The sequence below is a fragment of the Rhododendron vialii genome, chromosome 3a (genome assembly GCF_030253575.1).
Source record: "Rhododendron vialii isolate Sample 1 chromosome 3a, ASM3025357v1".
NCBI classification, from domain to species: domain Eukaryota; kingdom Viridiplantae; phylum Streptophyta; class Magnoliopsida; order Ericales; family Ericaceae; genus Rhododendron; species Rhododendron vialii.
The window spans coordinates 7,434,815-7,504,301 of record NC_080559.1 but is presented as its reverse complement, the minus strand read 5'-3'; the positions used below and the strand labels follow the sequence as shown (position 1 = coordinate 7,504,301).

The 69,487-nt window shown below is 38.4% G+C and overlaps 7 protein-coding genes, 1 long non-coding RNA gene and 2 other non-coding genes across 19 annotated transcripts; 7 read left to right on the top strand and 3 right to left on the bottom strand.

Annotated features, from left to right (window-relative positions):
* Nucleotides 1-3,110: 3,110 nt before the first annotated feature.
* LOC131321548 (U6 spliceosomal RNA) lies at nucleotides 3,111-3,213 on the top strand. The gene has a single exon (XR_009198579.1). It is a non-coding gene; the product is annotated as a U6 spliceosomal RNA (small nuclear RNA).
* Nucleotides 3,214-14,671: 11,458 nt separating this feature from the next.
* LOC131318546 (uncharacterized) lies at nucleotides 14,672-21,923 on the top strand. Its single transcript, XM_058348397.1, has 4 exons — nucleotides 14,672-15,240; nucleotides 17,178-17,324; nucleotides 17,574-18,257; nucleotides 20,502-21,923. The coding sequence occupies exons 1-4, from the start codon at nucleotides 14,902-14,904 to the stop codon at nucleotides 21,624-21,626; spliced, it is 2,295 nt and encodes a 764-aa protein (XP_058204380.1). The 5' UTR covers nucleotides 14,672-14,901; the 3' UTR covers nucleotides 21,627-21,923.
* Nucleotides 21,924-23,172: 1,249 nt separating this feature from the next.
* Nucleotides 23,173-26,878, top strand: LOC131318545 (uncharacterized). Of its 2 annotated transcripts, none has more exons than XM_058348396.1 (3): nucleotides 23,173-23,351; nucleotides 24,490-24,860; nucleotides 26,736-26,872. In XM_058348396.1, the coding sequence occupies exons 2-3, from the start codon at nucleotides 24,557-24,559 to the stop codon at nucleotides 26,789-26,791; spliced, it is 360 nt and encodes a 119-aa protein (XP_058204379.1). In that variant the 5' UTR covers nucleotides 23,173-23,351; nucleotides 24,490-24,556; the 3' UTR covers nucleotides 26,792-26,872. The 2 variants fall into 2 exon arrangements, with proteins under 2 accessions (XP_058204379.1, XP_058204378.1); XM_058348395.1 differs by having other exon boundaries at nucleotides 23,186-23,351; nucleotides 24,530-24,860; nucleotides 26,736-26,878.
* A 1,453-nt stretch (nucleotides 26,879-28,331) lies between these two features.
* LOC131318542 (uncharacterized) lies at nucleotides 28,332-31,056 on the top strand. Its single transcript, XM_058348387.1, has 6 exons — nucleotides 28,332-28,449; nucleotides 28,572-28,811; nucleotides 29,009-29,280; nucleotides 29,411-30,151; nucleotides 30,307-30,489; nucleotides 30,587-31,056. The coding sequence occupies exons 3-6, from the start codon at nucleotides 29,269-29,271 to the stop codon at nucleotides 30,806-30,808; spliced, it is 1,158 nt and encodes a 385-aa protein (XP_058204370.1). The 5' UTR covers nucleotides 28,332-28,449; nucleotides 28,572-28,811; nucleotides 29,009-29,268; the 3' UTR covers nucleotides 30,809-31,056.
* A 1,422-nt stretch (nucleotides 31,057-32,478) lies between these two features.
* Nucleotides 32,479-32,586, bottom strand: LOC131321475 (small nucleolar RNA snoR100). Its single transcript, XR_009198520.1, has one exon. It is a non-coding gene; the product is annotated as a small nucleolar RNA snoR100 (small nucleolar RNA).
* A 2,001-nt stretch (nucleotides 32,587-34,587) lies between these two features.
* Nucleotides 34,588-40,326, bottom strand: LOC131318541 (putative F-box/LRR-repeat protein At3g28410). Of its 3 annotated transcripts, XM_058348386.1 has the most exons (6): nucleotides 39,687-40,247; nucleotides 38,923-38,997; nucleotides 36,464-36,683; nucleotides 35,422-35,866; nucleotides 35,111-35,296; nucleotides 34,588-35,021 (listed from the first exon to the last, which is right to left on the bottom strand). In XM_058348386.1, the coding sequence occupies exons 2-6, from the start codon at nucleotides 38,954-38,956 to the stop codon at nucleotides 34,779-34,781; spliced, it is 1,128 nt and encodes a 375-aa protein (XP_058204369.1). In that variant the 5' UTR covers nucleotides 38,957-38,997; nucleotides 39,687-40,247; the 3' UTR covers nucleotides 34,588-34,778. The 3 variants fall into 3 exon arrangements, with proteins under 3 accessions (XP_058204369.1, XP_058204366.1, XP_058204368.1); XM_058348383.1 differs by having other exon boundaries at nucleotides 35,422-36,683; nucleotides 39,687-40,326; XM_058348385.1 differs by having other exon boundaries at nucleotides 35,422-36,683; nucleotides 40,074-40,188.
* Nucleotides 40,327-43,775: 3,449 nt separating this feature from the next.
* LOC131321083 (uncharacterized) lies at nucleotides 43,776-45,629 on the bottom strand. Its single transcript, XM_058352098.1, has one exon. The coding sequence runs from the start codon at nucleotides 45,627-45,629 to the stop codon at nucleotides 43,776-43,778; it is 1,854 nt and encodes a 617-aa protein (XP_058208081.1).
* Nucleotides 45,630-50,446: 4,817 nt separating this feature from the next.
* LOC131318540 (uncharacterized) lies at nucleotides 50,447-56,200 on the top strand. The gene is made up of 4 exons (XM_058348382.1): nucleotides 50,447-50,691; nucleotides 51,444-51,590; nucleotides 51,841-52,524; nucleotides 54,747-56,200. Exons 1-4 carry the CDS (start codon nucleotides 50,611-50,613, stop codon nucleotides 55,869-55,871), a joined length of 2,037 nt encoding a protein of 678 aa, XP_058204365.1. The 5' UTR covers nucleotides 50,447-50,610; the 3' UTR covers nucleotides 55,872-56,200.
* Nucleotides 56,201-57,340: 1,140 nt separating this feature from the next.
* On the top strand, nucleotides 57,341-61,983 carry LOC131318543 (uncharacterized). Of its 7 annotated transcripts, none has more exons than XM_058348390.1 (4): nucleotides 57,397-57,590; nucleotides 58,099-58,168; nucleotides 58,516-58,846; nucleotides 61,611-61,983. In XM_058348390.1, exons 3-4 carry the CDS (start codon nucleotides 58,543-58,545, stop codon nucleotides 61,664-61,666), a joined length of 360 nt encoding a protein of 119 aa, XP_058204373.1. In that variant the 5' UTR covers nucleotides 57,397-57,590; nucleotides 58,099-58,168; nucleotides 58,516-58,542; the 3' UTR covers nucleotides 61,667-61,983. The 7 variants fall into 7 exon arrangements, with proteins under 7 accessions (XP_058204375.1, XP_058204373.1, XP_058204376.1 ...); XM_058348393.1 differs by having other exon boundaries at nucleotides 58,463-58,846; XM_058348389.1 differs by having other exon boundaries at nucleotides 58,459-58,846.
* Nucleotides 61,984-65,793: 3,810 nt separating this feature from the next.
* Nucleotides 65,794-67,409, top strand: LOC131318539 (uncharacterized). The gene is made up of 4 exons (XR_009197722.1): nucleotides 65,794-65,944; nucleotides 65,998-66,152; nucleotides 66,348-66,390; nucleotides 67,072-67,409. It is a non-coding gene; the product is annotated as an uncharacterized LOC131318539 (long non-coding RNA).
* The last annotated feature ends 2,078 nt before the right edge of the window (nucleotides 67,410-69,487 follow it).

Sequence of the window (69,487 nt, the reverse complement as noted above, 5' to 3'; positions counted from 1 at the left end):
CAGGACAAGCAAGAGGAAGGGTGGACCCATGAGACGATTGTAGTTAGTGGATGTGGGAGGAAAGGATCTCGCGGAGAGAATCCTTAGATTACATGTAAGATGATGGATAGTAAAGAAAAAGACGATGTGTTATTATTTTGTACCTTCGGTGTATTATGAATTATTATATTGTTGATCTGCATATTGTGGTATTGGGTTTTAGGATTTCTACTTTGTGAATTATCACTCAGGATACGTTTGTATCCTGGCAAATCGTTTGCTTCGGCGTTCAATTTGCCAGAGTGTGCAGGATTCCACAGTGGAGCAGTTGATACATGTGGGACCCCTGGAACGGAGTCTGGGCCAACGTTGCTTGGAATTCGTGTCAAAATTAGAGTCGCTCTGGAGTTGCTTTTATTAAGTAAATGTACATAGATTTTTGTATTATTTTGAAATTGTAATTTTTGTATAAGGATAAATAAGGGCCTAATAGTTTGTAAAATTCAGTGTATTTTAGGGTTAATGTTTCCGAAATCCCTTGAGAAATCGGGGCGTTACAGATGCTTCTATTCTCAGGTGTGGCATTGAATTTGAAAAAAATAGAAAGTCATGTGATAGATATGTTTGTTAAATCAGGTCTGATATAATCTGCACAAGGGTTGTTTGAAATATGCTGCACATATGGTAGTGATCATTCTACATCGAATGCTATAATTGCTGGGAATGACAAATAAATATGAGCAGGCTTTCACCACTTTTAGGCAGATGTTCGAGCAAAATGTCGTACCTAATGCGGTAACCATGGCATCATTTCTTCTTGCTCGCTTGAATCAAAGGCCAAGAGGCCTTGGCCTTTGGCCCAATGGCACACTTAAGTGCACGGAGAAAGAAGGTCAGAAGTTCGACTCCTCCTACAAAGTGTTAATCTAAACCATTCTAACAATTCTTACATTTGTTGATCAAAAAGAAATTCTTCCTGCCTTCCTGCCTGCATGCCTGTCAGTCGGTATCATGTCTCTGGGCAAGCAACTCCATGGCTTTGCCATTTGCAACTGCTTGGACCATAATGTTTTTGTGGGCTCAGCCTTCATGGACATGTACTCAAAATCTGGTGCAATCAATCATGCTGAAAATGTGTTTTCTGCGTCCCCTTGAAAGAATTTGGTTACATACACAAGTATGATATTGGGTTACGGTCAACATGGGTTTGGTGAGAAAGCTATTTCACTATTCTACTCGATGAGGGACATGAAACCTGATGCCGTTATACCTTAGTTGTTATTGTCGGCTTGCAGTTATTCTGGGCGCTTGTGTAGATCAAGGCCTGATGCCGTTCCCTTGCGTGTGTGTAGATCAAGGCCTGATGCCGTTACCTTAAGGCATGCTAAGATCTCGTACCAAGAGTCCATTATGGCTTTAGAGTTGGTTCATGAACTCTTATTTGTACAAAGTCCAATTGTGTATTTGTCTGTCTGTAATTCCTTTAGTTGAGGAGATCCAATAGGCTCATTAATCCTCAAAAACCTTCCACACAATTGTCTTGAAAAATGCTCCAAATCCTAGCTTGATAATCTTGTCAAAAACGAGGAGACATGAAAGCTTCCTTCAGTTTATCTTTTCGTTCCCCTGGCGGGTTGGGTATAGTACTACGTACGAAAAGGAAGTTGATCATGGATTACCAATAAGCCTAAACCGGATTCTTCCTGGGTCGATGCCCGACTGTAAATTCCTTGGCGATATGTCTACAGTACTGGTTCAAATCCAGGTTGGCCCAACAGTTTGCCAACCTACCACATGATCCGTGATTGAAGCATATCCTGATAGACATACTATAATGGATATTTGACTAGGAAAAATTGGTGTCTCTTGATTTCAACCTGTTGACACAGCAAAAAAGAGATTTGTAATCCTCTGTGAAGGCACTTGTCCTGGGATTCCTACAAGATAAAACCCACTAATAAGTCAAGAATTGTGGCCCTTATTGTCTTACAGTACCCCTAAATATCCCCCACTCAAGGGCCTATAATCATGGCTTCCATTTTCTGAAGTAAAAAATGCACCCCATCCATCATACATTTTGTCCGTCCAATTTTTTTAGCTTTACAAAAGGATTTACGTCCACACACTTGTCGAACCGGAACCGGGAAATGAAAACATAATGAGAGCCAGGAAATTAGCAGCACGGCCGGACACGCAACAAGACACAAACATTGCTGATACCTTGGTGTGATGGCAAAAACAAAAATGCGATTATTACTTCGATGAATTCTCTTATCCTCTGATTCCTGCGATACATGGAAGCCAATCAGGTTGCTTAACAGTCAACTGGGTTTGGTTGGGTTTGATTGATTAGACTAAACGCACATTATGAAATACTATAATCTTAGTGTACGTACGAGTGCATGACATGGTTCATAATTATTTCTAATGTCCGTTTAGGAATGGCAATCTCACCCAAACCGTTGGTTACCTGAATCGAACCGAACAGGATAGCTTTCTGTTTTGCCGATAAACTAATACTAATTCATATATATGCTATATACCAACGCCAACTCTACCTCGACCATGAGTCCGGCCAACTTCGTATCACAAATGCTACATTGCCAGGGACCTATTTTCCTATGTTGGACCGCTTTTCCACTATCTCTCCTAAAACCAATTGGTGTTAGGGAGGACTTCAATTAAGTCTTTTATGTCATTCGAGATCGCATCCGCAAACCTGTTTTTAGAGCGGTTTTAGAAAATGACATTATGTAACCAAATTCATGGGAGCGGTCTTAGAAAATGACATTATTAAACTCTGCTTACTTTAGTTTACTCCTTAAAGATAATTTTACCTCGCAAGCACTTCATTAAAAAGAAATGGAAAACAGAAAACATATCACAAACTAAATTAAAAGACATGTATTTCATGACCTATAAGCAGAGTTTACTATTCGAGTTGTTTATCTTACAACTGTTGATAAATACGTTCAGAGCTTGGCTTAAGACCATGTCTCCAGAGTCGGAGTAAAGAAGAAAACTAAGAACAAGACAGCTGAATCAGCCGATGCCTAGGTTGAGGCTGAGACCAGGTGAGAAACCATAGGAGAATTTGCGCGCAAGTTGTCCCGAATAGATTGTATCGAAGAAGTTTTTTGGGGGTCCCCGTTAAGATTGGAACGATATAGAGAAAGATTAGCATGGCGCCTACCAAGAATGACACGCACCAATCGAGAAATGGTTTAAATTCTTTAATAAAGCAAAAGTAAAAAAGTTTTGGTCAAATTCTGATATTGCTAGAAGAGGTTCAAGCTCTTAGGAAGACTGATACATGATTGACTGAAAGAAAGACCCCTTATCTTACGTGAGTTGCATTCCTAAGTATGGAGAACGTCTTTACAAGGTAGATTCGTTATCTAGAACGGGTTTGAAGGGTTGAAGGAGTACCATCCAAGTTCACACTGGTGTAGGAGTGTTTGTAGAGTGACCGTGTCTGAATACAAGTATCCCTGTGTGACATGATTTTTTGGTATAGATGATGTGTTCTTGAGGATATCTACATAACCAGTGGTTATGATGGTTGAAGTAGACTCGAAAAACACCCGCAAGGGTCCAACAAAACAGTTCAATTCCTTAAAAAAGACATAGAGTTGACATAGTGGTCAAAACATGAGACTTAAGGGTTTATTCTTTTCTAAAGACTCAAGTTCGAAATTACTCAGGTACTATCAACTTATTTAGGACTAGTTCATATGGAGCATTAGCTCTAGGTTTAAGTGGGGGCCCCAAAAGTGAACGGTGGATTGTATGGTCCCCAAGATTAATCGAAGTGCACGTAAACTCATCCAAACATCTAATTATAAAAAAAACAAGTGGTGGTGGTGGGGGGGTTTCCAATGTGCATAGCTAAACATAGCCAAACAAGGACTCATGGAATCCCAACACTTCCAACTGCCAAAACATGAACATGACAACTCAAAGAAATGAGATGAGATGACATATACCACTATTCCCTTGTATAGAAACATCCAACAATGGCTCCAGAACACCCACGAATGGAACTTGATTCCCGGCCTAAGAAACTATTAAGGAGACGTGTCTTCTTGGATACTTGTATTCAGACACCGCCACTCTTCGGACGTTATCAGATGCTGATTGATATACTTTCGGAACGCAGTTATGTTGAAAATATAAAAAGTAAAAAAATTTATGAGTGTTGAAAACATGTGAAACGATATCTCATAAACACGCTTTTCGACATGATTCGATGTTCTCGATGAACTCTAAAAACCGAACAGCTCCGATGATGACCCAAAATAGGCCCACCATGGGCCGAGCAGGGAGTAAATGGACAGGATCCTGTTCCATTTTCATATTCTGTCTCTCTATCTCTCCGTGGTAAATTTTCCAATCATTCTTAGGCCCACTTGCGTTGCTTTTGTTATGTGGCTGTTGTTCAACATTGTCATTTTCTAAGGTCCGTCGCTTTTGGATTCTAACTTCTGTTATTTATTTATTTGTTATGGGTTTGAAAAGGATATTCGGACTAACTCATGCGAATTTCAAGCTAATCACATCTCCGGTTTGCTCAAAGACAGATTATCCATGCCGAAATTAAGAAATTCACAAAAAAATATTTTTTTGCAGCCTAACTCTAAGAATCGAATCATCATCAATTGTGTGGAGAGCAATTATATCAACCAACTGAACTACTCTTTTGGTCTAACTTCGGTTTTTTTTATCTTTGTTGGTGTCACTTTCACATGCGGAAACAGCTTCTGTACATCAACCATTTCCCATGTTAGATTTTTTAGAGGGTTTCAACCTAAAATCAATTGGCAATAGGTAGAGTAGCCTCTAGAATTTATTAACCAAGCTTGGGTGCCTTAGATGAGCGATGTGAGACAAGTCTAACACTCCCCCTCACGTGCAGCCCGGATGCAAGTGGAGGTGACTGACCAGGAGCTGACTAACTGACTCAGGCGATAGAGATAACAGAGACTCTTCATCACCAGTGCGGCTCTTCACAACCAGCGCTCGTGGCTTTTTCGATTCATGGCTTCTTCGTTTCTTTTCTTTCAAACTCGAGTTGGTAGACCTGCATGAGTTTGACTTGGCTTGGCTTGGCTTGGTTTGGCGTGGCGTGGCGGCTCCTGATTTTTTTTTTGCTTGGATGTTTCTAGTTTCTCTTGGCTTTTTCAAACTCAAGTTGGTAGACTTACTTGAGTTTGAGAAGGGGATGTTAGAATAAATGCATATACAAAAATAATACCGCGATCAAATTGTAATCTTGAGATTGTGATTTGATTGTAATTAGGATAATTTTATTCCATAGTTAATCAGTATGATTTTCTTTCCATAGTTAGACTTTATCATCTTGTATAAATAGAAATCTCATTGTATGGTTTCAATAATCGAATTCAATATTTCTTCTCTCATATTTAACATCCCAGATCCCGCAATGGCAACAGCCTGGTGTACTGGGTTTGCCATTTTTTTGGTGTCACTTTCACAGTCTTTGATTCTAGGGAAGACATTGTTTTGCGCAGCGATTTTATTTAGAAGTATATTTTTCTGTCTATTTTTTTTACTACTTTTTTAGTTTTTTATTTTGTGTGACATCCTCTCTAGCCATCTCTTGAACATGTCAAGGGGCTCTGCTTTTCTTGAGTGGCTCTAAACTATTTCAACTTGCCCCACATTGGGGCGCTCAAGACTTTTTGCAATCTTTTATGGATTTAATACATACACACTCCGTATTTGTAAACATATACAGTGGCAGAGTTATAATTTGAATAGGGGTGGCGTTGTTCTTTCGGAGTTCACCAATATTGTTACATGTTGTTCATAAAAATACGAGAAAAAAAAAGGTTAGGAGTGAACTTATGCTTTGTACTGGTCTTCGTGTTTTGCTTAAAAAATAATAGTTAAAGATTTGATTCAACTATCTTTTGGTTTTTAAATGAAAGTTATTGAGATATATATTATTTTCGTGATTCGAGCTGGTTATTTTTGAATTGTCATTTTTTTTAATCAATTGGGTGAAAAACCAAGCTATTTTGATACCCCAAAAGTACCTAATCGACTTACATTAATTAATTAATTAATTATTTTTGGGAACTCGGAGTGGCATGTTCCACCCCAGGACTCCACACACCTCCACCATTGTACATATGTATTAATTTAGGTACAGGTAATTACCTCAAGGGTTGGGTCAAATGAGTATGAGAAAGCAAATAAATAATTATATTTCATGAAATTGCATAATCAAATTCTACGTAGGCCAAATGTTCAATACCTTGGGGCCACTAGAAGGTTTGTCTGGTCATCAACTTCAGGACCCCCACAATAACTCGAGGTGCGCACAAATTGATTTGGACATCTGGTCACAGGGTTTTTGAACTGCATACCGTATTGGCCGGTATGTACCGGTAGCAACCAAATCCAGTACCATAGACCCCTAATTTCATTTCGGCTCAAATACTAGACGGTACTGGTCGTACCGGCCAAAACAGGACAGTGCCGATGAATACTGAACATCATCTTTTCTTCTAGTATCAGCCGGTCTATACCGGTCGGTACTGAACTACATTTAAATTTATTTATTTATTTAATAAATGAATATATTATGTTAAACAATTTGATGTGGAAAAATAACGTTAATAGCGATAATCATCGGTACCGATACGTACCATACCAGTAAGCAAATCAGTATTTAGCGGGTACAGTATTCAAAGACTTGTTAAGTCATCAATAAAATTTTAGGTACATGTAGTGGGTATCTTTGCTTCTCTGGATATACTACTATAGTAGTATTCTTACACAGAAAGCTCTTACAAAAGGTACGTTTGACAATATAATGATATTTCCGTAGTACCAAAACAAAAAGAAAAGGCTAATGGGACTTCCTAATTTTCAATGATGATCTTGTACTATTACTATATTAGTATTCTGGAGTATATAATACGGTTTGCCTTTACCTAACTTATTGATTCCTCATTGATTTACGAGTTGGAAAAATAAGTACAATTGCGTACATATTTAAAAAAAAAAAAAAAAACTATACCTATCTATCTAATTTTCTTGCTGGGGATTTTGTATTTTGGGAATTTGGCAGAAGTTGGGTAAGCATTTGAATTATAAGTAAATAAAATAAGTATTTATTTTTTAAATTAAAAGTGATGTATTGTGAAAGAATAATTTGTCTCGTAAAATAAGAAATAAGTACTTAAAAAATAAGAATCTTAGTAGAACGATGCCTACATGTTGTATAACAAAATGGTACGATAAAACATGCATCTCCGATACGGATTCCCCCCCGCGGGCTACATTTAACATTTTCAATCATTTATTTCTGAATTTAGTATTCTTCTTCTTCTTCTTTCGTGGATTTAGATGTTAATTTCTTACTTTGTGTTTCCAGTGGCTCCTAAACCCAGATTTTACTATGAAACTGTTTTTTTCTTTTCTTTTTTTGATCGGCAACTTATTTTAAAATTGACCTGAACTCGCATATTGAAATCTCAAAAAAATCCTCCATCCACAAAGGTTAATCTTTTGAACTACGAATACCTATTAAAAAAACACTCTATAAAATAAAAGGGATGAACATTTTGGAACAGAGAAGTCATTGCAGTAAGCTGGAGACCGTGTTAGCCTTAGAGAAACATAAGAAATTGATTTGATAATCAACATTTTTTATTTTTTATAATTCAATGAAATTCAATATTGTGAGGATTTTAGTGAAGTCCTCCTCGCAACTTTTTGACCAGAGAAAGTTGAAAAAACCTTTACGTGCTGTTGCTCTTTCCCGGTCCCTGTTACTAATAAAAGTGTAAAGACAACAAGAATCATATTTTTTAATGTGTCATCATCCAAATAAAGATAAGCTTCAAGTGGTTTGATTAATGGACCATACCACGGCACATTCCGATTCACACTCAACTGTTTTTTTTTTTTTTTCCTTTTTATGTCCGGGTTAGTTTACGTACACTCTGACTAATTCTTCCGGGGTCCTGAGTTAACAACCCGATAAACTCTCTAGCGGTCCCAAGATTTAAAAAGTTCAGCCTACGGAATTCGAACATGGAACCTCATAGAAGACAAATACTTAATATTTATTTTCTCATACCCACTCGACCAAATCTCTGGGGCTGATTCACACTCAACAAGTTTCCGTTTGACCCAAAAAAAAAGATTCAACACTCAACTGTTCTTTGGTGTTTCTAATGTATAATTTTATCAAATAAGCTCGGGTTGAATAATTTTTTATTAAATAAGCTCGGGTTTTTCTGGTAAGAAAAACTTTTGTAAAGGTGATGAGACCGCATAAAGTTAAATTGCTAGAAGTACAACGATTGAACTGATCACCGCACAACGGTTTAAATTTTAGTTCTAAGACCGCGATAGAAAGTCGAAGGTCTAGTGATCGAATCACATTTATCTTTTCAAAAAGGCGATTTAATATATGATTTTGAGAATGAATTAATTTTGAAGATTAATTTGTTAGATCATGTGGTTAATTATTGAAGACCGATCGATTGCCTGAATCACATTTTTAAACTTGAGACGAAACCAGTGAAGAGAGCACAATAGGCCTCTAGGTCCACCTTAATCACCTTATCAGTGAGTTCAATATAACTTGATTTTGAGGGTTACTCGCGAATGAATAATAAAATAATTGTCAAACGATTTATCATTTATGCTCCTACGAAAGAATTACAGCCAATATTGTTTGGTTGTTCATATAATGTGTATTATGTAAGTATATTAGTTTATAATTAAATCAAATAAATTAATATATTCAAGAATGTTTTTCCTAATCCTCATAAAATAGTTAATTATGTTATAAACAAATCTACTCCCTAGCTAGGTACATATAGAAAGATGAATGCCGATGTCACCTAATCCCTCGACGTTGGGTGCTATCATGCCGTTTTTTTTTATTTTACTATTTAATTAACGAATGGACGAAAAAGGAATTCCTAATTAAAATTACCTATAATTAATTAATTAACCATTCAAACTATCAAAAAAATATAACTCTTAAGTGTGTGGATCATGCATGTATTTTCACTTTGAATATGGTCATCATGCACAATAAGCCAAATTGAAGTTGAATATCTACATTTATTAAATAAATATTCCTTCTCGAACGCGGTTTGAATCTCGGGGAAGTTTTTCCACTCTCCATGCATACGTACATATCTATTCACTTTTACTTACAACCGTTCAACGAGCGTACGTGTTTTTCTTGCTTCTTTTTTGCTATTCTATTTCTTGGTGATTTTTTAAACATACAATCCTTTACAAGGTGATACCTTTCCCTGAAGAAGAGAGGAGGTCCAAAGCATATATGGTCTCTGACATGACTACTCACATTTGTGGCTCTTTTGCATTTGCTTTGATTGTGTGGGTATGATTTCTTGCAAGTGACAACCAACAACTCACATGCAACATCCTTCCCCCCAAAACCAAAGGCTCTAATACTTGAAGTACCAAGTTGGGTAAAGGAAAACTACCTCTTGAATAAAGCATAGGGCCAACCAAGTTAGTCCACATGAGATTCAGAAGCTGTTCATAATCCTGGAGATAACCGTACGTTAGGTTACAAGTCCTTTGGTTAAAGGAACTATTGTTGTTGTAAGGAACGACCTTTTTTTTTGGAATACCACTTTTTGTTATCAAATTAATGCAAAAATACATGCGGTTAGAGCCCTTACAAATTAAGTACAAATTCTACCTCCGCCACCAATAAAGAGCACCCCTGATTTGTGTGGGTCCTCTTCCATGCCCCAAGTATAAGTATGTATCTTCTCGTTCATGGGTTCACAAAAAAGTAGTGGGTTGCTGAAAAAGTCTATGATCCCATCCCACCCTTTTAAGCAAATATAACCATATGGCAACGGTAGAAGCGCACATGTACTAGTGGTTTATCACCAAAAGCCACTTGTAAGGAACATGATTTGTTGGGTACTCATGATCACATGCATTGACCTACAAATCTTTTTTAAAAAATTTGCTAAGGAAAGAAAATTCAAGGCTATTAGACCACCTCCATCCCTTACGTACCCTTTGAGTGAAAACCCCTCAAAACCAACTCCACTCATTCCCTCAAACCTATGCTAAATTGAATTCCACTCAAATATTCAAGGGAGGCTCAAATTTTGCAAGGCTACTTTTTCTCTATCAAATTTACAATTGTGCCATTAAATGAGAGTTTTACTGAAATTTATGCTTAGATTTGTATTTGTCTGGCCACTAGAGTGATTCACGCTAAATAAAGCTTTACTCAAATTTTTATTCAAATTTTAGTAAGGGTCAGATCATCTTACTTGCCATGATTAATTTCAAATTTGGTTTATGACTCTAGCTAACATGATCATGACTTCCTCTTCATGCTTGATGGAATGGTGAAAATAAAGTGAATTCCATTCTTAGAATTGAACTATAAGTTACAAATATTGCAGTGATAATAATTAGTTTATTCTCAACTAAAAGTATGAGATATCGAATGGAGCCTTTGCCCGAGGGGGGAAAATCCCATGCACTAAAAGTGAATTTCCTTTTCACGCCTTGTCCCCACTGTTCCATGAAGATGCATGTGTACCCGGCCACTTAATTAATTTGTTACAAACTTACAAGAGTTGGCGCATCTTGTGATGGCATGGGGAGAAGGCTTTCAACACTAAGGGTCCGTTTGTTTCGATATAAAATATTTTTGTATAGAAAATATTTTTTATGTAAAATAATTTTGTGTAAAATGTTTGTTTTTATTTGTATTTTCCGTTGTTTAGTTGTTGAAAGTATGTGTAAACATTTTGACTAATCACAATTGTACAGAGAGAAGAATAGAGTTTCTAGGTAAGGCTTTGGAGAGAGAGAGAGAGAGTTTTGTTCCTCCTGTTAGTGAACTATTGGGGAAATAGCTACTGGAAACAAGAAAGTTACGAAATTCATGTCAAGAGACAAAGGTTTTGGAAAATAACTTACCGCCATTTCCAACGCAAGTCATTTTACACCGAAAAATGTTTTCCTTATTGTTCTTTGTCCAACCAAACACCGAAAAATAGGTAAATTATTTTTGAGGAAAATATTTTACGTTGAAACAAACGGAGCCTAAGATTTTAAATCGCAGTATTGGAAAACGTCGCGATATCAGTGATACTGCCATATATTGACCGATATTGGACCATATCGGTTCATATTGAATGATACATAAGTAAATAAAGGTATTGGAGACCGAAATCCAGTTATGTAACGACATATAAGATACGTAACAGCCTTTGTTTAAAACCCTACGTAGATCCATGTCAAATTATATCTTCAGCTACTAATGACAAAATCCAAAGAAAATTCAGGTATGAATATATTTTAGGTGAGCTATGTACAAAATAAGATGGCTTTAGTGGGGGACAAACTTGTTCCACCGAACTTACTCAAGACAAATGCATAGTGTTGGAGAAAAGACAAACTTTAACTAATTTGCTTTTCCTTTGAACAACTAATTGAATCATATTGGTAATTACCTAATACTAATAACAAGAAATTTGGTAAGCTTGAAGTGATTGATTAATTAGTTTGGAGCTAGGAAGGTGGAGTCCCCTTCATTTCCAGCTGCTGGAAAGTATTCATTTTCTTTTTTTGGCCAAGTTATTTATCACCACGTATTTCATTTTGTGGCTACGAAGGTTTCGTATGATTTCGGACTACGTATCCCGCTTGGTGCAATTAAGATATTTGTATTCCTTTACGGATTGTAATAAAGAAAAAAGAGAGAGTACTTATCCTTAAGGAACAAAATTTGTCGCGAATGTAACTCTATGGAGAGACTTACGAAACTTTAGAATTTTAAGAGAGAGACAGTTTTAGAAATGTTTAATCTCGTGAAACTATGCTATTGGAGAGATTGTTAACTACCCATGGCTATGGGGAAACACCCGGTGCCCTAGCTAGTTCCCTCCAACTTAGAGATAAAGGTAGTCTGGCGATACTGTATAATATAGATATAGATATAAACATTAGTATTATCTTTTTTAAACTATCGCTATTTCGAACATATACAATATGCTGTTAAATTTGCTATACACATCGGTAGCTCTCTCGGTCACCAAGGTGGAGTTCGAATCAAAATTAATGGATTCATGTTTATGACGATGACTCTTTTCTATAGTAATTCGTACTTTTTAGTTTTGGTAAAAATATTTGACTTTTCAAATTTGTCTCAATGATAGAAATTGAAAATACAAACAAAAAAAAAAATCTGCATTTTTCGGATTATTTTGTCCCTTAATAAATATTTTCAGCTTTTGGTCATTGTTTTTAATCTAAACAATACACAAAGCCAAAAGTTCCAAAAAGATAAACATAAGACAAGTAAATAATTTAGGTCGAATTATCTTAAGTTGCACTTTTGAGAGAGAGAGAGAGAGAGAGAGAGAGAGAGAGAGAGAGAGAGAGAGAGAGAGAGAGAGAGAGAGTCCCACTTTATAGTTTATGTTCTTTTGTGCAATGTCTATTCATTTTCATCAGTTATGTCATTTAACACACACTAATTAAATATCTATGCATGCACCCACAAAATTAGCAAAAAGTCAAGAGCATATTTACTTGTTATTTCCTATACGCCACAGTCAAAGTTATTTTCCTGGAAATTAAGAGAATTTAATATGTGGCAAGTTTGTCTAACTCTTGATTAAAAAAAAAGGTTTGTCAATCTCATTAATCTTGTTAGATTTCACACAATAAATGATTTTGATAATTTGAGACAAAAAAATCTTGCAATCAGTGAAGATTCCTTTATTTATTTATTTCTGTCAAGTTGACTTCTATATGATAAATGATTTTCCAAATCAGTGTATATATTCTGAAATTGAAATTGGATCTCACTTTGACTTATTTATTCACTTCAACAGTTCGAGGGATAATATGAAAAAGTCAAGTTTGGTGAGTCTTAGCATTTTGTAATGCATGTAGCATATCCTAGACTAATTTGCACGCACCTCATATTAATTAGGTAATTTTTATAGGCGTTCCCACAGCCTTTTCACTTTTTTATTTTTGCTTCTTCCTTAAATTTATTTATTTTCGTGTACTTCCAAGGCAAAAGCAACAAAGCCTAAAAATGAGTGGAAATAACAAGTAAAAATGAGTGGAAATAAAAATGAGTGGAAATAACAAAGCCTAAAAATGAGCATCATCTCTCAATGGTTTTCGCTTTGCCCGAACAATTTACAAAAAATTGAAGATTAACATTCTTAATTTTATAAAAATTGGCGTTTTCATAAAAGGATTCTCGAAAATAGTTCAATAAACAAATTTCTTAAACATGAATAACACAAGACAGAAACCGATACCAAACAATTAGTTAGGTCGTTCCAATTGTTTAAACAATAGTCATATTTTGAAAAAAAAAATACATTTAAACACTATTTTGGAATATTTTTCTTATACTACTATTTTTGAATCTTGGATGGATATTATAGGACTAAAGGCTAATAAAGTGTCCAAATTGAATGGTTTAGGTAATTTGATGCGCAATCGGGTGTAAAAACAATGATTAATTGAGTTGCGTGTAAACTAGTCTATACACTAGTTATGCTAGTAAAACAATAGGTCATTCCAAGAAAGGGAGGCTTGTTTCGTTAATGAAAATAAGTACTACTTATTTTTCACTTATCTTCTAATTGAAAGTAATATATTGCGAGAGAATGACTTGTCTCAGTGGAACGGGCCTAACAGAGAAAAAAATCTCCCACATATTTACGAACAAACCTAATCCAATTGAATGATTCCAAACTCGCGACTGGATCGGAAGTCAACTACCGGTTTTCCTACGCCGTTTTATCCGGAGTCAGATATATGTAATATATCTATCTATCTATCTATAAGGCGTAATTACAATCTTGCCCCCTTAAACATCACACCTTTTAAATTACTCAAACTACCTAATTTGTTCAACTTGGGGCCCTTTATATTAGCCTCTAGTCATATAATGGCCCTCAAAGATTCCAGAATAGTGTTTAAATGTTTTTCTCTCTCAAAATATGACTAGAAGGCCCGTAATGAATGATCTTTGTCCGGACTGCGTTCTTCCAATCATCTCATCCACTGATCTCCCTCGGAACACTTCTCTATACTCTTACATCCTTAAAACCATCCAGATGCCAAATAGCTCTTCATGTAAAAGACAAATTGACAAAAGTCTACTATTTGATTCTCATAAATATGCAAGTTTCATATGAACATCATTTTTCACATTTTCGTCGTTTTTGGGAGAAAATAACATTTAAAAATTATTGTAAGATAGTCAATGGCTATGAAGTGATTGAATATTAATGAGGTTGGGATAGTTTAAACTTTAAAGCAGTCGAATGTACGACTTGGTAATTGATATTCACATTTCTTTTTTTATTATATATAATCACACTCCTTTTTTGTCCTCTTATAATGTGAATTTACATGATTAATCTTTCGTTTGAATGTTTTTTCATACTTGGAAAGGTAACATTGTAAATTCACATCACAAAAGACAAAAAAAAGAGTGTAATTATAAAAAAAGGGAGTGTAGAAATCACTACCCATAGGATTTTGAAGTTCAAAGAATAATTTGAAAAAGTGTGATAGTACAAGGGTGGAAGATGCACTTTTTATATACTCTATCTAAATCGATATCTATTTAACGTTACCCTTACCCTGAGTAATCTCTCTCTCTCTCCCTCCTCCGGACTCCACCAAACAATTTCATTCTCGCTAGTCGCTTCGTAGCAGCATCCCATTGCCCGACCCCACCCACCCTTCTGTCTTTCTCTCTTCTCTCTCTCCAACATCGACCCCTCTCTCACAAACAAAGCCTCATTTTTTCCTCTAAGCCCTTTTCACGTCTCAAAGATCCAAATAAAACCAACCTATTATTTTCCCCCATACTCACAACCAACAATAATGGTGGTGAAGATGATGAAGTGGCGGCCGTGGCCGCCCCTGCTGTCGAAGAAGTACGAGGTCAGGCTCGTGCTGAGGCGCCTGGAAGGGTATTATAATCAGGTGGGTGAGGGCGCAGAGAAAGTGGCGGTGGAGATCAGGTGGAAGGGGCCCAAGATCGCGCTGATGAGCTCGCTGAGGCGGACGGTGAAGAGGAATTTCACCGAGGCGGCGTCGGCCGGGGTTGGGGAAAACGGCGTCGTCGAGTGGGGGGACGAGGAGTTTCAGGGCGTCTGTACTTTGTCTGGGTACAGGGACAATGTTTTCCACCCTTGGGAGATCACATTTACTGTCTTCAATGTGAGTTCTCTTTTTTCTTTTTTATAATTTTAACTATTATTTCTATTCCTACCTATTAGGATTCAGGTCATAAAGATCTAAGAGCCAAATTTAAACTTAAACCCAAATTTGAGTAAAAACCACCTAAATTGGAGCTCCACTCCTTGCCCAAACTCAATACCAAATTTGGGTTTTACTCAATTTCTTCATCAAATTTGGTTAGAACCAAATCCTTACCCAAATTTATTTGTTGGCTGTCAGCTATCTAAAAATTGGATTTGTGTCGCCGACCCCTTTTGATTGGGACACGAGGCTCGGTTTGGTTTGGTTTTGGTTTGGTAACTGTTATTTCTATTGATTTTTGACTCTCTGCTTTTCTTTTTTGTCTTTTTTCCTGTTGGGTTTTAATTTGGAAAGTTGGGTTATTATGTGGAAAATTTTGGGGATTCCCTAGTTATTATTACTATTTACTGTCTTGGATATGAATTTTTTTTTTTTCGTTTTTTTTTACTACTGTTTCTGTTGATTTTTGACTCTGCTTTTCTTTTTCATTTCATCGTGTTGGGTTTTTTATGCGGAAATTTAGTTATTATTACTATCTACTGTCTTGAATGTGAGTTTTTGTTTTCTTTTTTTACTAATGTTTCTATTGATTTTACTGTCTTGTTTTCTTTTTTCCTGTTGTGTTTTTAATTTGGAAAGTTGGGTTTTTAATGTGGAAATTTAGGGATACTCTAATTGTTATTGTTTTTTGACTGGGAATTGGTTTTTTTTTTTTGGGTGTTTGTTTTAGAGTGAAATTGTCAGAAAATCCCTTTCTTGACTTAGAACTCATCTTGGAGGAAATTTTGGAAAGATTTGTTCCTTTCAAATTCTTTTTTTTTTGCTCGGCATTCCTTTCAAATTCTTAGGAAACAGTTTTTACAAAACAAAAGAATAGAATATTGTTTGGCTGTTTGTGTTTTCTATAACGGTTACAAACTGTTTTTGGGAGAGTCACTGTTTTTTCTTGTTTCCTTTTGTATTGGGTTTTGTATGTGTATATTTTGGGGTTTTCAAGTTCTACTTTTGGGGGTTATTTGGTTAGGGAATTTGTTGGGAATTGGTGTAAATCTCATGTAGAGAGTTAATGGGATTGTTTGTTTCTTTTGGGTTTGTGGTTGGATGTGATGATCAAATTTGGAGTCTGAGAAATGGTAGACATGCTTGTGTAAGTATGTGTTCAAATAGAAAGTATGCTAGGATCCAGGCATGTTTCAGAGACAGAGATCAAAATCAAAGGAAAAAAAATGTAAACTACTGAACCCGTTTTTTCAACTTATTTGACAGCAGAACAAAACTCGTGTACCGTTAGCCAAAATGTAGAATTGATTGTTCATGAGGTCTTTCATTTCTTCTATCTGCGTTCAAGTGTTTGAATCTTGTCCTAAAAATGTAATGGAGATTTTTTGTTTGGGAGAGACATTTGGTATGATATTGCTCCTGTTCGATACAAAAGTTGTGATAATCTATGCTTTTCCACCACTCCCCCCAAAGTTTGGATTACATGTTTATGTGTAGAGTGGGGGATTTGAAGCAATAGTTTGATATAGTGGGTTGTGCGTGTGTTATCCCTCCAGACCATCTGTAAGTTGCATGCAAATCAAACCATGAATTGTGATCTGATGAAAGAATGAATCATGAATCTTTTGTCAATCGTGAAAGGTTTAAACAACATCGTTTTATGCATTATGCGGACAAAATAGCAACAAAACTAAACTGAATCATAGTGAATTGCATGAATTGTTGTGAACCAAAGTGAATCACAAACTAAAAATTCCTTTAGTGTCCGATTCTTAGTTTGATGTGTTAATAAGGGAATACCATAATCTGTAGGTCTGTGTGGGCGTGTGAATACTGTTTTTTTCTTTTTTGGTTTTAGCCTTTTGTAATTTATTCAAGCATTTTTGTTGATCCAGGGCTTGAATCAAGGACCAAAAATCAAGGTGCCAATTGTCGGAAGAGCATCGTTGAACCTTGCTGAATTCGCTTCTAGAGTTGAAGAAAAAGATTTTGATCTTAAAATTCCTCTCATCTCTGGCAGTGCAGCTGAGCCTTCACTTCATGTATGTTCCATTTGCAGAACTATGTTACTTTATGCTTCACAAGTTTATTGGTTTATCAATCTAGTTTTTATGAAGAACACAAGAACAATACTATTATAGCTTCTTTGGATGGTGAGAAAGAAAGGATTGAGGTTTCTCACCGAATCTCACCATCTTGGTGAGAGATGGTGAGAAGCGAAATGGACTAACAAATTGATCATTACTCACCTCTTTAACCTTTTGTTTCTTTGCCTTTCCATCATATTACAGATATCTCTAAGTTTATTGGAGCTGAGGACTGGTCAAGAATCTGCAGTTATAGTTCAGAGATCAGTCTGTCCCCCACCATCAAATTCCCCTCTCCAGTCGACTGACCCTCCTCTATCCACAGATAAAGACGAGCTTTCTGTACTCAAGGCCGGTCTGAGGAAAGTGAAAATTTTTACGGATTATGTTTCGACTAGAAGGGCAAAAAAGCCTTGCCACGAGGAAGAAGGCAGCGAGGGCAGGAGTGAAGATGGTGATTACACCTACCCCTTAGACTCGGACTCGCTCGACGAGTTTCCAGAAGGAGAATCTGATGAGGGGAAAACTGAAGATTCCCGTATTAGAAAATCGTTTAGCTACGGCACATTGGCTTATGCGAATTGTATTGGTGGATCGATTTACTCTGATATGACGGAGGATGAAGATTGGATTTACAGCAACCGCCGAAAATCAGACGTGGGTTGCTCACAAATGGAGGATTCTGCTACTTCTTCTACCTCTGAGCCTTCTTTGTTCCCAACGTCGAAGCGCAGTATCATCTTGCCTTGGAGGAAGAGGAAGCTTAATTTCAGATCTCCCAAGGCTAAAGGTGAGCCACTACTAAAGAAGGCTTATGGAGAAGAAGGCGGGGATGACATCGACTTTGACCGTAGGCAGCTAAGTTCTGATGAATCTTTTTCTTTTGGGGTAAGAACTGTCGACATTTCTTTTTCTGTTTTCAAGATTTTTGTTGCGGTAAATACTTCATTTTATCAAGTTGTTGAAGCAAAATTGCTCTACATCTCAAGAATGATGTGATAGTATCTACTATACGGGAAGACGACGATTCCTGTTATTTCCCATTTTTTAAACTTGAACCTTCGCAAAACTGTCCCTTAATGATATATGCAGTTTATCTATCTGAATAAGTTAATGTATATGATCCTAAGAATTGATTGCAAAGTTCTTCATCCGGGGCCTTGCAATTCCTAGATAACAAAAAATATTTAGTTGATATTGTTGCATTATATAACACACATATCTGTCATACATTTCACAGCGGTGTGGGGTCCATTTAAACATTTTCGTCAAAATGGCATCGTTTCAATCCAATGGTTGAGGTGTACTCTTGACTCTCCAAGTTTTTAGTTAGCGAGCCTACACTTTCCAATGTATTACACAACTGTAACCAGATGTCTCCTTTTCCCCCCTCCTGAGTCTCCTTTGGGGTGTTGGAGACCAATTGGATTTTGTATCCTCACACCAGCCAATTTCTCATCTGGATATTGTATCCTTCTGATGTGTTTCTTTTTATGCCTGACGAGAGTGTCTGGACTCTGGGTTTGGTGCCTCCAGGTACGGGTTATCTGCTAGCAAATTGCCAATGCCTATGACACCAAACCAGGACACAGAAATGTGAATGAATTGTTTTCAGTGTATCGTGGATTGGAATTTTAATTTTTGGCATTATGTGCCTTTTACCCACCCGATAGGTGAGGTGGTTAGCAGAATTGTGTATAGGTGATCCATTTAAAGGAATTCTACTGGTTGAAAAAAAATCATTTATGTTTTTAGTTTTGTAACTGAAAAACAACAAATGGTAGCTACATTGAAGCTACAGAATCAGTAAATCAGGTTCTTCATTATATTTAGAATGATTGGATGCATCCATTTCCATATTAGAAATACTAATGAAAGAGATGGTCCATAGAAGAATTTTTCAAAAATCATAGGGATCTGATTCGATAATAATAATGAAACTAATAGAGAAAATTTGAAAACGTTGGAGAGAGTCATGAACACCTGGGCTATTCCATGGCTCCGTCCTGGAATATCAGTATTATTTGTCAGGTCGAAGTCTCACGAGTGGGAGAAAATCTGCGTAAGTTTTTTGGCTGAAGAGTTATAAATTTTCTTTTCTGGGTACTGTGTAGAAAGTGTACTTAAGCTGGGTAGTCTTTGGGGGCATTGAAAGATGAAGAAGCGGCCTTAGATTTAGGAAGATCAGCATGTTCGTTTTTTGGATTATGTTGAATTGTTTAGTGTATGTCGACGTAAAAGCTTACATTAAAAATGCATTATGATTACCAGTTGACCACTGTTAGGATGACTTTTTCTAGTAACCAAAATGAAAGCAATTGGAGGATATGTGACATTCCGTTGCAAACTGTTCAGTTCTTAGAAATTTACATGGAGACATCAGCCATGTAAGGTTTTGTATATACGAGTGCCAAGACTTCTGAAGGATGATGCTTATTTGTTTGGTATGTGATCAATTTTTAGAAGTCAAATTAGTGGTTGCAGAAAAGTATGGGGAAACTAGCATCTACACTTTAAGTTAAAGATGCACCTAAGCTCAACTGCTTAGCTAACCAAGGATGATGGTAATTTGATAAATGTAGCTCTCATTTGCCCTTAGCATTTTCACTGTTCAGGTCTTGCTCTAAGTAGGGCCTTGCATTACTGCTTCGGTTGATGCACTAGGCCACTAGGGTGCAATGGCCCAGTTTTTAAGAATTGGCAATTGACGCATGAATAAACCCTAGAATACCTGAATTCCACAGAAAGATTGATTTTTATGAATTGTGCATTCATCGGATGTAAGGTTTGGATGCTTGTGGTCAGATATTGTTGGGAAGTGCCTTTAGGCAAGGGTAATTTGCTAAGTAATGTGAGGACCATAAAGGTTTTTTTTTTTTTCTGTTTCCGTTGTGCGGATAGGTTTCTTTGTTTCATTGGCACGTTGGTGCTACCTTTTGATTGTCATGTATTTTGTGCCAGTGCTTGATATTTCTAAGACACCAGCTATTACTTCAACTCGGATCCTATTTTTCCATGATATGTTATGTAGAAATAAATGAAACAACCTTTAGTTTTTTGCCTTCTTCTAATCTTATATAGAATGAAACTACAGAGTCATGACAATACAAATAATGATTTCCATTTTGGCAGTGGCAAAAGACCGACGAAGACTCAAGTGCAAATCGTTCGTCGATCTCCGAGTTCGGGGATGACAATTTCGCCATTGGCAGCTGGGAACACAAAGAAGTCACAAGTCGTGATGGACACATGAAGCTTCAAACTCAGGTCTTCTTTGCCTCTATCGATCAGCGGAGTGAACGGGCTGCGGGCGAGAGTGCTTGCACCGCCCTGGTTGCTGTCATTGCAGATTGGTTCCAAAATAACAAAGACCTCATGCCCATTAAGTCACAATTGGACAGCTTGATCCGCGATGGCTCCTTAGAATGGAGAAACCTCTGTGAAAATGAAATGTACAGATTACGTTTCCCTGACAAGCACTTTGATTTGGAAACGGTTCTCCAAGCCAAAATCCGCCCTCTCTCTGTAGTTCCTTCAAAGTCCTTCATTGGGTTTTTCCGTCCAGACGGTATTACGGATGAGGGTAAATTCGACTTTTTGCACGGCGCCATGTCTTTCGACAACATTTGGGATGAGATTACTCATTTAGGGTCTGAATGCCTTTTCATAGTCAGTTGGAACGATCATTTCTTCGTGCTTAAGGTCGAACCAGAAGCTTATTATATTGTTGACACGTTGGGAGAAAGGCTATACGAGGGGTGTAACCAGGCGTATATCTTAAAATTTGATAAGGATTCTATGATTTACAAACTAATGGGGTCCACGCAATCTTCGGAAGAATTACCTCCTGCCAATCAGCAGATAGTTGATGGTACAGTGGAAACTAAGAACCAAACGGATCCCCAGATTAACTCCAAGGAGGGTTTTCCAGTAGAAGGGGCCGAGTCAATGAAGAGTGAAGATAGGGAGGAGGTTCTTTTTTGCCGCGGGAAGGAGTCGTGTAAGGAGTACGTAAAGAGCTTTTTGGCTGCAATCCCAATAAGGGAATTGCAAGCGGATATCAAGAAAGGTTTGATCGCTTCGACGCCTCTTCATCACCGACTGCAGATCGAGTTTCATTACACACAAGTACAACCACCACAGCCACTGGAACTTCCACAAACGGAAGCAGCAGCCGCGATGATGCTTTTGTTTTCCGAAAACGGAGAGCATTCCCCACCAAAAGAACCGGTCACTGGTGATCTGACGAGTAGTTGAAGTTCTGGAATAACCGAGGTTTGCTGCGTATGGACTAAGTGTAAATGTTAGCGTGTGCGTTTATCTGACGTGTTTTTAGCTGTTTTACTACTTTTTTAGCGCGAGGTTGCTGGGCTAAAAGTATGAGTCCATTTCAGCCTCTTTGGAATGGTTTTAGACTTTTAGGATAGAAGGGTTGTGTTTCTCACTTATGTTTCTGTGTTTGTGTGGCATTGCCCTTTTATTTTTGTCCATCTTTGTTGAAAAGGGGATAATAGACTGTACTCTTCTTGAAGTGAAACTCCTTTTAACTTTCCATATCTATTCTAGTACAAGTTTTCTTGGATTCCACCAAGTACTCCCTCCTTTTTGTTGTGTGACGATGCTTTATAACATTGCAAAATGTGGCGCAGACTGTAAAGACAATCCTGGTACTTTGTTTCATTTATAATTGGTAGGAGTAATTGTACATGTGATGACCAGGGTTCGATAGACCGCAAGAAAGGAATTTCTTGTGAATCTCCTAATCCTGGCGTGGATAGCTTTTGACCAAACCGGAGAAGAAATTAATCAAGGTGCGTATAAACTAGCTTAGACATCCCTGGCCGTCAAAAAAAAAAAAAAAAACGATCCATGGTTATTGACGGATGGGAATCTGCAATGGCATATGCTTTGTTGCATTTTGGATTTCATTCTCAACTATTTAGCTTGTGGGCAGATATTCCTTTCCCATGTGGGCTGTTGCTTGTTTTGGTAGTTTTAGATGACTCCCCCCAATGTGGCCTGTATAAAAGGCAATGAGAAGATTCTCTAGTTTGCTTTTTATTTCTACATTTTTGCCAAAATTTATAGCCGAAGTTACACTCATGTTACTCTTTGTTGTGTCCCTCATTCCCAATTTTGGAGGGAAAGAATATTCACATTAAGCACCCTGCGACCAATTTATGGGCGCATTCGAGAAACCATAAACAGAGGTGATAGGTTTATGGAGTAGTATATAGTACTAACATTTTACCCAAACTAATATAGGACAATGTGAGTTTTACTTAAGAGGGCGTTTTTCGCTAAGTAAGCAATAAGTTGTGAACCACAAAATTTTTGGTTGTCCTTATTCTTTTTTTTTTCTTCTGCATATATTAGTTTTGTGCCAAATTTTTATGTATTATGGGTTCGTATCAACGAGAGGAATCGAAAAAGTAAAAATTAATATGAATTTTACGCAAGTGAAGCAGGACTGGAGGAGTGGTGCGACTGGAGTCCCTTTAGCAGCAGCCCAAAGAGAGGTGCCCGTTAGAAAAATGGATGCAGACCAAGGTTGTGAATACGATTTCGTACCAGATCGATACCGACCGATATGTACCGGATTGACGAGTAAAAGGTACAATGACCCTCCAATGCCGTAGCAGTCCAAATACAGGACGATACCGCCCGGTACTGGCTTAAGTCCTAAAACCGCATTTTTCCCATGCTGGGTCATTTTGTAATAATGTCAAAATTAAATCCTAAAACCGTATTTTCCCCTCAATTCGGTGTTTCTATCTACTGTATTTCTAATCTATAAACCCTAAAACCCCAAATCACGCAGACATGGATCAGTTATAGTGAATCACTCACACTCACCATTCGAGTTGTTCTCTTTTTCACCTCATCTCCGGCTTGTTGCCGTCAAATCTCATCCACGGCGGAGTCGGTGCAGCGCAGCTAGTCTCCGCCGCCCGCCGGGATCTGAGCCACCCTCAACCGAAGGTACTCTCTCCAGGCTCCAAGTTTCCAACACTCTATTTGGTCGACGTGTACACTGTTAAACCCAGTTTGATTTTTGATTTTGAACACCCAGTTTGATGTATGTATGCATTGATGATTAATACGTATGTGTTCGACTCTTCAATTTGAACACCCCATTCGATCGTTTCTGAACAACCAATAGCCAGGGCCGGCCCAATGGGGAGGCCCAAGAGGCCGCCGCCTTGGGCCTCCACATTTTGGGCAAAAAATGGGGCACTCATTTCTGGAGATAAGTATATATATTTTCTGTGTGCAACTATAATACAAACTTCTTTAGTGGTTCAGTGGTAGAGTGTTTGCTTTTCCACATAAGATGTTTGGGTTCAAATCCTGGTAGGGTATTTTTTTGCAAAAAAAAATTCCTTCTATGTAGGGCACTATTCCACCACTTGGCCTAGGGCATCCAAATATTTTGGGCCGGCCCTGCCAATAGCCAAACACATGCCGAATGCTCCATTGCATCTCTCTCTCTCTCTCTCTCTCTCTCTCTCTCTCTCTCTCTCTCTCTCACTGATTGTTTATCACTATACAGACTGAAACTTGTAACGAATAGATCACTACACACAATTAAGTTACTTTGCGTGTGTTTTGTCAGATTTTTTGATGAATTGCATGGTATTGTAGTTGTGGTAAATCCGAAACGGTACCTAGTATTTGACCGGTACCGGTACCATGGCCAGTACGGTATTACAAACCTTGATGCAGACATTTGCATTATTCTAGGCCCACAAGTGACAAGTGACAAGTGACTAGCCTGAAGTGTTCAGCTGCACTTGACAACACCTTCAGCACCTGACAAGGTCAGCAAACTTCTCATTGAGCCAGTTTTTTGTTGTACGATAATTGTACCTCAAAAGCTTCTCCCCCTTTGGCCTGATGTTTTGACGATTTTTTAGCTTGGTCACTTTAGTTATTCTAGGAACTTTTGTATGAACTTTTTAGGAACTTTTGAAAGCATTGTGCTTATGTTTATGTACATTTTAGGAACTTTTAAAAGCATTGTGCTTATGTTTATGAACTATTGGAAGCACACACATTATAGAACTTGTTGCGAAGTCTCATTTAATATTATTGTGCTTGATGATAAATTTTTGTTTAGTTAGTAGAAATTGGTGTCCCACTAGTGAGATTTTCTGGAGAAATTAGTGAACACCAACAAAATATTAATGGAGTGGGCAAGCAAAGTGTTGAGTGCTGCGACGAGAGCTTCAAACAACAACACGGTGATCGACGTGCTGTTGGTGGGTGCATTTGTGGCGCTGAGCATGAGGTCGGTGAAGCAGCAGAGAGACATCGAAGCCCTAGAGTCCCAGAAAGATACCCTCCTTGTTACCAACAAGGCCATGAAGAAGTCCATGTGGGACTGGAAGCAACAACTCTTCAACGAAGCTTCTTCTCCCGACACCGCCGCTGTCCCTCTCTCCAAGCTCAAAGCCATCTATGGCGAGTCCCCGACCACTCTCCATCCCAGTAACTCTCTCTCTCTCTCTCTCTCTCTCTCTCTCTCTCTCTCTCTCTCTCTCTCTCTCTCTCTCTCTCTCTCTCTCTTTCTCTCTCTCTCTCTGTGTGTGTGTGTGTAATGTGTATAATATTTCGTTTGTGGGTTTGGTGAGTTTTGGGTTACTTTACAGGGTTTTGGATTTCTAAGAGATGGGTGTAAGCTTAATTTGATTAATAGTCCAATTTGAACCCTTGGACTTAAATCCTTCAAAGGGTTTCGAGATTGGTTGCCCTCTATTTGGCTGCTGAGAAAGACGAGGAAACAAATGAAAGTAAAATGCTCAACCTCAATGTTTGGAGATGGGTAACTGAATTGGTGGGAAAGTGACTTTGGAAAAACTGGGAGAACTGAAATACATCTCCCTCCAACTAGTAGTTGTCCCTTTGTACACACAGACCAAGGTAGAGGTATTATTTTGGGTTAGTATCTATGGTTTTGGATTTCTGTGTCTTCTGGGTGGTTGTTGAGAAATAGGAGTGAACATAAAGAAATTGGTGGTTGTATTTTGATCCCTTTAACTTAAATCCTTTTAATGGTTTAGACCGTTATGGAAAATTTTGGCTCCTGAGAAAGTTGAGAGTCCTTAGACCGAATGAAGTTCCAAAACGTTTCTTTGAAGTTGATGATTTGAGTGTGTTTAGTTGTCTTCTTGTTGGACGTAACACTGGGTTTTTCATGTCTGCTTTTTTCATTGATGAAAAATCGGACTAATTTGAAGAGATTGATTTTTGAATTGTATCCCTTGACCGTTGGACTTAAGACACTTCGATGGATTTCAACTGTTTGGTCTATTTTTGGCTGTTGAGAAAAAATGAGCGAATAAGCAATGTAGACATGCTCAGAGTTGAGTTTTCATGATTTGGTATAGTAGCCATTGAAGTTTTACTTACTGTTGAGTAGAGGTTTTGAAGATGAGAAATACACGTGTAGGAAGTTGATACTTTCAAATTTTTGTATGATGCCTTAGCAATTAAATGGATGGTTTCTTTCATACTTGGGAATCATGTTGTCAAATTTTGTTCTCTGTTACATTTCGTAAGGTCCATAAGCAGTTTGTTTGTATATACATTTGTTTCTTCGGTACAACGATTAATCGCCGGTTACTAATTAATATGCACCTATTAATTTGCACAGTTGTATCGCTATAACCATATCGTGTCGTATCCGTATTCCGTATCTGTATCTGTATCTGTATCCGTGCTTGATAGTAAGCTCTAACAGTCCCCTGCACGTGCGACCCCTGACCCGTACGCGTAGAGTTAAACAATGGATCCCTTACTTTTGGATCATAACGAAACTAGGTGCACTTAAGGCACAAATAATGGGGCAATCAAAGAGTCTTGTCCAAAAGCCTCCGAAACCCGAGCTTTGATATCATGTTAAAGCATCAATTTCCAAACCAATTGGCAATTAGTGGAGAGGCCGCCCAAGATCATATACTAGTTTTGGAGGTCATAATTAACCAATGTGGGACAAGCTCTAACACCACTCGTCCACATGTCCTTCATTTGAATCTCCATTTTCCCACTCTATTTATTCCCATTCATCATAATCATCTAACGTGGGACAAGCTTTAACACCTGTCCACATATTACCTTGGCGGTGCATAATACTAAACACATGCCAATAACTTGGGCGCTGATGTCACATTTACAGGGAGCTAATATGTTGTTTCCTGTGATAAAAAAGAAGTTGTTTTCTTGAACTGATTGTATCGTGAGGGGAAGACATCAATTACATGTGTGGAAGTGCAATGTAAATCCAATTGATTGAATCCTCTCTCTCTCTTATGATTTATGGTCATAGTAATGATTGTACAAATTGCCTTGATTGTTTGAATGCAGCTGTAGAAGCTGAGCAAGGGGGTGGAAAATCAACTGTATCTAAAATTGTAATCTGAAATCTGAAGTGCAACTTCGCCAGATGGAAATTTTGTTTCAAAGTCGGGTTCTACGGAAGTATGACGGATAGAAGTGTACCCATTTCAGGTCCCACAAAAATGATTCAAACCGCAATTTATTCTTAAAATTCTTATGGATTCTTGTAAAAAAATAGTTCAGTCTCATATTCGTAAGGGTTTTTTCAGCATTTGTAGGGCTTACAAATTCTGAAACAGCCATTGTCGATATCAAATTGAGTTAATTTTTTTTCAGGAATCCATAAAAAAATATTTTAAAAATAACTTGTGATTTGAATTATCTTTGTTGGACCTGTAATGAGCCCCGCCAAATTCAAAAAAAAATCATTGCCCATTTAATGGGTACCAAATAGGGAGTACATTGCTTTGGATTTTTTGATTTTTGTGGGGCCTATTACAGGTCATTTAAAGATGATTCAAACGACAAATTATTCTTAAAATATTTTTTTTGAGTTCTTGAAAAAAAAATTTAGCTCAATCCGATATCGGTAGAGATAGTTTCAGAATTTGTAGGGCGCCCTACGAATTCTGAAACAGTCTATCAATATCAGATTGAGTTAATTTTTTCAGAAACCCATAAAAAATATTTTAAGAATAATTTACGGTTTGAATCATCTCCGTGGGATCCGGAATTAGCCCTATAAAACCATATATGCCCATTTATTCAGCACCAAACAAGGAAGGAAGGAAGGAAGCCAATGGGGCCTCTGGCCTTGAACCAAAAGGGTGCCGTTTTGTATTAGCGGTGGCTTGTTTCCAAGTTCAGGTGCAGGAGAGAGAGTGAGAAGCGTTGGCATGGGAGTTTTTCTTTCAAATAGGAAGGACAAAAAGGTCATCTTATTTTTTAACTAAATTCGATCTCACGGTAATAGTAGTGACGTCGGCTGCTTAATTAGTTTCCTTAACAGTTTTTTTTTTTTGATCCGCAGTTTCCTTAACAGTTAGAATCGAGGAATTCGAAATTAATACTCCTGTCATAATAACGGTCAAATAATGTTTTTAGTTGAATCTTAAGCCCCAAGGAATTAAAAAGAGAAGAAAGAATAGAAAACAAGAAAAGGAAACCCATGATATCACAAAAAAAAAAAAGAAAGAAAGAAAAGGAAACATGCAAAACTATATATAATATACGTGACGTGACTTGATTCGTCATCATTCTCTCTTCTGTAGCTTCCTATCAAGAATTCTCTCGATCTCTAGCATTCACATTGGTGTGTATACCCACATAATTCAATGAATTATTCATCATCATCATCATCATCATCATCACGTAACACGAGTAGTACTCCTTACCATATCCTTTTGAAAGTCGATTTGAGTCACGGTTTTCACGGAGGGCTTGAACCAGTGAATGGTTGGAACGATCAAGCCCTTAGTTTTGGTGTCAAGGTAAGTAATTCTTTGCGTGTCTACGTACGTAACTAAGTTTACAACTCCAAATTAAGATTATTTGATCCTGTATCGACAACGTTTACATTCTTTAGACGACTTCTTGTTCATATTCGGCCGACTTTTTGTTCGTATTAGGCTCAATTTGAATTAATTTTTGCACATTGTATGTGATTTAGGCACAATGCAATCACTGTAAGAAGTCTCAAGATGTGCAGTTGAAGAAAGATGACAATCCAATTGTGATCCATGTAAGTATCGGTTCATCGTAATTAGGTCCCTGTCTGAAATTTAGTCCTCGTTTTACTGTTTTTCAACGAGGGAAAACTGCTTAACTCTCTGTTTCTTTCTTTTTTTCAATATAAATTTTCAGTGCAACTGTAAAGAAAACAGAGGAAACTCAGGAAAGCCATGTTTGCATAGGGGCAGGATATGGGGAAGAAGAGATCGTAACCAAAGTCATGATTGGGTGCCGTTGGCGTTGCCGTCGTACAAGACGGGTACCGCTGTGATGAGAGCAGAATTAATGGGAGAATTTCGATTGGAAAGCTCGTTGTCTCTAAGCGGCCCGGTAGACCTAAGTGAAACCAACAACGAGTGGATTTCCTTGATGGTAAGTAGTACGTAAATTAGATTGACTTAAGGAACAGACAGATTTTTCGTGCAAAAATTTCTTTGAATTTTTCTGGGTATGGAATGTTGCTCTGAAAAGTGTATAAATGTACTACAAGTTAAGAAGTTTGAATTGAAAAGTAGTTTTCTTTAACAACCACGTTTTCACTAACATTGTGCCCTGTGTGTTTGTTGCAGAACAAGCCCAATTCAACACACGACAAGTTCATAAAGAAATTCCAGCTTAGAAATGGCCATTACCGTGCATCGACACCAACATGGATGGATCCAGATTATGGCCTACACTTTGATCCGATCGAATGGAAAAATGAATCGGAGCGTCCATATATTACTGTTAGTGGCAGTACTGAAAGAGTTACGGTTGGCATCCCTCAACTTGAAAATTTGGACGTAGTTCCTAATTCCAGGAGCAAGATATAAGAGATAGTTGGTCCGAGATGTGTTCTGAGGTAAATTTGTTGTTTCGGCTTTACCTTTAAAAGGGTTGTTATATTGGCTTTGCCTTCTTATTCATTCAGTTGCGGCTGCATTTATTAATTATTCTGTATCTTTACTCAAATTAGCTATTCTTTTTGTCAGGCCGCTTCTTCATTTATGAGCTACGCAACCCCAATCGGCACATCGCAGTGCGATTTTAGGAACTTGAAAAAAGTTTGTTTCAATCAAACTACTGGACTAGAGGTTGCTATGATCAGGAGGTTGACTCGCACTTGTTCTCATCTTGAGGAATTAAGTTTAAGTCACTGTCCTTTGTCGGATACATCTTTGTTTGTATCAAGCAAAACAATCAAGACTCTCAAGATCGACTTTTGCCTCGGTCTCAGGTTTCTTTATATAAAATTGCCCATGGTTGAGACATTGATCGTGAGCTCTCAATTAGGGGTAGATATCTTTGATGACCTAATGCCTGGTAACCTTGCATTCGAGCGCATGGTACGTAGGAAGAAAATGACCGCGGAAGAAGAGTTAGATGCAGAGTTTGATGCAACATTTGATGTCGATATCTACCCGGAAAATTCTGAGATCCGCAACACAGTTGAAGACATATGTCTCGTGGGCTATGAATTTATGGACACAGACCTGTCGAGCTTCTTATTTTGTCCGAGATTGAAGAGGTTTGGTCTGGTGAGATTGAAGAGACTAGAGGAGCAAATAGGACTCGATAAACTATTAGTTCTCTTCAAAAGAAACTCGATGGTGAGCTTTTGCATTGTTGAAGAAAAACTTGTCTCGAATTGGGTTGATACATGGAATACGTTCCGGTTTTCGTGGCTGTTCAATGAAGTCCAAAGTCTAAACTTGCTCACCTACTCTGATGCGGTATTTGAATTTCCTGCTTACCGCTACTAGACTATACTGACTGTAATTTTCCATTTTCCATAGTTGTTGATTTATTACTGCCTCCCCTCCTTTTTATTTGAACTGTTAAACCATTGTGGCATTGTACAAAAAACTAAACACTTTTTCAAATGCAGAATTTAGTCGCACGAGGTGAAGAAGGTGCACTGTGCAATCTCAAAGAATTAAGAATCACGGTGATATCTACTTATGAAGAGGAAGCCTTTGGGAACATACTGGGAGCTTTACTTAATAGGTTTCCACACCTAGAGAGGTTATACATTAAGTCCGGTGCCCAAAATATCTACAAATTGTTACAGGTACGAAAAGGCATTTAATTTTGACGATAATTTCTATCTATATACGGAGTAATTAGTTTTACTATCATTAACGGATAAGAACTTTGTTGTTTTACAGTTTCAATATAAGAATGGGGAGAGAACTCACCAGGGCTGCAATTTCAGCACTTGGGCAAGAAGGGTCAGAAAAGTAATCTACACCAACCTAACTGCAGAAGAGGCACGACAGTTGCGCACTATGCAACAACTAGACGTTGAACTTGGTCAAGGTGAGGAGGTGTTGGATGACACAAAATTCCTCTGGGAACAAGTTGAAGACTTTGCTAAACGAGTTGCCTAGACTCTCTCGCACGAGAAACAAATTATGGCCGAATTGTTGGGTTTTTTTGTTTTTTGTTTTTGTTTTGGTTATAAGATGAAAACAGGTGAAGGAAAAACATCAGTATGGAGTATTATTGTTTATGATTCTGTTTGAATGTCCGCGACTTCTGTGTGTTCCCGCAATTGGAGGGATTGCCTTTCTTAGTGTGTTTGGAATTACCTTTAGGGGTTGTTTGATATGAGATACGGAATTGGATTACAAATCTACGTCGTGGATCGTGGATCATCGTTGTTTTTTATGTTTGGATTTGATAGTTGACCATAAAGAGATTACATATATGTCGTCGTGTTGGACAACCAATCTACAAATTACCAGACAAACAATATTGTTCATAAACCTCTATACAATACCCGACAGATGTATCAATAATCTATGCACTATTTTATGGTGGATTACCAAATTCTATGCTGATAACTACATCTGCTCACAATTAGTCCGACCAATTCGAGTCTATCGAAATAAAATTCAAAATTTTCAAAGAGCAATAATTCCAGGAATAACATCAGAAAAAAGGCACACTTTCTTTTTTTATGGGAAAAACAATTCATTTGATGGAATCAGAAAGTACATCAGCAAAAAGCAAAGAGGAGGTCCAGTCAGGGCCAGGCCAACAGGAATGTTCAATGCATGCTTGGCAAAAGAATGGGCACAAGCATTTCCTGTTCTTTTAACATGACAGCACAAGATAAAATAAAAACTACGGAGTAGGCTTTTGCAATCCATAACCACATTACCAATATTTGTCAGATTTTCTCCCTGGTTTTGTTCAAAGCTTTAATGATTTGCAAAGAGTCACTTTCCATAATGCTGCCCAGATTAAGCTCTCCAGCCAAGAGACAACCTTTACGAGCTGCAAAAGCTTGAATAACTGGTGAAGGGTTATACTGCACTTTCTGAGAACACGCAGCAATGAGATTGCCCCACCAATCTCTGATAACCACCCCAACTCCTGCCATTTTGCGGTTAGGATCTCAGCGAACATCCACATTTACCTTGTAAACTCCCATTGGAGGAGGTGTTCATTTAACCACTTCCACAGCATCTTGGTACTCAGATAGAATGTCATAAGCCTTCTCCACGACCCTGGCTGACTCCGCCACTTTGTTAGAAAACACCAATGCGTTCCTATCATTCCAAATGGCCGGAGCAAGGACAGCAAATTGTGAGCAAACAGTCATAGATTCACACCGGTACATACAGACGACGACGACTTCTTTTTTTGTGAGTAACCTTGTTCATGTTCTTGAACTTTTCTATCAACCTCCTCGACATCTGCAGCCTGTCTCAAAATTCCTTCTATGGTAGTTCCTGCCGGAAAGATAGAGTAGCATCAGATGAACTCGAATTAAAGATAGTAAATGTATAGATAAACTTCACTATATAATCTAATTTTGCATTTCTACTTTGAGAGATGGATTCCTACTTTCCTTTGGAAATAAGGCTTCTATGATAACTGGATTAGACATATATGCAGCAGAGACAAACATTCAACAACAACAACAGAACCCATGTAGTCCCCAATCAATGGGGGTATGGGTGGGGGAGGATTGGAGACAAACCTAACCTTAGGCAATATGCACAAAATTGCCGCTCTCAAAATACCACTGAAACAGTGGCCCCCGTATACCTGTTTTGCTGCGAAACCATGCCTCCAAATTAAAGCCGAATGACATCAAAGAGGGCAGGCCTAGAGACCCAATTCAATTTATGTGCACATTATCATGCTTACTTCATTGATAGTTCAAAGCATCGGTATGCACAATAGAGACAAACATTCACATCATATTAAAACTTCACAAATAATGCAACAAAGGAAACTCCTTGTAGACATTGCAAAACACGGCAAAACTAAAAACTAGAGGTGGCAATCCCAACCCACATTTTTTAACCCATATCCACTCACTTATAACTCAACCCAATCCGCCCATATTATATAATGAGTTGATATGGATTGAATTAGATGGGTTGAAAATGGGTTCAATATGAGCTGAAATTGAAAGACCCACTGGCCCATTTTTTACTCCCTACCGGCCTCTGCGATAAACAGTTTGCAAGCATGAGCAGGTGGAAAATTGGGTTAAGTTGTCACACGGTCAAAGCCTCGCATCACAATGCAATTGTTGATGTATTGGGACACGTCGTGAGTTAGCACTCCCAGCCCTCTTGTTCCTCAGATGTTTGGTTCCTCTCTCTCAGCTCACATGCGCGTGCAACACTGAACCATTTTCCTCTTGACAACTTAAGTACACTCCAGCTCTCTCCTCTCCTTCCTACACAGTAGTACTCCGTAATGCATCCATTCAGTTCAGAAAAAGGGAAGGAAAATTCCAAAAGGGGATCACAAAACAGAAAAAGAAAACCCCAAACAAAATCCCTCACTCCAGAAAAAAAAAACTCTATTGCCGAGACGATTGGACAGTTTACAGCACCACCGTGCAATTTGGACGGTCCGGATGTGCACAACACCATCCCCTTCCCTCCACTACACCAAAAACCACCAACCATTGACATCAACAAAGAGCTAATTAGAGAGGGAGAGAGAGATGGCGTTCACAGCAAAAGGCAAGAGAGACAACAACAATGATAGTTGGGGACAGAGCTTTTTCCTAGTCTTCTTCCCCAACATTAACCAACAAGAACCCCCCTCGACTATTGACATCAACAAAAACACTTTCAAACCCTCAATGCCACCACCACTCCCCCAAACGAAGACATATTGATAGCCAGTTAGCCAAAGTGAAACGACTTCGTTTTATATTGAAAAGGGGCATGAAAGGAGGTAAACGGGTCGGGTTTGGGTATGGATCGACCCATATTTGACCCGACCTGTATCAAACCGACTAATATTGACCCGTATTCAACCCGCTCATATTCAACCCACGACCCATTTCAATCCGCCCATTTGCCACCTCTACTAAAAACCAATCAGAAGGCAGTACTTCCATGACCACTAGTTCACTTTTTGGGAATTATATAAAGTTCATAAACATAATATCTATGATATTGCTGCAAAAGAACTACAAAAATACCACACACAAAAAATGATACACTGATACATACAGGCCTCAATAGTCACATGTCCTTTGTCTCCCAGAGATAACAGTTGTCACCATCAAATCCATACACTGGTACATACAGACTTCTTGTTCTTTTTTCCCTATCCACCTTCCAAAAATTCCTTTCGCAACGTATCATATTCTCCATTGAAATACCATTACTGTCACTTAGAAGACATACCATTACTGTCACTTAAAACGACACGAACTCCAAAACCACTGAACCCCATTTTAACGCTACGCTCCAAAATATGCTATCTAAACATACAGTAATGTGACATTAGGGTAAGGGAGGCTCTGATACCATGTTGTTTGGGAAAGGAAAAGTGTTTAGGGTGTTGATCAACCCTAGACACACAATACTGTTTATCTATATTATGGAACGTCGTGTTTCATTACTCAACTAAATAATGTGGGACTAACACGCTATCTTACAATACACATCCAATTCTTGAAACGAATTAATGGAATGAAGTTTTAGCAATAAGCTACTTACCTCTTATACAATTGATGATGAAGGGGCTGATGAAGAAGAAAGGTCCTTGACATCCAGAACTGAAGATAATTGCACTATCTTATGAACAGTTAATTGCTACAACATAAAGACGATTAGCCCAAACGGAATACCACTAAGGATTGCACAATCTTTAAGCACCTGAGCTAAATTTTACAAACTCAATCTGGGATCTCGTACACTCAAGACAGCTCAATTTGAAAATTTCAGTTTGTCAAAGTTTCTGGGTTAAACAGCACTCAATGATAGACCAAGTAGTTGGCCCGGAAACAGTACTCAAAGATGGAAAAAGAAACTGGAAACAGTTATTCAAACTGGCAATTATGTCTCAATTCAACAACATCTCGAGACAATGAATCTAAAACATAACACCTGAACTTTTATACATCTTCGTGCATTTCCATTCCAATTTAAGTGCAACCGTCCAGTATGCAACAGTTAAATATGACTTTAAGAAAGCTTTCCACGGAGATGTCCTATTTTCTTCAACTCCTTCAAGATTCTCGATCTCAAATCCACCTAAAAAGTGCCTCCAGTGATTCCTTCTGCTTCTAAAATCTTCACAATGATCTTCTTGCTCCACTAAACTTTCATATAGAAACTGTAAATTGCATTACACGAGAACGAATGAACAAGTTACAATTTACACTAGACGTAGCAACACGATAACTTGTGCACCAGAGAGAATACCTCTAGATATTTTCTGCATGAACACATCGATATAAGAGACAAAGTATCAGGATGGAATCTGTCAAATACGCGATCTACAAGTTCTGTAAAAGTCTTTGAAGAAATAATAACTTGAGGATTCAGATCCATGAGAGTATAGAGTGGCAGAAGCAAGATTTCCCTTAATTTTGCATGAATACTGACATTCTGCAAATAACATTAGCAAACAATGTATAAAACATTTTAAACAGGTCGAAACAAATAACACATAATATATGGTGATTGATGAGATAACAATAAACAGAAGATAAAGAACATCAAAATTAAAACACCTTGGAGCAGAGAACCACCATACTGAAATTTTCAGAATGAGCGAAGCTTGTGAGAAACTCTTTCAATTTAGAAAACCAACCGATGTCATGACTTGCAAGGCAGAATTCCAAGTCAACTTCCCGGAGATGTGCTGCGTTGATATAGTTGAAGGACAAGTACCTCTGATAGCAAGTATGTTCAACTGACAACAGATTTGGAGTGTCAATTTCCGCAACCAACCACTTCTTGCATGCTTTCAGAACCAGTCGCTTTAGATTTTGACTCGAAATCATAATTCTTGAACATCGGCCAAGGTAGTACAACTCCAGAACCTCAACACCGGGAGTGAGAGACATGAGATTTTGGAATTCCTCCTCTGTCATGGTGGCACTGAGTAGTGACAATTTCCTGAGAGACTTACTGCAAGCAACCAAGTTGATCTCGCATGGAACAGATGATGCGTTCCTGATGTAGAAATGAATAAGATTAGGTGCCTCTATCAGCACAATTTTAAGTCCATAGCAATCCCTCAGCACAACCTTACTGAGTTGAAGTAGACTTGAAGGGAGGCAAAGACTGTCAAGCCCATGGCAACTACCGAGTTCCAAAGACTCAATGAAAGGGCAACTAGAGGTGAAAGTTTGAATCATCCATTCATCAACATGCATCTCTCTGAGATTCAACTCTCGCAAGTGCGAAAATTTGATGATACCATCAGCTACATTAAGATTTAAATTACAATTTGACAACCTTAGCACATAAATAGATTTCGCACCAAGGACAATCGCAGGTAAGCTGTAAATTCTAGTACCAGCACAACCGACATTTAAATCCAACTCTTTCACATTCCTCTCAGTAACAATGGTAAGCCATCGATCCATCCAAGGGGTCAAAGATTTTAAGCTGCCGAAGAGAATATGCATCTGAAACTTATCGATACTGAAATCCTGGACAAGGCGGCGCTTCAGAGATTCTTCCACGAAGCTCAAAAAATCATCTTTTGATGTCTCAGCATCCCAATCTTCAATACCGTGTTTATCAAAGTATTTACCATCGACTAACCTGAAATCAAAAACAGGGAAGGTGGACCATATACGGCGCCATGTCTTTGACAAAACATTTGTACAAACTGCATCTTCTGTGGGGAGCAACGAAAGGATGTGGTGAATGATTGGTTCTGGCAGCTGGGAAATCCTGTCAACCTTGTCAGAGTAGACATCACCGAAGTTCATAAAACGTTCTCTCTTGAGCCACTTCCGCCTTTTCATGTTAATCACATTCACTGGAGGAATATATATATTCAATAAAGTCATCACACAAGAAAGAAAATAGATAGAGAGATGCAATGAAAGTAAAAGGTCATATAAGTGAAATGCCTAGTAAAACTGTCATTTGAAATCCTTCCAATTGAGGATTGTACCACTTTTTGTGGTCCTGTCATATTTTCTTCAAAATAAGTAACAGATATCCCTCAGATCAAAAAAAAGAAGAAGAAGAAAGTAACAGATATCACTTTGACTCTCAAAGTCACAATTTCAGACCTTTAACTAGTAATGTGTTCTGGGACAAGCAATTAATGGTTTTCCTTTTTGCACGTTAGACCCTAGACACACTAGCAACAGTAATGTGCTTCTGCATAACGTTTTCTTTCCAATTTTTTTATCCTTTTCCCCTCGGATTTCCTCCAAACAACAACAATAATTGAAACAGTGGCCCCCTAAACCAGACGTTTTACTGCAGAACCATGCCCCGAAATCAGAGCCAAAAGGCATCAGAGAGGGCAGGCCTAGAGTTCCAATTCAAAATTTTTTTGATAGGCGATCCAATTCAACTTTTGTGCATAATAGTTAATGTTTAGGGTCTCAATTACCTTCCTTCTCATGTTGGAAAAGTTTCTCGTAGAGCCAACTCTTAATATAAAGCCCATGAAATAGTGTTAGCCTTTAAAGTAATTATAACTCTACCACATTCTGTTTAAACACATCAACAAAATTGAATAAATCAGTTATTTCATTCCTTTAAGGAGTACAAAATCAATAAGTTTAATAGTGCCTTAGTTAGTAGTCCTGTAGTTAAAATATAAAAAGGATAATTTATCAGTGATATCTTTCTCAGTCGGTTCAATTTTTCCTACCAGAAGGATTTAAATTAAAAATTGGGTCAGGGTGTTACAGCTTAGATTTCTTTCTTGGCAGAATAGAGTCGTTAAGAACATGAGGGAATCGGATCACATAATATTTTAAACCAATTATAATGAAATCTTTTCGAAGTTGTATCTTATATAAAGGCCCAGAGAAGTTCATGGCCCGCCCTGTCCATTTCATACATGACCTGGCCGCCTCAAAGAATGCAGCACCCAATTTGATATATCACTCCAAAAAGACAACTATAAAGGAAGGAGAAATTCAAAAGCAGCTTGCCACTATAATTACCAAATTCCACCTCTGCCCCCTACGCTTTCCACAAAGAAAATAAAAGTAGAAAGCATATATTACAGATTTAATTCATCTTTTCACATACGAATTGACAATTTGAAGGCCTTCGGATATTATCCCTGCCATTTACGGTATCTTTGGGACATGCTAAAGTTTCTGGAAGAAGAAGAGGATATAGCTAATTATTTTCCTGTGCTAAGAAGCACGGATATTGATACGGACACGTCAATTTTGGACAGACACTTGAGGCACCTTGAATAATTAAAAGTTATTATATGCATTAGAAATATATGCATTAGAAATATATAATACGAACACTTGATAAAAAATAACGTGGTTTATTTTTAGATAGTGGCAGATTTCTTCCTCCCTCCTCACTACACTTGGAAACATCTACCCTAATCCTTGAGAGCTCTCCCCTCAACAATGTGGTTTTTCCATAGTCATGAAAGATGATGAAATGTAGAACGAGATTATTAATATTTTGAAGGTAGTATTTTTATACTCCTTTTTTTTACAGTCCCTATTTCTTCTCAACATTACATCTAGACATTAGTTGCAGGCTACATAGGTGTCTAAAGTTTTAGTAATCACAGAAAACTAAAGATGGGATTTTGGATGACTTGGAAGAGAGTTGTGTTCAGTGCTAGCTATCGTTATATGCAACCAATCCATCAAATCAATTCAGTCAATTCACCATTCCATTATATTAAAGGGAAAGGTGAGACCATTTCAAATTGACAAGGAAATACAAACAATTGTTTCAATGTACATGAACCATACACAGAAAAGAAAAAACAAATTGGAAAAAAGGACAACAGTTCGCAAATTAACTTCACTGCCTTCCACCATACTCCAAAAAGATCAACAACAAAAAAAAAACACCTACGTATACCTAACATATTTTGAAATCCCACAAAAATTCACCTAAAATATACTTGGACTTCGATGTGAGTAACAACGAAGATTCAGCTGCTCAGCAAATTGCACTTAATGACTCAAGCCCACGACAATGACACCGCAATCCACCAAAATTCCAATTCTAGAACTTTATTACACTAGAATCCAATAGAGACAGAGAGATACCCGCACCGTCAGATTCCAATTGTCTTTGAACCATCGTCTTCTTCAGTTGCACTCCTTTACACCGGGGATTGTCACCTGCGCAACAACCGATCGAAAAACTTAGGACTCTTATCACAAGATAAAGAGAGAAGAAAAGAAATATTGTAGCTTTTTCATATGCATCGGTAGTGGAAACCCTAAAAACACATCTACACCTACCAATAAATACAAATCTATGCACATCTACACCTGCCCATAGATCTCTCTTTCTCAATCTATCAACCGATCTAGGTTGTTTTTTTGGAAGAACAGCAAGAAATATAGAGATAACACAAACAGTTTACAAGCAAATACAACCCGATGCATACCCAAGGGGGAGACAACTAGACTAGAATCAACTAAAAACCAAACCCCATAGGATTGTAAAACAACATAGCATACAAATGATATAAAACATAGCTCATTCCAGCACCTGCAAAAGATCCATTAGAGAATAAATTCCACCCCAAAACCCCGGTTAAACTCAGCACACAATCCAGTGGAATCAATTATTTTATTTGTTAATTTTATTATCATTGTTTTTCAACTCAAACCCAGTCAAATCAGAACACAGTTCTGTGAAAACAGTAGAAAGTAGTCTACAAACTAGGCCAATAAACTCAGCTCCCAGTCAACTCGGCAAACAAAAATAAAATGATCCATACCCAAAACTCAATCAATTTCAACCAATCCCAGCGGCTAAAGCAAACGAAACACTGAAATCAACGCGGAGCAGCAGTAATTACCTTAGACGAATAGGAAAGTTCGGAAACAGAATGAAAGTAGTCGGAGCAGCCGGATCTAGATGCATGCGCTCCGTTCGCCGGAGATCAGCCGAATTAGTCGCCTTTCCTCCCTGTTATGTTGCAGGAGCCGCCGATCGTTGGCTGGGATGGTTGAGATTTGACGGGCCTGTGATTAAGGCCTCGTTTGGTTTGGAAGGGAAGTCATTTCGAGGAGAAGATTCTGGGTTGTGATTCAGATTCACTAGTTGGGTACCAAAAATTGATGGGTGTCTCACGAAGCCTGTTGCGAGCTCTTATTAGATAAGGGATGAAAACAGTACATCGGCCGGCGGTGGTGCCGATGCCGGCAGAAAAACGAAGAAACCCTAAGAACACGTCCACACTCACCAATAAATACAGATCTATGCACATCTACGCCTGCCCATCGATCTCTCTTTCTCAATCTTATCAACCGATCTAGGTTAATCTACAGTAACACTCATAGTAGTAGTAGTAAACTTCCCATTTTCCCTCGCCATTTGATCCGCTTTCCCGCTCGATTCTTCACTTTTTCCCTCCCCCTCCTCGATAGAAATATCACAGTTTCCATTTTTCTCTTTATTTTTTCCACACGAATAATGACTATATTTCGTAAAACAGAAAATGAGAAAAAGCATTTTCAGTCTTTCGGAATATATATACTGTATAAAATTTGCTTTTAACTCTTGAATGTATCGAAGCAGTTATTACACTTGGAACATATAAGGTCAAAGAGTGTAAAGACCCACATTTTTATTTTCGACTGACCAAAAAAAAAAAAACCCGCAATTTTATTATTTGTGTACATAAATATATTTATGTGTCAATTCTTGTACTTACCTTTCCGCGGGTCAACTTGCATAGCTTTTACAAGTATATCGAAGGCATTTTAATTCTTAAATACACTATTCGGAAATAATCTTACACCATAACGTTTGATGTATTATTTTGAGCATACGATAAATTTTGGGTATTTTTCTAAGAACAAAACCCTGATAGTGTGACAGAACAAGGCTCGGTTTCTTGCTTTCAGTTTGTATGTAATGTGAGCTTTGCAACCTTAAGCTGCACATTATATGTGCTCAAAATAGAAAATTTCTGAAAATGCAACAGCGACCCCATCAAAATTGATGGTGCCAGTATAAAAGTTCCATTGAGTTTGTAAAAGTTGCCCGAAGCAAGTAATAAATCAACTATAGCCTAAAGTAACCTTTAATTTATTGACAGGATCACTAACGAAAATTAAAAGAACAAGAGAAAATGTGTGAGAAGCTAATCACTTCGAGAGGATCGAGCCTCCAACTAGATCACTTTGAGGGTATCTAAGCTCCAAAGCCTCAGAGCAATTGACGCAGCGGAATTCACGAAAAGACTAGTTGCGTACTAATCGAACGAATGATAAACTTGAGTCCACGAGAGAAAAAGACAAAGTCAGAATAATATTGATTAAAAATTGCTTAAACATTAGGTTACAACCCTTTTTATAGGAAAAATGCGTAAGCCTAGCAAAACCCTAACTCAAAAACGAAAATTCCCAAAATTTGGGAAAATTAATAAAATTGGAAAAAGGAAAGAAAAACATGACTTTTCCAAAAAGAATCAACTTCTACAGAATAATACGCTAAAAGTTATTAACAAAACAAATATTTCCTAAAACGGCAAAAATGTCCAATTGAAGGCCTAAACGAAGGAATTAGGCCGAAAAACACCGTTGATCATCAACTAGAGTTCATGAGTATTGATTGCAGCGCGACAATAAGTCAACCCACCAAGTTTGGGCCCGATCCAAACTTGTCCGAAAGTTGCCAAATTGGGTAATTTGAAATTAAACAACGTTTGGGCTTCTGAGGCTTCGACCGGTCCAATTGATCGTGAAATTAGGCCTCCACGTGTCCTACATCAGTCCCCTCGACTTCGAAAGAACTCGACCCCGAGTTCAAATCTGGATAAAGTGGCTCCTCAGCATGGTACTCAAATAGATCAGCAACATTGAAACCCTTGGAAATCTTCATAGTCTCAGGCAGATCAATCACATAAGCATTGTCACCAATTTTTTTCACAACTCAGTACGGACCATACTTCCTTGGTTTCAACTTATTATAGGTTCCCACGGGAAACCTCTCCTTTCGCAAAAAGACCATAACAGAATCACCCTCCTGAAACAATTTCGCACGCCTACGCTTATTAGCAGCTCGCTTGTACTTCGCATTTGTCTCAGCCAACTTCTGTTTCACCTACTCCTGCACCTCTTGAGCCTACTTAGCCATTGCTTCAGCTACAACACTAACCCCAGGCCCTCGGGAAAATTGAACCAAATCCACCACATGCTTTGGAGGGGTCACATATACCAAAGAAAAATGTGATTTTCCCGTGGCACTGTGAATTGCACTATTGAAAGCAAACTTAGCCTGCGGTAAAGCAAAATCCCACTGTTTCGGCTTGTCCCCACAAATACTGCGAATCAAATTTCCCAAACTCCGGTTAGTCACCTCAGTTTGGCCATCCGTTTGTGGATGTGCAGTGGAGCTTCTTTTCAGCGACGTACCGAACATCTTCCACAAAGTTACCCAGAAATGGCTAAGAAACTTCACATCACAGTCAGAAGTAATGGACTGCGGCACCCCATGTAAACGCACCACCTCACGAAAAAACAAACGAGCCACATGAGAAGCATCAGATGTTTTCGGCAAGCAATGAAGTGCACCATCTTCGAAAACTTGTCCACTACCACAAACACAGAATCTACTGCTCGTTGAGTACGAGGCAAACCCAACACAAAATCCATCGACAAGTCCTCCCATATGCTATCAGGAACAGGTAGAGGCGTGTAAAGACCAGTGTTTTGGGACTGACCTTTAGACACCTGACAAGTGTAGCACTTCCTTACAAAATTCCCAGCATCTCACTTCAACTGAGGCCAATAATACCGTTCCTCCAAACTGGCCACAGTTTTATCCCTCCCTAAGTGACCACTTAATCCTCCACCGTGTAAGTCTCCGATTAAGCTTTCTCTTAAGGAAGACTTTGGAATACACAAACGATTGCCTCGAAACAAATACCCATCAGTAATATGAAAATCACTCATAGGTCGATTTTGCACACATATATCCCAAGTCTCCTTAAAGTCATCATCCTTTGGGTACAATTCCTTCCAAAATTCAAACCCCACAATCTCATGGGCCAAAGTCACCAATAGATCAGCTCGACGACTCAAAACATCAGCTACACGATTTGTTACCCCAGACTTATGTCGAATAGAAAAAGGAAATTTCTGCAAAAACGTCGCCCAACGCATGTGCATACTATCCAACTTCTTATGACTATTGATAAATTTCAGTGCCTAATGATCAGTATACAAAACAAACTCTCTTTGAATCAGATAATGCTCCCAATGTTTGAGAGTGCGCACCACAGCATAGAATTCCTGATCATAAGTACTCCACTTCTGTCTTGCTTCACTTAACTTCTCACTAAAGAAAGCCACCGGTCTTCTTTCTTAGGACAGAACAGCCCCAATGCCAATCCCACTAGCATCGCACTCAACTTCAAAAATCTTTTGAAAGCTAGGTAGTGCCAACACTGGTGCGGTGCACAGCTTCTCCTTAACCACCATGAAGCTCTTCTCTGCTTCATCTCCCCATAAGAACTTCCCTTTCTTCAAACACTCAGTGATCGGTGCTACAATAGAACTGAAAATCCGAATGAAACGCCGATAGAAAGTGGCCAACCCATGGAAGCTTCGAACCTCGGTAACAGATTTCGGCGTCGGCCACTCACGAATGGCTCGAACCTTATCTTCATCCACATGAATCCCATCAGAACTAACCACATAACCCAAGAACAATAAGATGTTAGTCAAGAAACTGCACTTCTTGAGTTGAATGTACAATTTATTTTTTTGCAGCACCATCAACACTTGGCGCACGTGCCCCACGTGCTCCTCCTCGGACTTACTATAGATCAGTATGTCGTCGAAATAAACGACGACAAACTTTCCAATAAAAGGCCGCAAAACCTGATTCATAATCCGCATAAAAGTACTTGGCGCATTAGAAAGGCCGAATGGCATAACTAACCACTCGTAAAGGCCATCCTTGGTTTTGAACGCTGTCTTTCGCCCGATCGGATATGAATCTGATGGTACCCACTTCGCAGGTCAATTTTTGAAAACCACTTCGACCTATATAACATATCCAGCATATTATCCAAACGCGGAATAGGAAACCTGTACTTGATGGTAATCTTGTTAATAGCTCGACTATCAACACACATACGCCAACTACCATCCTTTTTTGGCGTTAACAAAGCTGGAACACCACAAGGACTAAGACTCTCTCGGATATGCCCTTTCTGCAATAGCTCTTCTACTTTTTCTCTCAAGATCTCATTCTCTTTAGGACTCATACGATAATGTGGTAAATTGGGTAGACTTGCCCCAGGCACTAAATCGATCTGATGCTGAATATCCCTCATGGGAGGGAGCTCATTAGGCACATCATCAGCAACCAGCTCCTCAAACTCTTCCAGTAACGGTTGTATCTGTTTAGGCACTGAAATCACTGCCTCATTCTTTCCGTGCACAACCAACGATTTAACCACCATTGCATAAACCTGTTTAGACTCTTTCAAACCTGCAACAAACTCAACTTCGGAACTAGCAACGGTTAAAAACGAGGACCCCGCTACTTTAGATGGCTTGACAGACACCTTATGATTGGTAGGTACCATAACAACCTTACGGGACTCCCAATTAAAGCAGTAAGTGTTGTCACGACCCTTATAAACAACGTCGACATCAAACTGCCAGGGCCTACCTAACAATACATGACTAGCATCCATCTCTATAACGTCACAAATAACATTAGCTCTATAAAATTTCCCAATTGAAAGAGGAAGTTTACAGACTTGAGTTACCTTCACCGTGGGACCCTTTTTGATCCACCCAATGCTGTAAGGCGCAGGATGGGGTTCCGTTGGCAACTTCAGATGCTCTACTAGTCTCTTCGCCACAAAATTCTCGCAACTTCCGCTATCCACAATCAAATCACAAACTTTCTGGTTGACTAAACAGCGCGACTGAAATATGTTGTGACATTGGCTGGAATCCTTTGATTTTGGCGCGAACAGCACCCATTGAACCACACAATTGACCCGCTCCCCATCTTCTTCGGCATAATCCACATCATCAGGATCATCCTCAGAGCCATCCTCAACAAGCTCTTCTTCTTCTACCAGGCCTACTTTCCTATCTGGACATGCATTAGACAAGTGACCGGGTTTGTTACACCAAAAGCACTTGTCACCCCTCGGTTTGGCGTAAGGGTTCGGATCCTTGGCCACGTTTCTGTTATTAGAGCTACTTGTCTGGTTAGGTCCTCCAAACTTCGCTCCACCACCAGCAACACTTTTTGATTGAAATGCTGGAACCGCTGGTTGTTTTTCCTTCCCCCTTTTAGAAGAAGGAACAAACGACTCCCCCGGGCCTCGGCGGAATCCTGAACTGGTCGGTTTATGCTCAAACTGCTCGGCCTTCAAAGCTAGGTTATAGGCTTCCTCGACATTCCACACAACTTGCAACCCAATTCTCTCCTGAATTGAAGGCTTCAATCCATTCATGTATCTGGCTACGCGCTGACCTTCGGTTTCATTGAGATTATTACGATCTGAAAGTCGACTAAATTCAGTCGTGTAGTCAAACACGGACTTAGATCCCTGCGAACAGTTTTGATATGACCGGAATAGATGTTGATCATAATTAGGTGGCAAGAATCTCTCCATCAACAGTTGCTTCATTCGGCGCCATGTCCTCACAGGCTCTCTTCCCTGCCTGTACCGTTTCGTTTGTAACTGATCCCACCAAACTGCAGCGCCGCTCTTCAACTTGTAGGCGACCAACTTCACCTGTTTAGTCTCAAAAACCTCCATCATATTAAGAAATCTCTCAACCTCAGAAAGCCAATCAAGAAAGTCCTCAATATGCAGATTACCGTTGAACGTGGGAAGATCCACCTTCACTTTGTAATCATCAAACCACTGTTGTTGCCGTGCTGGACGGCGCCCTCCCTATTCCTCTTCTTCATCTTCAGGTTCAGAATCTTCGGTATCAGCACGATGACGAAGATGCCTTGCAACCCGTCGATCACCGGGTGGGCGTCGGGCAAATCCTTTGGCGCGCTCCCGATCCTGGTTACGAGGTTGACGATGGGCAAACCCCACCGCGCGTTCCTCCTCAACCCTTTCTGGTCTTTGGCGATTTTGTAGAGTCATTTCCTGTAGCAACTCATGGATCTCAGCGAACTAAGTATGAGTATTCTGATGGATCTCAGTCAATTATGCCTGTTGATCCTCCACCATCCTCCTTAGGTCAATAATCCCACAACCAACGTCAATGGGTGTGTCTTCTTCTGTGTTTGGTGCCATCGAACCAGGCAAAGCGTGGCTCTGATACCACTTGACGCAACAGAATTCATGAAAAGACTAGTTGCGTATTAATCGAACAAATAATAAGCGAATGATAAACTCGAGTCCACGAGAGAAAGAGACAAAGTCTGAATAATATTGATTAAAAGTTGCTTAAACATTAGGTTACAACCCCTTTTATAGGAAAAAGACGTAACCCTAGCAAAACCCTAACTCAAAAACGAAAATTCCCAAAATTTGGGGAAATTAATAAAATTGAAAAAATGAAAGAAAAACATGACTTTCCCAAAAAGAATCAACTTCTACGGAATAATACGCTAAAAGTTATTAACGAAACAAATATTTTCTAAAACGGCAAAAATGTCCAATTGGAGGCCTAAACGAAGGAATTAGGCCGAAAAACACCGTTGATCATCAACTAGGGTTCATGAGTATTGATCGCAGCGCGAAAATAAGTCAGCCCGCCAAGTTTGGGTCCGATCCAAACTTGTCCGAAAGTTGCCAAATTGGGTAATTTGAAATTAAACAACGTTTGGGCTTCCGAGGCTTCGACCGGTCCAATTGATTATGAAATTGGGCCTCCACGTGTTCTACATAAGCAATTATGATATTATTCTTGCATAATAAACTATACGGCACATTTTTAGAGAATTCTATTCTATTAAAAAGGAAATGCAATCAAATGAAACAATTGAGACATAATATCCTAGACTCAAGCAACCTAAATCATGGTTAGAAATAAAGAAAAATAAACTAGGCAACTAAATAAGAATCCTATCATTGTTATAGTTAGGCATCTGAGATTTTCTTTTCAGTTTGTTAATCCCCCTTGCACTCAAGGACATTTCAGGATATTCTTTTTTATGCTTCACACTATTTAAGAAATTATTCCTCATGATTAGAGGCAAGCCGAAAGGTTGCTCTCATTTTTTTATGTGTGTGATTTGGGTTCACATGATACGCATCTATTATGTCATGAACATATATTGGGCATACATGTTAGTCTCGCTCATGCATGTTTTCTCACTCATGCATGGTACGGGTACAACAGTAGTTTACACCAACAAAAACGAACTCAAAAAATGAAAAATGAAAAATAGTATTGACTCTCAGCAGAACAATAAAAAGCACATCAAAATCACCCCTTAGAGTACCACAATTCCTTCTACTGGCAATCAATTCAATCCTTTAGGCCAATTACATCATACAAACCCAATAGTTTTCCACTACAAACGCAATTTGATCTAGTTAGTGTTGACTAAAAAAAGCATAATCAATCTGGACCGACTCTTCGCGCGAATAGTTTTTTTATAATCCGGACCGTCCAATACACTTTGGATGCACACGATTTAGTTCCGTAAATACAAATATACAGGAAGGTCCGTAAATAAGTTTTTCTGTTCCATGAGACCAATACCATTGTTTTGGGAGGAAACTGTTGGGTAGTCCTTGTATGATGAGGCATGAATCACATGCGCCCCAAACCCATCAAAATTTAGACCGAAAACAAAACAAAAATCAAAGGCGTGTGATGAAAGTAGCCCACAAAAGACAATGAATAAGATGTGGTAATGTCCATTATAAAGTGAACATTTAAAACCAAAAAAAAAAATTTGATTGGAAACTATGAAATTGAAATTTGGGGTGTTTTTTTAGATGTTTCCGGAACCGCCCCGTATATCTCTATATTTATAATTGTAGATGCATACAATATCATACCTCATAGCTATTGCAAAAGATAAAGTATTTAAACCAAAAATTAAATTATTTTATAGATGCATACAATCTTAAAAGAACACTTATGAAACTTTTCATGAAGAAAATCTTGAACCAGCAAATGTTAGATTTTGTTTTAAAAACGTTGGGCAGGCAAGATAATATAATTTAATTGTTTTTAAGAAAAAAAAATTGTTATGATTCTAAAGAAAATTTGAAATTTGGGTAGGGCGCCAATCTCATCCGCCGCTCAGTACGTCATTTAAGGCTACAGTAAAAAGCTTGGCAAAACTGACTTAACAAAAGTCAATCTCCCTCCTTGGAAATCGTAGTCATCGTCCACACCTCAAATCCGTTACAAAAGTGCACTTATTATAATCCTAGGTTTGTGATAAATACATCAAGACGAAGAAAGATTTGCATGGTTTCTTCCGTAAATTTGTCGCCCCTATACAACCCCAGCTTAAAACTTGCCAAGGCATATTTGGCAATCCTCGATTCTAGGCTCATGTAGCCACAAAATGTCCAGGCCATAGGCATAATATATCACTGCAAATAATATACTCTAAAGTCAACTCTAGCTTAACTAAATGATCTCCAGTGTTGGCGCCGTGGTAGTCACCTGGCAATCAGGGGATTCGGTCCGCTTCCGCTCTCAGTGCTTTTACTTCATGTGTCGGACCAGTCCATATGGAGCTTTGCCTTGCCTTAAATTGAGCCCCTGCAAGTGTAAGCACCCCAGATCACTCAATCCATTGGGCTGGACACCTAGTCAGACAAGGCAAATTGCCCTATACGCCACTTGATCGAGCCAAAGGTAGAAATTGGCCTCGCATCAGACTCTTCAAACGTGGGACCACTTGCCAAATTTTTACATTTCCTACGGTTGCTCTTTTTCTTTGGCTAGTCACTGTTTCCTTGCTACATGATAGTATATTATTATTATAATATATATACTACGATGCCTTAAATGCATGAGAGGCAATCCACCACTTAAAAAATAATAATACACAAAATACAAAACCTTCTATAATAATATGTGTTTATATACTTTATTTGGTTCTATGACTCTCATGTAAAAGCCCTTGGAACAAATATTAATTATGATCCTTTAGAATAAAATGATTAGAAAAATAAATTTTTCGTATTGATTCAAATGGATTGAAAATTAGAGCACTTATTTTTTTAGATAGTTTATATATTAAAAAATAATAAATAACAAGTAAACAGTTGCTCGGAATGGGATAGTTTGGTGCTTTTTTTAGAATAAAGAAATAATATTTTTAATGGGATAATTTTAATATAGAGAGCCTGTTGCAGTAAACATTTTAAAAGTGAGTAGCTAAAGTAATAAAATGACTTTTCGCTCTCTAATTTGGTCTAAAATTTAAAGATACTGGTGCGGACGCTCTTACACTAACCAACGGAATGGATGAGATACAATTATTTAAATTCTTTTTCATATTTGTTAGTTTTTTGTCAATTTTTTGAGAATTATTGCATCGTCATGACAAAAGGAATTTAAAAAGTAAAAAATTATGATTGAAACTTAATTTTTTTTGAATAAAGACAAAAATAAGCCAATAAGCTAATTTCGTCTTTATTCAAAAAAAATTAGATTTCGATCATAATTTTTTACTTTTTAGATTTCTCTCGTCATGACGGTGCAATAATCTTCAAAAATAGACAAAAACTAACAAATACGAATTTTTTTTTGAATAAAAACAAAAAAATAAGTCAATTAACTTATTGAGCCGAACGGGGCATTAGCCCCAAAAGTTTGACATAACACACCGCCCTCCCTCGAGCATTCTTTCACATTTACACATTCCCCAAATCGTTAGAAGTCAAGGTGAAGTCATGGTCTTGGCTGCTTGTCAGAAAGTAAATTCACACATATCTATACTCACCGTATCATTGCATTAGCAATGCCTGTGACTCCCCATGTGAGAGATTCGTTTACGATCGTTCTCACTGTGAGTTCGACCTCGACATGGGAATATGAGATGCGCGTGCACAGGATCCAACACCAATACCACCCGCTCGACCTCCTGGGACCCGGAAGTTTTTAAATCTAAATTGCTACAAGTTTTGCATCAAACCATGCAATGGAATTCTCTTACAAATGTGCCCAGTGCAATGATTTTGCCTTGACGTTGAGTCATTGAGTGTGGTTCCTTGTCACTTGTCGGGGCCTATCGAGTGCGTGAAGCTCACAAGCACCTTCTGGCCATTATTTCTCTGGGCTTGCAATCGAATGCAGTGTATGCAATTTCATATTGGATACTCGATGTGATATGTTGCCACCTGCTGTCAAGCATAGGTACCACGAACATCCATTCATGTTTCTGTTCGGCTCCGAAATGGCTCAAGGGCTGAGCGGGCGTGCCAAGACTGGGAATTGGTTTTTTTTTTTGGGTGTTTGTTTTAGAGTGAAATTGTCAGAAAATCCCTTTCTTGACTAAGAACTCATCATGGAGGAAATTTTGGAAAGATTTGTTCCTTTCAAATTCTTTTTTTTTTTTGCTCGGCATTCCTTTCAAATTCTTAGGAAACAATTTTTACAAAACAAAAGAATAGAATATTGTTTGGCTGTTTGTGTTTTCTATAACGGTTACAAACTGTTTTTGGGAGAGTCACTGTTTTTTCTTGTTTCCTTTTGTATTGGGTTTTGTATGTGTATATTTTGGGGTTTTCAAGTTCTACTTTTGGGGGTTATTTGGTTAGGGAATTTGTTGGGAATTGGTGTAAATCTCATGTAGGAGAGTTAATGGGATTGTTTGTTTCTTTTGGGTTTGTGGTTGGATGTGATGATCAAATTTGGAGTCTGAGAAATGGTAGACATGCTTGTGTAAGTATGTGTTCAAATAGAAAGTATGCTAGGATCCAGGCATGTTGCAGAGACAAAGAGATCAAAATCAAAGGAAAAAAAATGTAGACTACCGAACCCGTTTTTTCAACTTATTTGACAGCAGAACAAAACTCATGTGTACCGTTAGCCAAAATGTAGAATTGATTGTTCATGAGGTCTTTCAATTCTTCTACCTGCGTTCAAGTGTTTTAATCTTGTCCTAAAAATGTAATGGAGATTTTTTGTTTGGGAGAGACATTTGGTATTATATTGCTCCTGTTCGATACAAAAGTTGTGATAATCTATGCTTTTCCACCAACCCCCCCAAAGTTTAGATTACATGTTTATGTGTAGAGTTTGGGATTTGAAGCAATAGTTTGATATAGTGGGTTGTGCGTGTGTTATCCCTCCAGACCATCTGTAAGTTGTATGCAAATCAAACCATGAATTGTGATCTGATGAAAGAATGAATCATGAATCTTTTGTCAATTGTGAAAGGTTTAAACAACATCGTTTTATGCATTATGCGGACAAAATAGCAACAAAACTAAACTGAATCATAGTGAATTGCATGAATTGTTGTGAACCAAAGTGAATCACAAACTAAAAATTCCTTTAGTGTCCGATTCTTAGTTTGATTTGTTAATTAGGGAATACCATAATCTGTAGGTCTGTGTGGGCGTGTGAATACTGTTTTTTTCTTTTTTGGTTTTAGCCTTTTGTAATTTATTCAAGCATTTTGGTTGATCCAGGGCTTGAATCAAGGACCAAAAATCAAGGTGCCAATTGTAGGAAGAGCATCGTTGAACCTTGCTGAATTCGCTTCTAGAGTTGAGGAAAAAGATTTTGATCTTAAAATTCCTCTCATCTCTGGCAGTGCAGCTGAGCCTTCACTTCATGTATGTGCCATTTGCAGAACTATGTTACTTTATGCTTCACAAGTTTATTGGTTTATCAATCTAGTTTTTATGAAGAACACAAGAACAATACTATTATAGCTTCTTTGGATGGTGAGAAAGAAAGGATTGAGGTTTCTCACTGAATCTCACCATCTTGGTGAGAGATGGTGAGAAGCAAAATGGACTAACAAATTGATCATTACTCACCTCTTTAACCTTTTGTTTCTTTTGCCTTTCCATCATATTACAGATATCTCTAAGTTTATTGGAGCTGAGGACTGGTCAAGAATCTGCAGTTATAGTTCAGAGATCAGTCTGTCCCCCACCATCAAATTCCCCTCTCCAGTCGACTGACCCTCCTCTATCCACAGATAAAGATGAGCTTTCTGTACTCAAGGCCGGTCTGAGGAAAGTGAAAATTTTTACGGATTATGTTTCGACTAGAAGGGCAAAAAAGCCTTGCCACGAGGAAGAAGGCAGCGAGGCCAGGAGTGAAGATGGTGATTACACCTACCCCTTAGACTCGGACTCGCTCGACGAGTTTCCAGAAGGAGAATCTGATGAGGGGAAAAATGAAGACTCCCGTATTAGAAAATCGTTTAGCTACGGCACATTGGCTTATGCGAATTGTATTGGCGGATCGATTTACTCTGATATGACGGAGGATGAAGATTGGATTTACAGCAACCGCCGAAAATCAGACGTGGGTTGCTCACAAATGGAGGATTCTGCTACTTCTTCTACCTCTGAGCCTTCTTTGTTCCCAATGTCGAAGCGCAGTATCATCTTGCCTTGGAGGAAGAGGAAGCTTAATTTCAGATCTCCCAAGGCTAAAGGTGAGCCACTACTAAAGAAGGCTTATGGAGAAGAAGGCGGGGATGACATCGACTTTGACCGTAGGCAGCTAAGTTCTGATGAATCTTTTTCTTTTGGGGTAAGAACTGTCGACATTTCCTTTTCTGTTTTCAAGATTTTTGTTGCGGTAAATACTTCATTTTATCAAGTTGTTGAAGCAAAATTGCTCTACGTCTCAAGAATGATGTGATAGTATCTACTATACGGGAAGACGACAATTCCTGTTATTTCCCATTTTTTAAACTTGAACCTTCGCAAAACTGTTCCTTAATGATATATGCAGTTTATCTATCTGAATAAGTTAATGTATATGATCCTAAGAATTGATTGCAAAGTTCTTCATCCGGGGCCTTTCAATTCCTAGATAACAAAAAATATTTAGTTGATATTGTTGCATTATATAACACACATATCTGTCATACATTTCACAGCGGTGTGGGGTCCATTTAAACATTTTCGTCAAAATGGTATCGTTTCAATCCAATGGTTGAGGTGCACTCTTGACTCTCCAAGTTTTTAGTTAGCGAGCCTACACTTTCCAATGTATTACACAACTGTAACCAGATGTCTCCTTTCCCCCCCTCCTGAGTCGCCTTTGGGGTGTTGGAGACCAATTGGATTTTGTATCCTCACACCAGCCAATTTCTCATCTGGATATTGTATCCTTCTGATGTGTTTCTTTTTATGCCTGACGAGAGTGTCTGGACTCTGGGTTGCCTCCAGGTACGGGTTATCTGCTAGCAAATTGCCAATGCCTATGACACCAAACCAGGACACAGAAATGTGAATGAATTGTTTTCAGTGTATCGTGGATTGGAATTTTAATTTTTGGCATTATGTGCCTTTTACTCACCCGATAGGTGAGGTGGTTAGCAGAATTGTGTATAGGTGATCCATTTAAAGGAATTCTACTGGTTGAAAAAAAATCATTTATGTTTTTAGTTTTGTAACTGAAAAACAACAAATGGTAGCTACAGAATCAGTAAATTAGGTTCTTCATTATATTTAGAATGATTGGATGCATCCATTTCCATATTAGAAATACTAATGAAAGAGATGGTCCATAGAAGAATTTTTCAAAAATCATAGGGATCTGATTCGATAATAATAATGAAACTAATAGAGAAAATTTGAAAACATTGGAGAGAGTCATAAACACCTGGGCTATTCCATGGCTCCATCCTGGAATATCAGTATTATTTGTCAGGTCGAAGTCTCACTGGTGGGAGAAAATCTGCGCAAGTTTTTTGGCTGAAGAGTTATAAATTTTCTTTTCTGGGTACTGTGTAGAAAGTGTACTTAAGCTGGGTAGTCTTTGGGGGCATTGAAAGATGAAGAAGCGGCCTTAGATTTAGGAAGATCGGCATGTTCGTTTTTTGGATTATGTTGAATTGTTTAGTGTATGTCGACGTAAAAGCTTACATTAAAAATGCATTATGATGACCAGTTGACCACTGTTAGGATGACTTTTTCTAGTAACCAAAATGAAAGCAATTGGAGGATATGTGACATTCCGTTGCGAACTGTTCAGTTCTTAGAAATTTACACGGAGACATCAGCCATGTAAGGTTTTGTATGTACGAGTGCCAAGACTTCTGAAGGATGACGCTTATTTGTTTGGTATGTGATCAATTTTTAGAAGTCAAATTAGTGGTTGCAGATAAGTATGGGGAAACTAGCATCTACACTTTAAGATGCACCTAAGCTCAACTGCTTAGCTAACCAAGGATGATGGTAATTTGATAAATGTAGCTCTCATTTGCCCTTAGCATTTTCACTGTTCAGGTCTTGCTCTAAGTAGGGCCTTGCATTACTGCTTCGGTTGATGCACTAGGCCACTAGGGTGCAATGGCCCAGTTTTTAAGAATTGGCAATTGACGCATGAATAAACCCTAGAATACCTGAATTCCACAGAAAGATTGATTTTTATGAATTGTGCATTCATCGGATGTAAGGTTTGGATGCTTGTGGTCAGATATTGTTGGGAAGTGCCTTTAGGCAAGGGTAATTTGCTAAGTAATGTGAGGACCATAAAGGTTTTTTTTTTCCCTGTTTCCCTTGTGCGGATAGGTTTCTTTGTTTCATTGGCACGTTGGTGCTACCTTTTGATTGTCATGTATTTTGTGCCAGCGCTTGATATTTCTAAGACACCAGCTATTACTTCAACTCGGATCCTATTTTTCCATGATATGTTCTGTAGAAATAAATGAAACAACCTTTAGTTTTTTGCCTTCTTCTAATCTTATATAGAATGAAACTACACAGTCATGACAATACAAATAATGATTTCCATTTTGGCAGTGGCAAAAGACCGACGAAGACTCAAGTGCAAATCGTTGGTCGATCTCCGAGTTCGGGGATGACAATTTCGCCATTGGCAGCTGGGAACACAAAGAAGTCACAAGTCGTGATGGACACATGAAGCTTGAAACTCAGGTCTTCTTTGCCTCTATCGATCAGCAGAGTGAACGGGCAGCGGGCGAGAGTGCTTGCACCGCCCTGGTTGCTGTCATTGCAGATTGGTTCCAAAATAACAAAGACCTCATGCCCATTAAGTCACAATTGGACAGCTTGATCCGCGATGGCTCCTTAGAATGGAGAAACCTCTGTGAAAATGAAATGTACAGATTACGTTTCCCTGACAAGCACTTTGATTTGGAAACGGTTCTCCAAGCCAAAATCCGCCCTCTCTCTGTAGTTCCTTCAAAGTCCTTCATTGGGTTTTTCCGTCCGGACGGGATTACGGATGAGGGTAAATTCGTCTTTTTGCAAGGCGCCGTGTCTTTCGACAACATTTGGGATGAGATTAGTCATTTAGGGTCTGAATGCCTTTTCATAGTCAGTTGGAACGATCATTTCTTCGTGCTTAAGGTCGAACCAGAAGCTTATTATATTGTTGACACGTTGGGAGAAAGGCTATACGAGGGGTGTAACCAGGCGTATATCTTAAAATTTGACAAGGATTCTATGATTTACAAACTAATGGGGTCCACGCAATCTTCGGAAGAATTACCTCCTGCCAATCAGCAGATAGTCGATGGTACGGTGGAAACTAAGAACCAAACGGATCCCCAGATTAACTCCAAGGAGGGTTTTCTAGTAGAAGGGGCCGAGTTAATGAAGAGTGAAGATAGGGAGGAGGTTCTTTTTTGCCGCGGGAAGGAGTCGTGTAAGGAGTACGTAAAGAGCTTTTTGGCTGCAATCCCAATAAGGGAATTGCAAGCGGATATCAAGAAAGGTTTGATCGCTTCGACGCCTCTTCATCACCGACTGCAGATCGAGTTTCATTACATACAAGTACAACCACCACAGCCACAGGAACTTCCACAAACGGAAGCAGCAGCCGCGATGATGCTTTTGTTTTCCGAAAACGGAGAGCATTCCCCACCAAAAGAACCGGTCACTGGTGATCCGATGAGTAGTTGAAGTTCTGGAATAACCGAGGTTTGCTGCGTATGGACTAAGTGTAAATGTTAGCGTGTGCGTTTATCTAACGTGTTTTTAGCTTTTTTTACTACTTTTTTAGCGCGAGGTTGCTGGGCTAAAAGTATGAGTCCATTTCAGCCTCTTTGGAATGGTTTTAGACTTTTAGGATAGAAGGGTTGTGTTTCTCACTTATGTTTCTGTGTTTGTGTGGCATTGCCCTTTTATTTTTTTCCATCTTTGTTGAAAAGGGGATAATAGACTGTACTCTTCTTGAAGTGAAACTCCTTTTAACTTTCCATATCTATTCTAGTACAAGTTTTCTTGAATTCCACCAAGTACTCCCTCCTTTTTGTTGTGTGACGATGCTTTATAACATTGCAAAATGTGGCGCAGACTGTAAAGACAATCCTGGTACTTTGTTTCATTTATAATTGGTAGGAGTAATTGTACATGTGATGACCAGGGTTCGATAGACCGCAAGAAAGGAATTTCTTGTGAATCTCCTAATCCTGGCGTGGATAGCCTTTGACCAAATCGGAAAAGAAATTAGTCAAGATGCGTATAAACTGACTTAGACATCCTTGGCCGTCGAAAAAAAAAAAAAACGATCCATGGTTATTGACGGATGGGAATCTGCAATGGCATATGCTTTGTTGCATTTTGGATTTCATTCTCAACTATTTAGCTTGTGGGCAGATGTTCCTTTCCCATGTGGGCTGTTGCTCTTTTTGGTAGTTTTAGATGACTCCCCCCAATGTGGCCTGTATAAAAGGCAATGAGAAGATTCTCTAGTTTGCTTTTTATTTCTACATTTTTGCCAAAATTTATAGCCGAAGTTACACTCATGTTACTCTTTGTTGTGTCCCTCATTCCCAATTTTGGAGGGAAAGAATATTCACATTAAGCACCCTGCGACCAATTTATGGGCGCATTCGAGAAACCATAAACAGAGGTGATAGGTTTATGGAGTAGTATATAGTACTAACATTTTACCCAAACTAATATAGGACAATGTGAGTTTTACTTAAGAGGGCGTTTTTCGCTAAGTAAGCAATAAGTTGTGAACCACAAAATTTTTGGTTGTCCTTATTCATTTTTTTTTTCTGCATATATTAGTTTTGTGCCAAATTTTTATGTATTATGGGTTCGTATCAACGAGAGGAATCGAAAAAGTAAAAATTAATTTGACTTTTACGCAAGTGAAGCAGGACTGGAGGAGTGGCGTGACTGGAGTCCCTTTAGCAGCAGCCCAAAAAGAGGTGTTCGTTAGAAAAATGGATGCAGACCAAGGTTGTGAATACGATTTCGTACCAGATCGATACCGACCGATATGTACCAGATTGACGAGTAAAAGGTACAATGACCCTCCAATGCCGTAGCGGTCCCAATACAGGACGATACCGCCCGGTACTGTTATAAGTCCTAAAACCGTATTTTTCCCATGCTGGGTCATTTTGTAATAATGTCAAAATTAAATCCTAAAACCGTATTTTTCCCTCAATTCGGTGTTTCTATCTACTGTATTTCTAATCTAAACCCTAAAACCCAAATCACGCAGACATGGATCCGTGATAGTGAATCACTCACACTCACCATTCAAGTTGTTCCCTTTTTCACCTCATCTCCAGCTTGTCGCCGTCAAATCTCATCCACGGCGGAGTCGGTGCAGCGCAGCTAGTCCCCGCCGCCCGCCGGGATCTGAGCCACCCTCAACCGAAGGTACTCCCTCCAGGCTCCAAGTTTCCAACACTCTATTTGGTCGAAGTGTACACTGTTAAACCCAGTTTGATTTTTGATTTTGAACACCCAGTTTGATGTATGTATGCATTGATGATTAATACGTACGTGTTCTACTGTTCAATTTGAACACCCCATTCAATCGTTTCTGAACAACCAATAGCCAACACATGCCGAATGCTCCCCTGCATCTCTCTCTCTCTCTCTCACACTGATTGTTTATCACTATACAGACTGAAACTTGTAACGAATAGATCACTACACACAATTAAGTTACTTTGCGTGTGTTTTGTCAGATTTTATGATGAATTGCATGGTATGGGGAATTTTTGTGAGTTATAATTATATTATATATAATTGTAATTGTGGTAAATCCGAAACCGTACCCGGTATTTGACTGGTACGGATACATACCGGTAGGAAAACCGGTACCGGTACCATGGCCGGTACGGTATTCAAAACCTTGATGCCTACATTTGCATTATTCTAGGCCCACAAGTGACAAGTGACTAGCCAGAAGTGTTTAGCTGCACTTGACAACAACTTCAGCACCTGACAAGGTCAGCAAACTTCTCGTTAAGCCCGTTTTTTGTTGTACGATAATTGTACCTCAAAAGCTTCTCCCCCTTTGGCTTGATGTTTTGACGATTTTTTAGCTTGGTCATTTTAGTTATTCTAGGAACTTTTGTATGAACTTTTGAAAGCATTGTGCTTATGTTTATGTACATTTTAGGAACTTTTAAAAGCATTGTGCTTATGTTTATGAACTATTGGAAGCATACACATTATAGAACTTGTTGCGAAGTCTCGTTTAATATTATTGTGCTTGATGATAAATTTTTTTGTTTAGTTAGTAGAAATTGGTGTCCCCCTAGTGAGATTTTCTGGATCCATCCCTGTCTACCAGTGATTAGTGAAGACCAACAAAAGATTAATGGAGTGGGCAAGCAAAGTGATGAGTGCTGCGACGAGAGCTTCGAACAACAACATGGTGATCAACGTGCTGTTGGTGGGTGCATTTGTGGCGCTGAGCATGAGGTCGGTGAAGCAGCAAAGAGACATCGAAGCCCTAGAGTCCCAGAAAGATACCCTCCTCGTTACCAACAAGGCCATGAAGAAGTCCATGTGGAACTGGAAGCAACAACTCTTCAACGAAGCTTCTTCTCCCGACACCGCCACTGTCCCTCTCTCCAAGCTCAAAGCCATCTACGGCGAGTCCCCAACCACTCTCCATCCCAGTAACTCTCTCTCTCTCTTTCTCTCTCTCTTTGTGTGTGTGTATATCTATGTTACATGGACTCGGGTGCGGGTGCAAGTTCAAGCGTCGAACCTTCTTAAACTTAAATCTTAGGATACGTGGATATGTGTCCCCAACTTGGGTACGGGTACGGAGACACGTCCTGAACTCTTGTTTGTAGTATATATTGCATAATTTTTTTCAGATTATGTATAGTTTCCGCAAACTATGTTTACAAATGTATTTATACAAGAAAGGGTTAAGAAAATTATGTTTTTGCTATTTTCCTATTTCTTGTCTATGTGAAATACTCGAAATATCGCTTTTCTAGCTAATTTGATATTCCTTTTTTGTAAGTATCTTAACAATTAGAGGATCCGAGTGTCCAAAAAGATACGGGTGTCTGACACATCGACACGGGTACTTGAGCCAAAATGAAGGATCCATGTAACATAGGGGTGTATAATATTTTGTTCGTGGGTTTGGTGAGTTTTGGGTTACTTTATAGGGTTTTGGATTTCTAAGAGATGGGTGTAAGCTTAATTTGATTAATAGTCCAATTTGAACCCTTGGACTTAAATCCTTCAAAGGGTTTTGAGACTGGTTGCCCTCTATTTGGCTGCTGAGAAAGATGAGGAAACAAATGAAAGTAAAATGCTCAACCTCGATGTTTGGAGATGGGTAACTATATTGGTGGGAAAGTTACTTGGAAAAACTGGGAGAACTGAAATACATCTCCCTCCAACTAGTAGTTGTCCCTTTGTACACATACCAAGGTAGAGGTATTATTTTGGGTTAGTATCTACGGTTTTGGATTTCTGTGTCTTCTGGGTGGTTGTTGAGAAATGGGAGTGAACATAAAGAAATTGGCGGTTGTATGTTGATCCCTTTAATCCTTTTAATGGTTTTGACCGTTTTGGAAAATTTTGGCTCCTGAGAAAGTTGAGAGTCTTTAGACCGAATGAAGTTCCAAAATATTTCTTTGAAGTTGATGATTTGAGTGTGTTTAGTTGTCTTCTTGTTGGACGTAACACTGGGTTTGGCATGTCTATGCTTTTTTCGTTGATGAAAAATCGGACTAATTTGAAGAGATTGATAGTTGAATTGTATCCCTTGACCGTTGGACTTAAGACACTTCAATGGATTTCAACTGTTTGGTCTATTTTTGGCTGTTGAGAAAAAATGAGCAAATAAGCAATGTAGACGTGCTCAGAGTTGAGTTTTCATGATTTGGTATAGTAGCCATTGAAGTTTTACTTACTGTCTATGATGCACCGACACGGACACCGACACGGACACGGACACCGAAACCGACACCGGGACACGGGAATTCTAAAAAAATGGGGACACGGACACGGCAGGGGACACGCCACGTGTATATTTATTTATTTATTTATATATATAAATAAATAAATAATTATAGTTTAGCACCCAGAAATTTAAAATATATATAATTTGGTCCCAAATTTTTTTTACAAAATTACAGTTTGACCCCTAAATTTTTCAAAAATTACAGTTTGGCCCCCAAATTTTAAAAAAAATTACAGTTTGACCCCTGCCGTGTCCCCATCGGTGTCCCCGCCGTGTCCCCAGCGGTGTCCCGCCGTGTCCCCAGTCGTGTCCCCCTCAAAATTTAATATTAAAATATGGGACACGCCACGTGGCGTGTCCCGTACGTATCTCCGAGGTGTCCCGCGGTGTCCCCGTGTCCCCGTGTCCTGACACTGCGATACTTCGACCTTTAGAGGTGTCGGTGCTTCATAGAGTTACTGTTGAGTAGAGGTTTTGAAGATGAGAAATACACGTGTAGGAAGTTGATACTTTCAAAATTCTGTATGATGCATTAGCAATTAAATGGATGGTTTCGTTCATACTTGGGAATCATGGTGTCAAATTTTGTTCTCTTTTACATTTCGTAAGGTCCATAAGCAGTTTGTTTGTATATACATTTGTTTCTTCGGTACAACGATTAATCGCCCATTACTAATTAATATGCACCTATTAATTTGCACAGCCGTGTCGCTGTAACCATATCGTGTCGTATCCGTATCCGTATCCCGTATCTGTATCTGTGTTTCATAGCAAGCTTTAACAGTCCCCCGCACATGTGACCCCTGACCCGTACGCGTAGAGTTAAACAATGGATCTCTTACTTTTGGATCATAACGAAACTAGGTGCACTTAGGACACAAATAATGGGGCAATTAACCAAGAGAGTCTTGTCCAAAAGGCAAAAGCCTCCGAAACCTGAGTTTTGATATCATGTTAAAGCATCAATCTCCAAACCAATTGGCAATGAGTGGAAATGCCGCTCAAGATCATATACTGGTTTTGGAGGTCATAATTAACCAATGTGGACACCACCCGTCCGCATATTCCTCGTCCTTCATTTGAATCTCCATTTTCCCATTCATCATAATCATCTAATATGGGACAAGCTCTATCACCCGTCCACATATTGCCTTGGCGGTGCATAATACTAAACGCATGTCAATAACTTGGACGCTGATGTCATGTTTATTGGGAGCTAATATGTTGTTTCCTGTGATAAAAAAGAAGAAGTTGTTTTCTTGAACTGATTGTATCGTGAGGGGAAGACATCAATTACATGTGTGGAAGTGCAATGTAAATCCAATTGATTGAATCCTCTCTCTCTCTCTCTCTCTCTCTCTCTCTCTCTCTCTCTCTCTCTCAACCTATTATTTCTCTCATGATTTATGGTCATAGTACTGATTGTACAAATTGCCTTGATTGTTTGAATGCAGCTGTAGAAGCTGAGCAAGGGGGTGGAAAATCAACTGTATCTAAAATTGTAATCTGAAATCTGAAGTGCAACTTCGCCCGATGAAAATTTTGTTTCAGAGTCAGGTTCTACGGAAGTATGAAGGAGAGAAGTGTACCGATTTCAAAGATCTGAGTCATGTAAAGAGCATATTTCTTACTTCTGACATATCAAACTGGAAAATAATTTTAGTAGACGACGGGCTAGTACTACCATCTTTGGACAATGAATTTTTGAACTTGATTTGTCTTTATTTTTGCTCGTTTGTAGGTGGTGCTGAGGATGTTTCTTCTGTAACTCTCACACTCCCCCCTCCTCCGTGCGCACAGATGTGAATAAAATGAGTTTGAGCTAAAGCGTATGGATATATTCATGTGCTAGTTGTGTAAAAATAGTACTGTACTACTCAGGAGGAGGTGTTTATGATGCTGGCCAAATATTTGTAGCAGTCTGTCGTCAATAATCTCCTCTAGTTGCGTTTCATAAACAGTTGTGCTACAGGTACGGCAACCCATGTACAGCAGCCGCGTACTGATCCATTTTGCGCTCATTTCGGGTCTCACAAAGATGATCGGAGTCGCTCATTTTATTCTTAATATATTGTTTAGGGTCTTTGTAAAAAATCATTTCAATCCAATACCGGTAAGGGTATTTACGAATCATCCAACTTTGCTTCAAAAATTCAGGCCAAATTCTGAAGCAAAATTGTATGATTCGTAAACGCCCTTACCGGTATCGGATTGAGATGAAATTTTATAGGAACCCTAAACGATATATATTAAACAAAATGAGCGGCTCCGATCATCTTTATGAGACTCGAGACGGACGCAGAACGAATCTGTGCGCGGTTGCTGTATGGGGTTTGCTGTACCCTTATCATTTCTGTAATTGGTGTGATGAGGGTAGACTTTTTGTTAAACCAGGACTTGTGTGTGCACGTGGAAGAAACAACTTTCTTTTAGAATTTTATTAAGTTTAGTTTTGATCCGAGCCGTTTAAAAATTTGAAAAAAAAAAAAAAAAAACCCGTTCAAGAACTCCAAAAGAAAAAATCAAGTGAACACATGCAAAAATCAAAGGCATCCAATGGATATAGATGCTAGTCGGTTCTCTTAGCATTAGCCGGGGGAGAGGGATTCAATAAATCTAAGGACACATACATTTTTACACAAATTTTGCACATACATTTTTATGGGATCCACCTCGGGTTCCACCAATATGATCCGAACCGCTCATTATTTTTAAAATAATTTTTTAAGAATTTCTGTAAAAAATCAACTCGATAGGATATCGGTAAGGGCTTTTCCAAAAATAGTAGGGTGAAACAGTCTGATTCGCTCTGCTATTTCTGAAAAAGCCTTTACCGATATCTTATCGAGTTGGATTTTTTTACAGATTTTGTTAAAAAATTATTTTAAAAATAATGAACGGTTCGGATCATATTGGTGGAATTCGAGGTGGGCCCCATAAAAAATATGTGCAAAATCTGTGTAGAAGGTATGTGCAAGTAGCACAGCTGCACCAATTAATAACCCCCACCGCACCAATTCACCGCATACAAAATGGCACCGGGGTGCAAGGTTAAAGGCCCCAGGCTTACTTCCTTCTTACCTTGGTGCCGTGTAAATAAATGGGCATGATTTTGGGGTCCATTTCAGGTCCTAAAAAACGATTTAATCCACAAGTTAATTTTAAAAAAATTTCGTAAGGGTTTTTTTCAACATTCGTAGGGGCTTACAAATTCTGAAACAGCCCTTGTAGATATCAAATTGAGCTAATTTTTTTAGGAATTCATAAAAAAATATTTTAAAAATAACTTGCGATTTGAATTATTTTTGTTTGACCTGTAATAAGCCCTGCAAAATTCAAAAAAATCATTGCCCATTTTAATGGGTATCAAACAGGGAGTACATTGCTTCAGATTGTTTTGATTTTTACGAGGCCCATTACGGGTCATTCAAAGATTATTCAAACATCAATTATTCTTAAAATATTTTTTATGAGTTCTTGAAAAAAAAATTTGCTCAATCCGATATCGGTAAAAATAGTTTCAGAATTCGTAGGGCATCCTATGAATTCTGAAACACTCTACGAATTCTAAAACAGTCTATTGATATCAAATTGAGTTAATTTTTTCAAGAATCCATAAAAAATATTTTCAGAATAACTTGTTTAAATCATGTCGGTGCAATCCGAAATGTTTCCCATAAAACCATGCCCACTTATTCCGCACCAAACAAGGAACGAAGCAAGCCAATGGGGCCTCTGGCCTTGCACCAAAACGGTGCCGTTTTGTACTAGCCGTGGCTTGTTTCCAAGTTCAGGTGCAAGAGAGAGAGAGAAGCGTTGGCATGGGAGTTTCCTTTCAAATAGGAAGGACAAAAAGGTCATATATTTTTTAACTTAATTCGATCTCACGGTACTATTAATGATGTCGCTTGCTTAATTAGTTTCCTTAACAGTTAGAATCGAGGAATTCGAAATTAATACTTTGTTATAATAACGGTCAAATAATGTTTTTAGTGGAATCTTAAGCCCCAAGGAATTAAAAAGAGGAAAGAATCGAAAACAAGAAAAGGAAACCCATGATATCACAAAAAAAGAAAGAAAGAAAGAAAGAAAAGGAAACCATGCAAAACTATATATAATATACGTGACTTGATTCATCATCATTCTCATCATCATCACATAACACGAGGTACTGCTTACTATATTCTTCTCAAAGTCAATTTGAGTCACAGTTTTTACGGAAGGCTTGAACCAGTGAATAATTGGAACGATCAAGCCATAAATTTTGGTGTGAAGGTAAGTAATTCTTTGCTTATCTACGTAACTAGGTTTACAACTCTGAATTAAGAAAATTTGATCCAGTCTTAACAACGTTCATGGCAAGTAATTACCCAAATTTCATTATTTCTAAAATTTGAAAACAAATTTCGGTTGTCTTATTCGGAATGAAAATCTTACTATTTCTCCTTTTGTAGGGTATGACTTCTTCGCTTTGGAGCCCTGGGTTGTTCGCAGGGTTAGACGGCCAGTGTTTGTTGAGTCGGAAGACCCTCAACATCAACTTTCTTTTGTAGAGGACTAATATTTCAATCTTGGACACAAAAATTAACGGGTCCATAAATTTGGAGCCCACAAGACTTATGTCTTCAACAGTGTTCAGAATTTGTACGACAAATATCAGCATCAAATGTTGCATCAAAACCTTCATCCATCTAACTTAACATAAGACTGAGGCAAAAGTCGGTCAATATAACAACCCATATAAAGGTAACACCAAAACAACAAATTTACCACAGTTTACACAAATGAACTCTTAAGGAGCACATTCTTACTTTTTATAGCCATCCATCTCCTTAATGAAATGTTAGGATTATTTTTATCCAACGACTCACATTCTTCTTCATGAATCCTTTAGAAAAGTCTTCTAGAATTCTCTAGTCTATATTATGGGTGATTTTAGATCTATGAAAAGTCATATGTTAACTCTCAAGAGATACTTATAACAAAAAAAAGTATTAAAAAAAGTCATCGGAGTTATTTTCGATCAACCTATGAAATTATTAAAACATAGACATATATATCGGAACGGTTCCGGAGACCCCCTAAAAAAAATCTAAAAAAACATTCCAAATTTTCCGATCGAATTTTGATGATCCGAGCCGCTCAATGTAATCAGAATGATTTTAAGGATACCCGCGAGAAATCAGCAAAAATAAATGACTGGGAAGGGCTTCATCCGAACAGTTTTTTATTGAACGGTTCAATAAAAAAACTGCTCAAATCAAGCCCTTCCCATTAATTTTTTTTGCGAATTTCTCGCTGTACCTTTAAAATAACGTTCTGAACACATTAAGCGGCTTGGATTATCAAAATTCAATCGGAAACTATAAGATTGAGATTTGAGGTGTTTTTTTAGATGATTTTTTAGGGGTCCCCGAAACCACCCCGTATATCTATAGTTCTATACACTTGTAATAAAAGAAACTAGCATGGTAAGCCAAGACATAGTGTGAAATTCCATTATTGCCCTTGTAAGGTTTGCTCTTGCATGTGTTGAGCTGAGGGTAGTTTAGGTATTGTACGTTAATCCTAGGTTCTCTGGAATTTACCTAATCAAATGGTACTTTGTTCCAGATTTTACTACTGCCTCTCCCGGAATTTTAGGGTGTAAAGCCGAAACTTAGGGACAAAAGCAAAGAAAGTCTTAAGTCATGAGTGTATTTTCCCTGATTTAGGGAGTGATGCAGGGAGAGCAGAGAGATTGCTTCCTCAAGCATAATTGGTCCATGATTTAAGCAGTTCAAAACAGGTAGAATCCAATCCCTCTCTCTCTCAAACAACTCGATCGTTCTTCCTTCGCAGGTCGCCCATTGCAGGTTGCCCATTTTGCTACTCCCGGCTAACCCATCAATCATCATCCACCATCTCCTAACTGTGCGGACAACTTTCATCCACAGCCAAGTTACCTAAATTTTTGCGATACAGCCAAGGCAAAGCACGAGCCAGCCGCTTCTCAGGTTAGCTCTCACCATGTATTCCTTTGTCTGTAGTAATTAATTTGTATTAAGTCAATTTTTTTGGCAGCTAGGATGTATTTTGTATAGGGTTTTCTCATGTTTGGTCGATATACCATTGTCATAATAGAGGCCTTTTTTCCCTTCTTTTGTTTCGATTTGTGTAATTTTCTTTTGCTTCGATTTGGTTTTTTGGAGGATCTATAACTATTGGGTTTTCAGTTTGCAATTGTATTTTCAGGTATGATCTCGATCAGGTTTTGTTCCTCTTTCCGTTTTCCTATTTTTCCTGGTGCTTTTCATTTGTATATATACTGTATTCATTTTATATGCGAAAAAGTTTTTGAAAAAAAATAGAAAGACTGTTTGTCGTGATGAAAATACTGTATATGTGTTTGTGTGTGATGAGCTTGGTATGGAGTTTCAGATTTCCCATGATCGTCAAAAAGAATTGTGTCACAAAAATTTTCAAGAGAGTGTCATTCCTTATTTAGGATTGGTGTTGTGAATGGTAGATAATGAACCCAATAAGTGAACAATTGGTTTTAGATTGGTCTTGGCCTTAGTAATTCTAAGGCATTGTCTTAATTTGAAGATAAGGATAAATGGAGGTTTGGCACAAAAATAAACTTCTTGTTTGGCTCCCATTTACATTGACATTTGGTTGGGGTCATTGAGGTCATTGATTTGTGGTAATGCCTTTGGTCTCATGACCTCACACACACTCTCTCTCTCTCTCCGAAATAGTTAAAATGTACATTGACAAGCCCAATCCAATAATTAAAGTCAACTTTTTTCATTTATAATTTAGCTGAAGTTGTTGCGAATCTAGAAAAGCTGTTGCAAATTTGGAGGATGCATTTTTAGGTAACCATTTTATGCTTCTTCAAATACTCAAATCTGATGTAATTTCATGTGGTAGGATTTGTTTGATCGGCTGGAGAAGGAGATGAAAACCTATAGTCATAGTTCGTGTAATTGCTTGAGGCGTGCATGTAGCTGAGAAGCTGGAACTGGAAAGGAAATATATAGCAGTCTTGCTGAGTCACATGAAACTTGTAATAAGAGTGGTACAAATGAATATGGTTTCGAGAAATGGTCAAGAAAGGAAAAAGGAAAACCATTTGGAAATGCAAGGATGGATTCTATGATACTTAAATATTGTTGGAAGTTCTATGGTTGAATCTTCGTTCAATATGGATTTGTATTTTGTTTTTTTATTACTACATTACCATTAATGTATGAAAATAACCATTCCTACACCAAGTACCAATTAAACCAATGAGCACGCAGAATCGTGCGAAGCACGAGTATTAGACTAGTATATATATATATAATTGTAGATGCATACAATATCATACCTCATAGCTATTGCAAAAGATAAAGTATTAAACCAAAAATTACATAATTATTTTATAGATGCATACAATCTTAAAAGGACACTTATGAAACTTTTCATGAAGAAGAAAATCTTGAACGAGCAAATGTTAGATTTTCTTTTAAAAACGTCGGGCGGGTGAGATAATATAATTTAACTGTTTTTAAGAAAAAAAACTAGTACGATTCCAAAGAAAATTTGAAATTTGGGTAGGGCACCCAATCTCATCTGCCCCTCGGTCCGTCATTTAGCTACGGTAGAAAGCTTGGCAAAAACAGACTTAACAAAAGTCAATCTCCCTCCTTGAAATCGTTGTCATCGTCCACACCTCCAATCCATTACTAAAGTATGCTTATAATCCAAGGTTTGTGATAAATAGGTCCCCACTGCCACACACACACGTTAAATTTCTGACTTCGCTACTACCTTATTGAAACTCTGTTTGGTAATAGTTTTGTTTTTAGTGCGGATGACAAAGACTTCCCTACTAATATAAAAATGTTTCAAAATCACATAACACACCATACAACACTTTTTTGAGCACGAAATCATGTCTTGACAACATCCCCGGCCCATTGGCTAGAGCTTGCAAACCAAGAAAAAATGTATACAACACTAGACATCTTCCTTGACATAAGAGGAGAAAATAACACATCTTGAGGTTGATAACATTCTCTTGCATAGTTCTATACATATACATGCTAAAAATAAAGTCATTTACGAAATCCAATCAATAAAATATATAAATTATTAATTGTGCGCTTTAAGATATAGAAATGGCTTCTGAACAAACAAATAGAGCACGATCGATCCAACAATCATCGTATCTATAATCTTATCCTCAAGACAAAATGAGAAATTGAAAAGAAGGAAAGTTAAGAAGAAACATCCATAACAACACCATCTACCTATAACCATTGTCGAACAACAAAAGTACAAGAACAAAGAAGGAATTAATAAAAGATGGAACAAGAGATACATCAAGACGAAGAAAGATTTCCGTGGTTTCTTCAGTAAATTTGTCGCCCCTATACAACCCCAGCTTAAAACTTGCTAAGGCTTATTTGGCAATCCTCAATTCTAGGTTCATGTAGCCACAAAATGTCCAGGCCATAAGCATAATATATCACTGCAAATAATATACTCTAAAGTCAACTCTAGCTTAACTAAATTGGGTAAATTATCCCCAGTGTTGGTGCCGTGGGAATCACCTGGCAACTAGGGTTTCGGTCCACTCCCGCTCTCGTGCTTTTAGTTCATGTGTCTAGCCAGTCCATATGTGGCTTTCAGTGGCGGAGCCAAAATCTAAGTCGGAGGGAGCCGAAATATTAAAGAAATTTTGGTTCGATGATTTTAAATAAATTGCGTAACTTACACTGACCTCCGCAATGTAATGGAGGAGACACAATAAGCCCCAAAAATTTGACACAACACACCACCCTCCCTCAAGCATTTTTTTTACCATTTGCACATTCCCCAAATCATTAGAAGTCAAGGTGAAGTCATGGTTTTGGCTGCTGTCAGAAAGTAAATCTACACACATATCTATCCTTACCGTATCAGTGCATATATATGCAATGCCTGTGACTCTCCATGCGGTGTAAATAATTTATTCTCATTCGTTTACCATCGTCCGCACTGTGAGTTTGACCTCGACATAAGATGTGCCTTCTGGTGCACAGGGTCCAACAATAATACCACCTGCTCAACCTCCTGGGACACAAAAGATTTTAATCTAAATTGCTGCAAGTTTTGCATCAAACCATGCAATGGATTCTCTTACAAATGTGCCCTTGTGCAATGATTTTGCCTCAACGTTAATTGAGTCGTTGAGTGTGGCTCCTTGTCACTTGCCAGGGCCTATCAAGCGTGTGAAGCTCACAAGCACCTTCTGGCCATTATTTCTCGATCTGGGCTTGCAATCGAATGCAGCGTATGCATGCAATTTCATATTGGATAC

What these genes read in the sequence shown, in the direction of transcription:
- LOC131318546 (XM_058348397.1), top strand. Translation starts at nt 14,902, where the DNA reads ATGGTGGTGAAGATGATGAAGTGGCGGCCGTGGCCGCCCCTGCTGTCG. An exon ending in TCACATTTACTGTCTTCAAT is followed by an intron (nt 15,241 to 17,177) that starts GTGAGTTCTCTT and finishes TTGTTGATCCAG; the next exon opens with GGCTTGAATCAAGGACCAAA. An exon ending in CAGCTGAGCCTTCACTTCAT is followed by an intron (nt 17,325 to 17,573) that starts GTATGTTCCATT and finishes ATCATATTACAG; the next exon opens with ATATCTCTAAGTTTATTGGA.
- LOC131318545 (XM_058348395.1), top strand. Translation starts at nt 24,557, where the DNA reads ATGGAGTGGGCAAGCAAAGTGTTGAGTGCTGCGACGAGAGCTTCAAAC. An exon ending in CCCGACCACTCTCCATCCCA is followed by an intron (nt 24,861 to 26,735) that starts GTAACTCTCTCT and finishes GTTTGAATGCAG; the next exon opens with CTGTAGAAGCTGAGCAAGGG.
- LOC131318542 (XM_058348387.1), top strand. An exon ending in TGCTCACCTACTCTGATGCG is followed by an intron (nt 30,152 to 30,306) that starts GTATTTGAATTT and finishes TTTCAAATGCAG; the next exon opens with AATTTAGTCGCACGAGGTGA. An exon ending in ATATCTACAAATTGTTACAG is followed by an intron (nt 30,490 to 30,586) that starts GTACGAAAAGGC and finishes GTTGTTTTACAG; the next exon opens with TTTCAATATAAGAATGGGGA.
- LOC131318541 (XM_058348383.1), bottom strand. Translation starts at nt 38,956, where the DNA reads ATGGTTCAAAGACAATTGGAATCTGACGGTGCGG. An exon ending in ATTGGAATCTGACGGTGCGG is followed by an intron (nt 36,684 to 38,922) that starts GTATCTCTCTGT and finishes ATATTCCTCCAG; the next exon opens with TGAATGTGATTAACATGAAA. An exon ending in TGGTGGTTCTCTGCTCCAAG is followed by an intron (nt 35,297 to 35,421) that starts GTGTTTTAATTT and finishes TGTTATTTGCAG; the next exon opens with AATGTCAGTATTCATGCAAA.
- LOC131321083 (XM_058352098.1), bottom strand. Translation starts at nt 45,629, where the DNA reads ATGGAGGTTTTTGAGACTAAACAGGTGAAGTTGGTCGCCTACAAGTTG.
- LOC131318540 (XM_058348382.1), top strand. Translation starts at nt 50,611, where the DNA reads ATGGGATTGTTTGTTTCTTTTGGGTTTGTGGTTGGATGTGATGATCAA. An exon ending in GAAATGGTAGACATGCTTGT is followed by an intron (nt 50,692 to 51,443) that starts GTAAGTATGTGT and finishes TGGTTGATCCAG; the next exon opens with GGCTTGAATCAAGGACCAAA. An exon ending in CAGCTGAGCCTTCACTTCAT is followed by an intron (nt 51,591 to 51,840) that starts GTATGTGCCATT and finishes ATCATATTACAG; the next exon opens with ATATCTCTAAGTTTATTGGA.
- LOC131318543 (XM_058348392.1), top strand. Translation starts at nt 58,543, where the DNA reads ATGGAGTGGGCAAGCAAAGTGATGAGTGCTGCGACGAGAGCTTCGAAC. An exon ending in CCCAACCACTCTCCATCCCA is followed by an intron (nt 58,847 to 61,610) that starts GTAACTCTCTCT and finishes GTTTGAATGCAG; the next exon opens with CTGTAGAAGCTGAGCAAGGG.